We start from the raw sequence: 60,948 nt of genomic DNA, 5'->3' as shown, positions 1-60,948 counted from the left end.
CGGACTGAGCGGAGGTGTTCCGCAAGACGGTCACCCAGTCTGCATTTGGTCTCCCCAATGTAGAGGATACCACATTGTGAGCAGAGAATACAGTATAGTACATTGAATGAAGTACACGTTAATCTAGAAGCTTGGAGTATTAATCCCGAGAATGTGCATGGTGGGTCAGGGGGATAGTCAATACTGAGGAGCACTGCACAAATTATAAGCAGACATTAATAAACTTGCAGAATGGGCATATAATTGGCAAATGCATTTCAACACAGCTAAGCATGAGGGATTACATTTTGGTGAGAAAAATAAGGAGGTCACATATTCCTTGGAAAATAAGAATCTAAATGAGTTAGAGGAGCAAAGGAATCTGGGAGTACAAATACACAGATCACAAAGTTGTGACACAGGTTAATAAGGCCATAAGAAAAGCAAACCAAGCACTAGGGTTTATTTCTAGAGGGATAGAATTGAAAAGTAGAAATGTTATGCTAAACTTGTATTGAATCTTGGTACTGTGTGCTGTTTTGGTCACCATATTATAAAAAGGATATTGAGGCACTGAAGGGGGTGCAAAAAAGATTTATAAGGATGATACCAGAACTGCGAGGTTATAGGTACCAGGAAAGGATTGACAGGCTGGGTCTCTTTTCTCTTGAAAAGAGAAGGCTGAGGGGTGGCCTAATAGAGGCCTTTAAAATTCTGAAAGGTTTTGATGGATTAGACACAGTGTTCCACTTGTGGGGAAGAGCAAAACTAGAGGTCATCAATATAACATAGTAACCGATAAATCAAATAGGGAATTCAGAAGAAACTTCTTTACCCAGAGAGCGGTGAGAATGCAGAACACTCTACCATAGGGACTAGTTGAGGTGAATGGTATTTATGTATTTAAGGGGAGGCTAGATAAGCATATGAGGGTGAAGGGAATAAAGAGTTATGCTGATAGTTAGATGAGGAAGGATAGGAGGTGGCTCGAGTGAAGCATAAATGTTGGCATGGACTGGTTGGCAAAAATGGCCTATGTTTGGGCTGTATATTCTATGAGTAAAAATTCCACCGTGACAGATTGAGAATTTGAATTCAGTACCTTTTTTAAAAATTGGAAATAGAATGATGGCATTAGTAAAAGTGGCTTTGAAGCTGTCTGTTTGTCATATAAACACAAGTGCTTCACTAATGCCCATTAGGGAAGGAAACCTGCTGTCCTTGCCCAGTTTGGCCTTTATGTGGTCGCCCTCTCAAGTGGTCTAGAAATTCACTCAGTTGTATAGAACTGAGGGCAACTACAGATAAGCAATAAATGTCAGCTTTTTCTGTGACACCCACATCCTGAAAATGAATAAATATGTTTTAAATTACAGATTCATCTGCATCCATAACAACATGAAATCTGTTCCTCAGTTCGTCTGTCTTTAAGCTGACGTAAAGCTGACCTGCAAAAATCAGACAAATAATGTTAAAAATGTCAGTCAGATTCTGGCCAACATGTGGTCTGATCTGAGTTTCTATTTGACACTATAAATGAAGATTAGTCATAAAAAAATCGCAAGTTCTTTAAATTCAGTAGATTTGTTTTTAACGTGGACAACATAGAGAAAGTGAATCTTACATTTTAAGGAGGCTTCCTCTCTGTTTCTAGAGCTGCTGGATCAAGAGACACAACTGTATCCCAGTTGTATCTGTCACAACACCATGTAGCAGTGAAATGGGTCAGGCTCCACTTAGAGAATCGGAGCAGCTCACCTGAATTTAAAATGGTGAGACAATAGAACTGATATTTCCCTATGGATGACACTCCTTTACAGGGTAAAAGAGAAAATTAGATAAATCAGGAGGTAGTCACTTATTTCTTTTAAATGATAGATTTGTGTCTTCTGCATTGTTAGTGGTAGAATTGCAACAACAGGGACTTGTATTGATATAATGCCTTTAACATCATGTGTCCCCAAGGCAGTTCACAGGAACATTTTCAAACAAAACATGACACCGAGCCACAATAAAGAGATATTAGGACAGATGACCAAAAGCTTGGTCAAAAAGGTAGATTTAAGGAGTGTCTTAAAGGAGGGAAGAGAGGTGCAGGGAGGGAACTCCAGAGCTTAGGGTTTAGGCAGCTGAAGGCATGGCCACAATGATGGAGCGATTAAAATCAGAGATGCTCAAGAATCCAGAATTAGAGGAGCGCAGATATCTGAGGGTTGTGGGGCTGGAGGAGATTACAGTGATAAGGAAGAATGAGGCCATGGAGAGATTGAAAAAAGGATGAGAATTTTCAAATTGAGGCATTGCTTAACCGGGAGCCAATGTAGGTCAGTGAGCACAGGGGTGAATGGGACTTAGTGCAGGTAAGGATACAGGCCGCAGTACTAACTATACTATCTCTAACAAGCACAAATTAAAGAATATGGAACCGTTTTAAATGATCTATTTTTATGCCTCACAATACAGCCATGACCATGAATTTTCTATTTTAATGTATAAAGTACAGCAATTTTATTATATAAATCACCTGAAATAAAGTGTGTAAGGAAGTCAATTTGTCTTGTTTCACATGTTGATTGACAGCCATTATTATGTTGTGGAAAAAGTAAACTATATCTCGTTATTAAAAAATTTGAGCCGAGCTGCCATTTACAACATTTTCCCCTATATGCAATCGTCTGACCTTTGCAACATTGTGCAAATAACTAGCAAAATCACCTCCCCAAAAATTGGTGTGTGTGGTGGGACAAGGGAGAACACTGCTCCCTTTTGCATGAATGAATTACTGGATCTTGGCAACTGTCAAGTGGACTTCTTAACTCAGTACTTACAGGTCTGGTTCGAGGTCTAACTTTTGCAGTTGTAACTGTCAGCTAGATTCAGTGGTTTGCACTTCTGAGCCACAGTCAAGCCCAGCTTTGGGAACGGAGTGCACAGTCCAAACTGAAATTCCAGTACAGTACTGAGAGAAGGCTGCTTTTTTGATGAAATATTAAACTGAGGTCCCCATTGTCTGATTCAGGTGGACATTAAAGATCCCAATGCAGTATGTGAAAAAGAGCAATTCTCCTTGTGCCCTGGTCAGCATCCACTACCAAAATGCAGAAAATTAAATTAGTGTTTAAATTTTAAACCAGACAACTAGACCATCACTTAGCCATGTTAATTCAGCAGTCACTGCTCCCCATTGATACCCTACCACCTTAGTTTACAAAGGAACTCTATCTTGCCAGACTCAGATAACACAGATATTGCAGCTCATACTCCCTTTCCTTTTTCTGAAGCAAATTGTGAAGGAATTGTAAACCGTGGCGCAGAGTCAACTCCCCCTTGTCCCCTTTATTCCCTGCACCCACTTGATCCTGGCCATCACATGGGACTGAAGTCCTCTTAATTCAGGCTCAGGCTGGGTGTTTGGGATATCGGGTTACAAGAGAGCCACCCTCCAGCTTAATCCACAGCTACAGTTAATGGCTTAGTACAAAGAGGAAGAAACTCAGTCCTTTCTTTAACTATCAATTTACTTCATTCACGTTGTTGTACAATGTAAGAATAAGGCTTATACACTTAGTTAGACAAAAGCATGCAACTCCAACTGAGTTATACAGTTAATAACAAAACTAGCTAGAATTCATAAGCACACCCACTAGGTTCCTCTGACCTTTCCCTGACCGAGTCAGAAAACATAAGGATAATACCCAAAAAAGGGAGAGTTCACGCTGGCCAGGTGTTCCGTTCTCTCTCTCGCTCTTCTACGTCGTCGCCACGTTGCTCACACAGGGTCTTCCGCTTCCACGATGGTTGATCTCCGGAGTTTTCGCTGGCTCTATGCCCAAAAAGCTTTATTCTTATCCTCCTTCTTATCTCTCCAAATCTGAGCTGTCTCTTTCCGGTTGGCTTAAGCTTGCTCACCTCGTTCACATCTTCTGTTAATTGGCCCAGGCCCAAAGACCCCGGTATCACACCGTGTCCAAATAAGGCCCTTTTCCTGTGATCGATCCTTTGTCTTGTCTCATAAAGTAATTAGTTCAAACTGGTTTTTACCAGCACAGGCCAGTGTCCGAGCTCCAGGTTACTACAGGTCACAAACAATCCAGCAGTTTGTAACTGATTCTGTATTTCTTGCAGCTTCTGGCCAACAGAATCCAGCTATTATGAGGGGTTATAAGATTACAAGAGTTATTTTCCTTTGAATGAGGGATTCAAGAATTAAAAAATGTGTTCACCTTCCTAAAAGGTTAAAAAGTTAATCTCCATAATACTAAATGGACATGCCTCTGTGTTAAAAAGCTTACTTCATCATGACCCTTAAAAGGCAGCTTCTGATAAGAGGGGCTCGTTCCAAAGTCACAAACCTCATCACACGATAAAACATTGATAACGTATTTTTGCAAACTGTCACAAAATCTACCATGGTGTAATAGATGATAAGATGGTTTTATACTGATAGTCATAAACCACAGTCAACTGAAGTTTTGACAAAGCCAACCAAACCCAAACCCTGAATTATAATTTTGAAACACAGTTAGACGACTAATGAGAAATTGACCATCACAAAGCTCACAGCTTGGCTTTCTTGGGAATCAAAGAGGCGCGGACCTTACCTAGAAATTAACAATTATACAGCCTTATTTGGGAAATAAAGGGGGACAAACTTAGTAACAGTTGAGGTAACACACCCATAGATAAGAAATTAGTTACGCAACTTGAAAAACAGTATAAATATTGGAAGTACACTTTGGATTTTTAGATTCGTTGGATTCGCTGTAATGTCTCTCACTGTAAAGGAATGACTATTGGAGTAAGACGATGATAATTCTCCCCTTAACTGGGACAGAGTATCTCGCTAACTCTGTCATCTTCTAATTGGGAATTTAAGGTAAATGTTACTTTAATAATTGGTAGATATCCTACTTAAATATTCTACTATAGCAATATTTAGCTTTAAAAATTTGGATTCTCGTCTAGAAACAGGATTGTACTTTCTATCTTTTCCTAGAACTATTAACATTGTGATTGACTCTCGTCAACTGTGAATTGTATGTTTGGTTCTTTAATAAACTTTTATATAAGTTGGAATGTATATTGTCTCACATATAGTCTTCTGTATCACTAACTTGTGAACTTGTCTCCATAAACTCTTTGGTGGAGAGGTGTAGCACCAGCTTTCTGGCCATTTTTATGAATCATATTTTAAATCCAAAACCCCAATAAAGAACTGTACCGTTTGGCAAGCTTGTGAGAGTGGCTTAGGGAAATAGGATCGAACCAGGCTAACATGACTAAGATGCATTTATATGCAAATGGACAGTTCACACTGACAGGCTGGGTGGAAGGGAACCCAGGGCGATTGACGTCATCACCATCTAACATGATTACTGGGGACAATACCCCGAGAGGTAACTCAATAAAGCACAGTCACGACTCAGTCCCAACCGAAACTTGTAGAAGGCAGGAGATGGCTGAGCCATTGTCTTCCAGGAGATAAGCCAGTTAATCAAGATCGATTTGAGATTGAAACTCATTACCTGCTAATGGGAGTTGCCAACTCAGGAAATGACAGACATCCAGTAATCAGCACTCATTGTCTCTCCAAGTACCAGGCCTGGGAGCGGGAAAATATCATTTTTCACAATGATTTCAAAGGTTATGAATCACTCCAGGCCACGGGGTGGGGGTGGGGGTGGGGGGGGTTGTCCAGACAGATCATCTGAGTCAATACATCGATCAGTATTGGTGGGAGAAAAGGTGATGGGTTTTGGATATATATGGAGCTGTTTGTCAACAGTGCTGGCTCTTCTCTCCTCGGCATCAATCTACAGTGAATCTCTCAAGTGGGGCTCGGCTCGATTCAACGGAACACTGTGAGAAACTGAGCATTGTTCTTCATCCTTCATCAACGGACCTCGACTCAAACCGGAACTTGGATACTGCGTCGGCGGTACGGAACCAGGAGTGAGATGTACTGGAAAAAGCTGCAAGCAAGGCAACGGGGTGAGCATATTGCCTGTGCCTACACATCCACAAGACCACTTAGCTGTGTGAGGTGGTGATTGTAAGTCCCAACCAAACCTTAGAGGGGTTTAGTGCTGGTGGTCTTGTGTTAGTTTATTTCACGGGAAGGTTCTTTTATTGGGCCGTGGTAATTTAGCACGGTAGGGCTTGTTTTACAAGCCAGGGTTGTACTGTTTTGTACTGTTTTAGTGTTATTGTTAATCTTATTAAACACAATATGGTTGAGCCCGAAAAACGTGGGTCCAAGTCTGATCTGTCCATATAATCCCTATTGTCCAGAACTTGTAAGAGGTGTGTTTCGTTACGCCGGAGAAATTCACTTACAGAGGTACATTACTGGGGAGGGGTTTCCAGACAATTATAATATCTGGGTTATTAAAATCTGGCTGAAACTTGTTAAAAAGGCTGTCTGGAGGATGGTAATATTCTCAGCTGTTTCCTTTCCTTTGGGGAGAGTTAGATCAGTCCTTCAGATCCATTCAGTGTCTTTAACATCTGTCTTTCTCAACCTTAAATTGAGAGTGATCATCTGAGAAGTACACCTGATCCAAGATAGCCCCAAAAAGGGGCTAGGATTCTAATCCACGACAGCTACTATTCTCTTCCAACAGTTGAACAACATCAAGTTGCATTTATATTAGCACCTTTAATGTCGTAAAATCTCCCAAGGTGCTACAGAGGAACATTCCTACCCAAAGTATCCTGAGGCAGCACTTACACCAATTAACGTTGAGATAAGAAAACAGAATCTGTCTGGAAGATTATGTATGAGCCCTGGAGGAGTGGGACTGGGAAGGGCAGTGCTGATTTTTGTTAGCAAATTCTGAAATGTCAGCATGAAACGCTTATTATTGGCATGTACTGGGAGACTGGGCAGCAAGGAAACAGTTTTATTGCAGCAGATTTGGGAGGAAATGGTTAATGAGATGATTTTTGGACAGCATGCAGCTTTCTCGTTTAAATTTTAATTTGTTTCTTGCTATAAAGCCTATTAGCTGCTTTTGGTTACTGCTAAAAAGGCTTACAGGGCTTTATAAATAGAGGCATAGAGTACAAAAGCAAGGAAGTCATGATGAACTTGATAAAACTCTGGTTCAGCCTCAAGTGCTGCTTCCATTTCAGGACACCACATGCTAGGATGTGTAGGCTATAGACCAAGCGCAGAAAAATTTACAAGAATGGTTCCAGGGATGAGAAACAAAGGTTATGTGGATAGTTTGGAGAAGCTGTTCTCTTTGGAAAAGAGAAGATTAAGAGGGCTGTTCTCTTTGGAAAAGAGAAGATTGAGAGGAGATTTGATAGAGGTGTTCAAAATCATGGGTGGTCTAGACAGAGAAGATAGGGAGAAACTGTTCCCGTTGGCGGAAGGGTTGAGAACCAGATGACGCCAATTTAAGGCAAATGGCCAAAGAAGCAACAACGACTTGGGGCAAAACATTTTTGCACAGCGAGTAGTTAGCATCTGAAATGCACTGCTTGATAGTGTGGTAGAGGCAGATTCAATTGTGGCCCAAGAAAGGGAAATGGATTATTATCTGAAGAGAAAAAAGTTGCAGGGACCTTGGAAAAAGGCAAGGGAGTGGGACTAGCTGAGCTGGTCCTGCAGAGAGCTGGCATGGACACAATGGGCCGAATGGCCTCCTTCTATGCTGTCAGCATTCTATGATTCTGGCAACATTCTTGACACTTTTAGGGCCGAACTAGGGCTCCCAGCTCAACTCCCTTTGGCTCTTGCTCAGCTCATAGGAACGTAGAAATAGGAGCTGGAGAAGGCCATTTGGCCCCTGGAGCCTGCTCTGTCATTCAACTTGATCATGGCTGATCTTCTATCTCAACGCCATTTTCCTGGACTATCCCCATATCCCTTGATATCTTCAACATCTAGAAATCTATCAACCTCTGTCTTGAACATACTCAATGGGCCAGATTTTATGGAGCCCTCGACATCAGGATCTGTGGCAGGTGGGCCTGAAGATGGCCTCGGATCCCAATGTCGACAGGATCTGGGCCGATATATTTTTTTCATTCATTTGTGGGATGTGCGCGTCACTGGCTAGGCCAGCATTTATTGCCCTTCCCTAACTGCTTTTCAACTGAGTGGCTTGCTAGGCCATTTCAGAGGGCATTTTAAGAGTCAACCACATTGCTGTGGGTCTGGAGTCACATGTAGGCTAGACCAGGTAAGGACAGAAGATTTCCTTCCCTGAAGGACATTAGTCAACCAGATGGGTTTTTACAACAATCAGCAATGGTTGATGGTCACCATTAGACTAACTTTGTTTTTAATTCCCAGATTAATTGAATTCAAATTTCACCAAATGCCATGGTGGGATTCGAACCCATGTCCCCAGAACAGTAGCCTGAGTCTCTGGGTTACTAGACCAGTGACATTGCCAATACGCCACCGCCTCCCCGGCGGCGAGGCCTTGTGGTGCCCCCCCACCCCGCACCCCACCGCTCGGCAACGGGACTGCAATTTAAATATTTCAATAAATTAAAATACCCCTGAATTAATTAATTTAACATCGCCTCCTGATGTCCCAGTGTGATCTTCACCCTGGTGGCCAAAAATGCTGCACCTTCGGATCCCCATCCGGGGAAACGAGGCACAACATTGGTGGGGAGGGGGGAGGAGGTAAGTTTATCAGTGTTGTGGAGAGCTAGGTCAAATTAATGTCAAGGTGTAGGGGATGGTGGGAAGGGTTGGAGGTTAAATTTTGGGAGGGTAGGTCAGATGGCAAAGGTAAGTGTTGTGGGGTGGGAAAGGGAAAATAATTAATTTAATTGTTATTGCGGGAGTGGGAGAGTGGCAAAAGAGATGTATTTATTTAATTTCATTCCATTTAACTTTAAATATTTAAATTTACCGATAGGGCTGACAGACCTTTAAAAATGGCATCAGCGCCTGCGCACAGGCAACTGACGCCATTGCCAGGGACAGACAGCCTGCCCCCTCCAAGCTATTTAAATCAGCCGTCGCGCTTAGGATTGCCCTGGCTCCACGACATGTGGTCTGTTATAAAATTCAGCCCAATGACTGAGCCTCCACATCCCTCTGTGCTAGAGAATTCCACAGATTCACCACCCTCTGAGTGAAGAAATTCCTCCTCATCTCAGTCCTACATGGCCTACTGGTTCTAGATGCCGCTGCCCCTCCCCCCTCCCCCACACAAGCCCCCAACCAAGGAAGCATCCTTCCTGCATCAAACCTATCGAGCCCTGTAAGAATTTTGTATGCTTTAATGAGATGACCTCATTCTTCTAAACTCTAGAGCAGGGTTGTCCAACCTTTCCGTGTGGGGGGGCCACATTACAATTTTTGGCTTACACAGGGGTCCAGTGAGACAATTTTGGAAAGATAAAGGCATTAAAATTTATCTTCCTATTAATAAAAACAACAACAAATGTACATTTTTGCGAAGAAGCTTTCAATGAGAAGCCTAATTTATTGACCTACTTTCTCGTCACTATGTTGGACACTGATTTAGTGAGATATTTGGCATTTGTTTGCTTGCACAAGTAGTCAATGTCTGCCCACACACTTCTTGTAGCAATGAGGAGTATTCCGGATAGATGTCCATCTGTCAGGAGTGATCTTGAACTGTTCCCCCCTCTCTCTCTTCCCCCTTCTCTCTCTTCCCCCTTCTCTCTCTCTTATCCCATCTCTCTCTCTTCCCCCACCTCTCTCTCTTCCCCCACCTCCCTCTGTTCCCCTCTCCCTCTGTTCCCCTCTCCCTCTGTTCCCCTCTCCCTCTGTTCCCCTCTCTCTCGTTTCCCGCTCTCTCTGTTTCCCGCTCTCTCTATTTCCCGCTCTCTCTTTGTTTCCCCACTCTCTCTCTTCCCCATTCTCTCTCTCTCTCCATTTCCCCCTCTCTGCCCCTCCCGCCCTCTCCCTCTCTGTTCCCCTCTCTCTCTCTGTGTTCCCCTCTCTCTCTCTCTCTCTTTCCCCCTCTCTGTTTCCCCCTCTCTGTTTCCCCCTCTCTCTCTGTTCCCCCTGTCTCTGTACCGCCCCCTCTATCTCTCCCACTGTATCCTTCTCTATCTGTCTGTTCCCCTTTCTCACTCTGTCCCTTCTCCCTCAATCCCCCTTTCTCTCTCGGTCCCCCTTTCTCTCTTTCTCTGTCCACCCCTCCCCCCACCCCCTTCCCTGACAGTTGCAGAGAGCAAGAATGCTCATCAAATGGTTGGTCATTTTTTTTTTAAAAGATCGCAAGTCAGTTTCACAGCTGACAGGTGCTGACATCAGGAACAGCCGTTTCCCGACATCAGACAGATTTGGGGTTTTCCAGCGGGTTTCCAACTTTTTTTTGAAAAGCTCGCTGGAAAACCCCGAATCTGCCTGTGAAACTGAATTGTGATTTTTTTTTTAAACCGTCTGCAAGAAGAAGATGAAGGGAAATTTCTCATCTCCAGTCACGGAGCCCTGGTGAGGATGAGGAATGGCCCGGTACAGTTTACATCCACGAGTAAGGATCCTAGTCTGTGGGCTGTCTGTTGGACAACCCTGCTCTCGAGAATACAGGCCCAGCTTCCTCAATCTCTCCTCATAGGATAGTCCTGCCATCCCAGGGATTAGTCTTTTTTTTAATTCATTCATGGGATGTAGGCGTCGCTGGCTAGGCCAGCATTTATTGCCCATCCCTAATTGCCCTTGAGAAGGTAGTGGTGAGCTGCCTTCTTGAACTGCTGCAGTCCATGTGAGGTGCTGTTAGGAAGGGAGTTCCAGGATTTTGACCCCGCGACAGTATAGATCCAAGTCAGGATGGTGTGTAACTTGGAGGGGAACTTGCAGGTGGTGGTGTTCCCATGCATTTGATGCCCTTGTCCTTCTAGTTGGTAGAGGTCGTGGGTTTGGAAGGTGCTGTCTAAGGAGCCTTTGTGCATTGCTGCAGTGCATCTTGTAGATGGTACACACTGCGTCACTGTGCGTCGGTGGTGGAGGGAGTGAATGTTTGTGAATGGTGTGCCCATCACGCGGCTGCTTTATTCTGGATGGTGTTGAGCTTCTTGAGCATTGTTGGAGCTGCACCCATCCAGGCAAGTGGAGAGTATTCCATCACACTCCTGACTTGTGCCTTATAGATGGTGGACAGGCTTTGGGGAGTGAGGAGGTGAGTTACTCTCCACAGGATTCCTAGCCTTTGCCCTGCTCTTGTAGCCACAGTATTTATATGGCTACTCCAGTTTAGTTTCTGGACAATGGTAACCCCCCCCCCCCCCCCCCACCAGGATGTTGATAGTGGGAGATTCAGCATTTGTAATGCCATTGAATGTCAAGGGGTGATGGTTAGATTCTCTCTTGTTGGAGATGGTCATTGCCTGGCACTTGTGTGGCGCGAATGTTACTTGACACTTATCAGCCCAAGCCTGGATATTGTCCGGGTCTTGCTGCATTTCAACATGGACTGCTTCAGTATCTGAGGAGTCGTGAATGGGGCTGAACATTGTGCAATCATCAGCAAACATCCCCACTTCTGACCTTATGATTGAAGGAAGGTCGTTGATGAAGCAGTTGAAGATGGTTGAGCCTAGGACACTACCCTGAGGAACTCTGCAGTGATGTCCTGGGACTGAGATGATTGACCTCCAACAAACACAACCATCTTCTTTTGTGCTAGGTATGACTCCAAATAGCAGAGAGTTTTCCCCGCAATTCCCATTGACTTCAGTTTTGCTAGGGCTCCTTGATACCATACTCGGTCAAATGCTGCCTTGATGTCAAGGGTAGTCACTCTCACCTCCCGTCTTGAGTTCAGCCCTTTTGTCCATGTTTGAACGAAGGCTGTAATGAGGTTAGGAGCTGAGTGGCCCTGGTGGAACCCAAACTGAGCGTCATTGAGCAGGTTATTACTAAGCAAGTGCCGCTTGATAGCACTGTTGATGACACCTTCCATCACTTTACTGATGATTGAGAGTAGACTGATGATTGGCCGGGTTGGAACTCTCCTGTTTTTTGTGTACAGGGTATACCTGGGCAATTTTCCACATTGCCGGGTGGATGACAATGTTGTAGCTGTACTGGAAAAGCTTGGCTAGGGGTGCGGCAAGTTCTGGAGCACAGGTCTTCAGTACAGTTGCCGGAATATTGTCAGGGCCCATAGCCTTTGCAGTATCCAGTGCCTTCAGTCGTTTCTTGATATTACGCGGAGTGAATCGAATTGGCTGAAGTCTGGCATTTGTGATGCTGGGGACTTCAGGAGGAAGCCGAGATGGATCATCAACTCGGCACCTCTGGCTGAAGATTGTTGCAAATACTTTAGCCTTATCTTTTGCACTGATGTCTGGTGAACCTTTGTTGCATTCTCTCCACGGCAGGTATATCCTTCCTTAGGTAAGGAGACCAAAACTGTACACAATGCTCCAGGTGCGGTCTCACCAAGGCTCTGTACAACTGCAGCAAGACTTCTTTACTTTTGTACTCAAATCCTCTTGCACTAAAGGCCAACAGACCATATGGTTTCCTAATTGCTTTCAGTGACTTATGAAAAAGGACCCAGGTCCCTTTGGACATCAACACTTCCCAATATCTCACCATTTAAGAAATACTCTGCATTTCTCTCTTTTTCTACCAACGTGGATAACTTCCCATTTTTCCACATTATATTCCATCTGCCATGTTCTTACCCACTCACTTAGCCTATCTAAATCCCTTTGAAGCGTCTTTGCATCCTCCTCACAACTCCTATTCCCACTTACCTACTCACTTCTTCCAACCTTGACTCTATCTTTTCTCCCCTGGTCCAGTCTCTTCCCACCGACATCCGTGACTCTTCTGGCCTTACGTCATTTTGACAATTTCCAGTTTCCTGGCCCCAACCGCCTCCTGTTCACCATGGACGTCCAATCTCTCTACACCGCCATCCCCCACCAGGACGGTCTGAGGTCTCTCTGCTTCTTCCTTGAACAGAGGCACAACCAGTCCCCATCCACCACCACCCTCCTTCGTCTGGCCGAACTTGTTCTCAAATTGAACAACTTCTCCTTCAACTTCACTCACATCCTTTAAGTAAAAGATGTTGCTATGGATACTTGCATTGGTCCTAGTTATGCCTGTCTTTTTGTGGGATATGTCGAACATTCCTTATTCCAGTCCTATTCAGGCCCCCTCCCCCAACTCTTTCTCCGGTACATTGATGACTGTATCGGTGCTGTTTCCTGCTCCCGCCCCAAACTGGAAAACTTTATCAACTTTGCTCTTAATTTCCAACCTTCTCTCACCTTACATGGTCCATCTCCGACACTTCCCTTCCCTTCCTCGACTTCTCTGTCTCCATCTCTGGGGATAGGCTGTCTTCTAATATTCATCTTTATAAGCCCACCGACTCCCACAGCTACCTCGACTACACTTCTTCACACCCTGCCTCCTGTAAGGACCCCATTCCATTCTCCAAGTTTCTCCATCACATCTGCTCTGATGATGCAACCTTCCACGACAGCGCTTCTAATATGTCTTCCTTTTTCCTCAAAATGAGGATTCCTCCCCACTGTGGTTGACAGGGTCCTCAACCGTATCTAGATCATTTCCCGCACCTCTACCCTCACCCGTTCCCCTCCCTGCCAGAACAGCGACAGGGTTCCCCTTGTCCTCACTTTTCACCCCATCAGCCTCCTTATCCAAAGGATCATCCTCCACCATTTCTGCCACCTCCAGCGCGATGCCACTACCAAACACATCTTCCCCTCCCCTGTCAGCATTCCGAAGGGATCATTCCCTCTGCGACACCCTGGTCCACTCCTCCATTACCCTCACCACCTCGTCCCCTTCCCATGGCATTGTCCCAGGCAATCGCAGGAGGTGTAATACCTGCCCATTTACCTCTTCTCTCCTCACTATCCAAGGCCCCAAACACTCCTTTCAGCTGAAGTAGCAATTTACTTTACTTGTACTTCTTTCAATTTAGTATACAGTGTTCGCTGCTCACAATGTGGTCTCCCCGACAGTGGGGAGACCAAATGCAGATTGGGTGACCGCTTTGCGGAACACCTCTGCTCAGTCCAAAAGCATGACTCCAAGCTTCCAGTTGCTGGCCATTTCAATACTCCCCCCTGCTCTCATGCTCACATCTCTGTCCTGGGATTGCTGCAGTGTTCCAGTGAACATCAACGCAAGCTTGAGGGACAGCATCTAATTTACCGATTAGGCACGCTACAGCCTGCCGGACTGAACATTGAGTTCAATAATTTCAGAGCATGAGGGGGACCCCCTTTTTATTTTTAGTTATTTTTTTCTTTTTTATTTGTTTATTTTATTTTAATTTGTTTAATTTGTTTCTACTGTGCTTACCCACTTTTTTTTTCATGTTTGTGCTTTGGGCTAGGGCTGTTCATTTCTCTATCAATTAACACCCTCTCTGTACTAACACCTTGTCTTTCACCACACCAATAACATACCGTTTGCCTTTGTTCCATGATTTTCTGGTCAGTTATTCTCTGTGACCTTGTCCTATCAACACCCTTTGTTATCTCTTGCCCCACCCCTGCTCTATTTGCTTAAAACCTTTTACATTTCTAATATGCCAGTTCTGATGAAGGGTCATTGACCTGAAACGTTAACTCTGCCACAGAGGCTGCCAGACCTGCTGAGTATTTCTAGCATTTCTTGTTTTTATTTCACATTCCCACTTAGTTTTGTATCATCAGCAAACTTGGAAATAGCACATTGAATCCCCACATCCAAATCATTGATATTGATTGTGAACAGCTGTGGCCAAAGCACTGCTCCTTGCGGTACCCCACGACCCACAGCCTGCCAACTTATCGGCTCCGGTCGCACTCGGGCTCCGAACAGGCTCGGCCTTCGCACTCGCTCGGGCGCCGATCGCACTCGGGCTCCGAACTGGCTCGGCCTTCGAACTCGATCGGGCGCCGATCGCACTCGGGCTCCGAACTGGCTCGGCCTTCGAACTCGATCGGGCGCCGATCGCACTCGGGCTCCGAACTGGCTCGGCCTTCGAACTCGATCGGGCGCCGATCGCACTCGGGCTCCGAACTTGATCGGTCTCCACCGCCGCCGGAAGTGAGAGGTGAGGGTCTGTGAGAGATTCAGTTCCGGGTCGGGACGGTTGGTCGGACGGGCTGTATCTGAGGCCTGGGCAGCGACAGCACCAGGTGGGGAGGGGGAAGTGAAAAGGAAACAAAAAAAATGTGAAAAAAAACAACCCGCTCCACTGCAAGGCGGCGTAAGTATGAAATGCGAGGTGACGGCGGCCGGCGACCGATAAAGCGAGCAGCGGGTTTGAGCGAGAGCAGGGCCCAGCCTCCATGTTGTATGTGAAGTTAGGAACCAAGTAAGTGCTTTGGTGAGTTATGTGCGCTCGGACTCCTCATTCCACAGCGACAGGGGCTTCACCGAAAACAAGTTTCGAGCTTCATCTCTATTATTTATCGCCGAGTTTTCCAACAAGCTCGCTCTCCTTTTATTTCAGTAATAATTACAATCTTTTTGGTTCCCCGTCACTTAAATGTCCTCCCCTTAACTGTCCCGCCAAATCCAAGTTAAAAGCAGTTTTTTTTTAGAAACCCGAAAAAAAAAACAGTTTGTTTTAATCGTCTTGTCCGGCCTGGTTTCACTTCTGAAAATTATTGAAGCTTTGAATTGTAATCAACGTAACAATTGGTGAGAGTTAAATAACAAAAAGGATTGTTCGTGACGCGCTCTTTCCTTTATGAGGAAACGTTGATAACAGTTGTAATTTTTTAAAACCAAATTGTTCCGTTAATAACAGGGAAAATAAACACGCAAGAGGGATTTTCTAGGTGCTAGACATGTCCTTCAGAAAATTCTCAAGCTCTCTGGTAAAAAGTCATTCGTAAAATCTCCTCGATTATTAAACATGCTTGTAGTTCTGTTTAACGAAAGGACTAAAGTTAAGTAAGTTACAGAAGATACTGTTGCAGAATGAAAGTGAAATGAGAGAAAAATTGTTGACCGTGTGGAGTACATCGTTTGACCAAGATCAACAGTATCGTAACTGCTGCCCGTGACGAAAATGGTTAAATTAGAGGTTTTTTTTTCCTAACACTTTCCCTGTATCCGTAAGCCTGACCTTGTAATCCCAATTTACTCGAAGTACATGACCATTAACATTCTCATTTAAAAGGAGGACAGAGTTTGTATTTGGAAAAAGCAGATTAATCATTGTTTCCCCATTACTTTGTGGGAAAGTAATCCATATTTTTTGTATTTGCGAGAATAAACACTTTTGTGTTTCTTTATGTTGATGTCATGCCCAGCTTTTTAAAAACATTTTGAGGAGGACTTTAATCAAAAAATCCGAATCAAGGTGGAATTCTCTAGTGGCAGTTGCCATTGAGTTCTGCACTGGAAAAATCAAGATTCTGTCCCACATCTCTCCCTTACCATTGCATGTGTTTTTAGGCAAAGAAATTCACAGACAGTGTGGTGATTACATTGTTTCATTGTGGAAACACAAATCTATAAATATGATTAATACCTCAAAGCAAGATGGAACCTTAACGTTTCCATCTTAAGTCCCTTCAGCTACCGTGCTTTTTTAAACCTCTACCTACCTCCATGTCAAGAAATTTGATAATTTTTTTTTATCGACGGATAATTTATTTCAAAAGACGCTCCTGTAATTTCCACATGACCTCAATGACATTGTTGAGCTTTCAGAATTCTGATTAAAACTATATAAGAAAGCATAGAACAGGCTATTATCCCATTAAATTTTCGGTGGTTTTTTCCACGTTACGCATCTTGTCTAATCCCGTTCTCCTAATCTCCTAGAATGATAAAGCAGAGCACGGAAGATACTTTTTTTTATGATCGTAAGACTGTGTTGCAAGTTTGATTCTGATCAATTCTAATTTCTAAATCAGAATGATAAAACTGAACAGTGTACATGATAGTACAATATTCTGAAATCAGCAACAGTGGTAACTATGCAGCAGCTCTCCATCTTTCACCTGATAAAAGCCACATCTGGTTTATTTGGTTGAAAACTTGATCTTTTTGCTTTACTATATGTCAGTGATCACACACAATAAATATTGCGAGCTGTGCTCTTTTTGAGCCACCATTTTGATTGGCTTCAGGTGTTAAAGCTATTTAGCCCTATTATATTTTATTGCACAGACTTCAATCCATCCAACTTTCTGCTTTAATTATCTTTTTAAAAAGTTTTTTTTGCTCTTGTTGGTTTATCTGTGTTCTACTTTCCTGCTACTTGTAAGTTAGTTCCAGTATTTTGTCATCCTTGTGTTTCTGATTGTCCATAGCTTTCGCGTTTTGGTGAAATGTGGATATAAAATGACACCTTTGGCATTGTTAGGCTGGAGCTGCAGTGTTCTGCTGTATGGAATGGTAACTTATGGGCTTTTACACTCTCTTTCCCTTAGTAAGTTCCTCATGTTAGGCATGCTGTTTTGGTGAGGTGTGTGTGGAGGCCAAGTGCTTCTTCATGGGGATAAGTTTGAATGAGTCACCACATGTGGCTGTTCCCTTGCAGCTCTTGAGATCAGGTTACAATGTTGCATTGACAGGGATCAAAATGCAGGTTGTCTGCCCATCAACTTGTGGGCATGGTATGTAATAAGACAAATTGGAAAAATGGGGAATGTAGAAATTAAATGATTTTATGTTGAGATTGCAGGTTACACGTGCACTCAGATTTGTAACTGCATGTTATAAAACAATACAGGTATTCCAGTGCACTGTACTAGATTTTTATGAACTCCATGTGTGGAGTTCAAGTTGTCACCTTTCTATAATTTGAGGGAGATGGAAGTGAGCTGGTGGGGGAGGGGCTGCTTCCTCACAAGACGGGATAGTAATTTGATGGCCAAGTTGCTGTGCTGCTCTTGCGGGCTACCAGGTGGTCAATTTAAGAACAGGATCAGCAGATGGTTCCTGAACTGCTCTTTTGAGTTGGGGAATAGCATTTCTCACTTTAACAAAAGAGTGTGTGCATTTAAAACATCTTTTGAGGTTTATGTTCTACTAAAAGCTGTCTAATTTTCACATTCTGCCATCAGTTAAATGCTGTGAAGTTAAACACTTGGTGACCTAGAAGCAAGAATACAAGTATAAGGGTGTCAGAAGTTGAAGTAGGAGAAAGAATATTAAAGCGTACTTCAGTGTAATCAGTCATTCTGAAATGCAAAGCTAATCCCCCGGTTTCTTTTCTTCACTATCAACCGTCTGCTTAAATCTCTCTCTTTCCACCCCTTCCCACCTCCAACAAGTGAAAACAGCTTATGGACTTCTTTGAGTAACCTTCTGTTGCCTCTGCCATATCCCTCCATTCCCCTTGCCCATCAATCCAAGGTTCCCCCTAACTTCGTTTCTCTCCTTTTTCCCCCCTCATATGTTCTCTGAGATCATCTTGTCCATGAGTCCTGCACTCTTGACCCTATTCACACTAAACTTCTGACCACCAACTTCCCATCGTAGCCCCCTTGTTAGATGACTCTGTAAACAGGTCTGTCTCTCCCCCCTCAGGTACTATCCCCCTCCCTTTCAAAGCTGCTGTTATCATTCCCATCCTCAAAAAATACCCTTGACCTTTCTGTCCTTGCAAACTACTACCCAGCTGCAAAACCATTTTACACTCAAGTCCGTGAATGTACCTCCCAAATCCATGCCCTCCTTTCTTGCAACTCTGCATTTGAACTTCACTGATCAGGCTTCCACCCCTGCCAAAGCATTGAAATAGTCCTTATCAAAGGCACAAATAGTGCCCCTTGTGACTGACCATGGTGCACTAACCTTCCTTGTCCTTCTCAATCTCTGCAGCCTTTGACATGGTTGACCTCACTGTCTTCTCAGCCCACACCTCTGCAGTTTCCCAAGGATCTATCCGTGCACCTCTCCTATTCCTTATTGCCATTCTGGCATTGGTGATATCATCCGAAGACATGACATTAGGTTCCATGTGCATGCTGACAACACCCAGCTCTACCTCACCACAATCCCTTCGCGTTCTCTGTTATCAGCCTGCTTGTCTGACATACTGTACTAGATGAGCTGCAGTTTCCGATTGCATTCCCCTTCCCTGCCGCTGTCTCAGGCTGAACCAGACTTCACAACCTCGGCATCCTCTTTGAGCTTTAGCTGAGCTTCCAGCCCCATGCCTTCAACATCACAAAAATCAGATACTTCCAACTTTTTAACATTACCTGTCTCCGCCTCAGCCCATCCACTGGTGAAATCCTCATCAATTCTCCAGTCTTGTCTTCGGACTCAACTATTCCAATGCCCTCCCGACTAGCCTCCCATCTTCCACTCTCCATAAATTTAAGCACATCCAAAACTCTGCTGCTTGTATCCTAACCTGCACTAAATCCTGATCACTTACTACCCCTGTGCTTGCTGACCTACATTGCCATCCATTCCACCAACATCTCAATTTTAAATATCACAGGATTGTGCTCAATTCTCCCAATGGCCTCTATAACCCTCTCCTATGGTGGATTATAATCCTAGCCCCTTTTTGGGGCTATCCCAGATCAGGCATACTTCTCAGATGATCATTCTCAATCTATGGTTGAGAAAGACAGATCCCAAAGACACTTGAAGGGGTCTGAAGGACTGACCCAACTCTCCCTTAAGAAAATAAACCATCTGAGGATATTACTATCCTCCAGATAGCCTTTTTAACAAGGTTCAGCCAGATTGTAATAACCCAGATATTGTAATGGTCCAGGAATATCTCCTCAGTAATGTATCTCCCCACCAAAGAGTGTATGGAGACGGGCTCGTGGGTTAGTGATACAGAAGACTATATGTGAGACAATATATATTCCAATTTCTATAAAAGTTTATTAACGAATATACAATTCACAGTTGGTGAGATAGTCAATGCAATGTGAATAGTTCTAGGAAAAGATAGAAAGTACAATCTTGTTTCTAGTAGAGAATCCAATTTTTAAATCTAAATATTGCAGTAAAACACTTGAGTAGGATATCTATCCATCAATTATTAAAGTAATGTTTACTTTAAATCCCTGAGTAAAAGAGACAGAGTTAGTGAAATACCTCTGTCCCAGTTAAGGGGAGAATTACCATTGTCCCACTCCAATAGTCGTACCTTTACCATGAGAGATGTTGGAGCGAATCCAACAAATCTAAAAATCCAATGTGTGCTTCCAATATTTATACTGTTTTTCAAGTTGCATAACTAATTTCTTGTGTATGGGGGTATTATCTCAACTGTGAGTAAGTTTGTCCCCCTTTATTTCCCAAATAAGGCTGTATAATTGTTAATTTCTAGGTAAGGTCCAGGCCCCTCTGATTCCTAAAAAAGCTAAGCTTGTGATGGTCAGATTTTCATGTGACAGCTTGAAAATTAATGTTATCAATGTTTTATAGTGTGGTAAGGTTTGTGACATTAGAAGCCAATTCTTCTAATCAGAAGCTGCCTCTTATGGTTCTAAGATGAGGCAATCTCATGCCCATTTGGTATTATAGAGATGAACGTTTTTAACATTTTAAGAAGATGAACCCTTTTTAAAAAGTTTTTAATCCCTCGGTCGTATCAAAATAGCTCTTTTAACCTTTATAAGGTTAAGGAGAGGCAGGGATGAATCAGGGATAGTCAGCATGGCTTTGTCAGGGGGAGATCGTGTCTAAAATTTGGTTGAATTTTTTGAGGAGGTGATTAGAGGTGTAGATGAGGGTAAAGCATGGACTTCAGTAAGGCTTTTGATAAGCTCCTGCATGGGAGATTGGTTAAGAAAGTAAAAGCCCATGGGATCTAGGGTAATTTGGCAAATTGGATTCAAAATTGGCTTCGTGGGAGGAGGCAGAGGGTGATGGTAGAGGGTTGTTTTTGCGATTGGAAGCCTGTGACCAGTGGTGTACCGCAGGGATCGGTGCTGGGACCCTTACTGTTTGTAGTGTACATTAATGATTTAGATGTGAATATAGGAGGTATGATCAGTAAGTTCGCAGATGACATGAAAATTGGTGGTGTCGTAAGTAGTGAGGAGGAAAGCCTTAGACTACAGGACAATATAGATGGGCTGGTAAGATGGGCGGAGCTGTGGCAAATGGAGTTTAATCCTGAGAAGTATGAGGGTGATGCACTTTGGGAGGTCTAACAAGGCAATGGAATATACAATGGATGGTAGGACCCTAGGAAGTTCAGAGGGACTTTGGTGTACTTGTCCATAGATCACGGAGGGCAGCAGCACAGGTAGATAAGGTGGTTAGGAAGGCATACGGGATACTTGCCTTTATGAGCTGAGGCATAGAATATAAGAGCAGGGAGGTTATGACGGAGCTGTATAAAACGCTGGTTAGGCCACAGCTGAAGTACTGTGTACAGTTCTGGTCGCCACACTATAGGAAGGATGTGATTGCAATGGAGAGGGTGCAGAGGAGATTCACCAGGATGTTGCCTGGGCTGGAGCATTTCAGTTATGAAGACAGACTGGGGTTGTTTTCCTTGGAGCGGAAAAGGCTGAGGGGACCTGATTGAGGTATACAAAATTATGAGGGGCATTGATAGGATAGATAGGAAGAAACTTTTTCCCTTAGCAGAGAGACCAATAACTAGGGGGCATAGATTTAAAGTAAGGGGCAGGCGGTTTAGAGGGGAGTTGAGGAAGAGTTTTTCCACCTAGAGGGTGGTTGAAATCTAGAACACACTGCCTGAAGGGGTGGTGGAGGCAGGAACACTCACAACATTCAAGAAGTATTTAGATGAGCACTTGAAACGCCATAACATACAAGGCTATGGGCCAAGTGCAGGGAAATGGGATTAGTTAGGACAGGTGCTCGATGGTCAGCGCAGGCGCGTTGGGCCAAAGGGCCTGTTTCTGTGCTGTAAAGCTCTGACTCTCTTATCCCTCATTATGGCCAGATTCCTTCACACTCCAACCCTCAGAGAATTCTTACATCCCTCCAACTCTGGCATCTTGTGCCTCCCTCACTCCATTTGCCCCCTATTGCTGGCCATGCCTTCCGCTGTCTAGGCCCTAAGCTCTGGATTCCTTCCCTTCAACCCTTTCACCTCTGTCTCTTTCAAGACTCTCCTTGAAACCTACCTCTTTAAGCAAGCTTTTAGCGACCCCTCTTAATATCATCTTCTTTGGCTTTGTGCCAATTGTTGTCTGATGACACTCCTGTGAAGCACTTTGGGATGTTTTCCTATGTTAAAGGTACTAAATAAATGCAAGTTTTTCTGTGTGGTATGCCGTATTAATTTGATTTTGATTGCTGACACAATTTTGTCACTCGTGTTACATTGTTTCTATCTTGCAAGTGGAGAAAAATGGATTGCTCTCTGAAATATCTAATAAAGCAAGAGCGCAGCTGAAATTTGTTTGCTGTCTAAATCCTGAGATTAGATTATTGTCTAAATTCACTGAAGCATCTGTTTCTGTTTACTATATCTAAAATTGTAAATCTTTATGGCTATTTTCCTTGCTCTTGTGATGCCATATATTTGTTTTCAATTTCCACTTAAAGATGCTACGTGATTTAGGACTGAAAAGAATGTTGAATTCGGTGTAAGATCTCTTGAAAATGTCTCAAACATGTGATATAGCACCTACAGCATTACTGTGTGGTGAATTACAGGAAGATTCACGAACTGGGATAAAAATAGCACACAGGATCTTTCTGATGTATCCTCAATTTCTTACATTTGGAAATAAGATTGAACTGTTGTAAATGAAGTTTTGTCATGCAGCAATGTGATGAGGTTAATTATAGCAGTGATGAACTGCGTAAGGCCTATATGTCAAGAACACCGTGGGCCCGAGTCACAAAACATCATCAGTGGTGCAATGTACTGTTTTATTCCAAATCTATGTTGTAATTTTGATGGAATGTTGTGATAATGAAGTTTAGTGAAAATGTTTATTTTTTATCTGATTTTAAAGGAGCTGTCCTGATAAAGAGCTTTCATTTATATAATTCATTTCACAATTTCAGGAAGTTCCCAAGGCATTTAACAGCTTAATGAAGTACTTTTGAATTGTAGTCACAGTTGTAGAGAAATGCAGCGACCAATTTGCACACAGCAAGCTCTCACAAACAGCAATCAGGTAAATGACCAGGCAATTTCTTTTAGTTGAGGGATACATGTTATACAGGTGAGCTTGAAATCATTTGCTTTGTTTTGAATAGTGCCATGAAATCTTTTAGGTCAAGTTAAGAAGGCAGACAGGACTTTGGCTTTCAGATGAGACCTTAAACCAGTGCAGCAATCCCTCAGTACTACACTGTTCCTAGATTGTGCTCAATGTTGGACTGGGGCTTGAACTTGACCTCCTTGACTCAGGTGAGAGTGCAAGTCGCGACTGGTGTTAACTATAGCATCGCTTATGTCGTGGTATAATTAAGGTTAGTGACTTTTCCTGCTGCTCACTTGTAAAACTAAATGAGTAATGGAAGCATATTTGTATAGATATACCTTCACTTTTTATAACCCAACATAACCTGACCAAGCTTCCATGACAGCTAGTTGTGCAGAGCTAGAAAGTGTAGGGATTTGTCACTGCTTGGCTATGATTGCCTGAGGGACTGGACAAGTGGAGAGGGCATAAACCTTGCGTATTAACCTATATTAAATGTATTTTTTTGTCCGAGAATGATGGTAAGTAAACTTTTCCCAGGCTTTTGGTAGTCTGAATAAAAAGTGTGTGAGAACAGTCAGATTAATGCTCCTTGTCTTAGGTGGACAGATTTCTGCTTGGGACCTCCTGTTAACAGTTGATCAGTATTATGAACTGTATCGGGGATAAACCAACATCCTACTGCTCTCCAGTGCATCAGATTGGTAGACAAACTGTTTTACTTTTTTTCCCTGTCCTTTTTTAAAGAGAATACGTGCCTAGCATCAGTGCTTATGCTTAAATGTAAGCCGAAGATCTGGAACGTGCCACATCTGGAATCGGGTTTAAGCTGTTGGCATATTTGTAGTGAAAATGATATCTTTTCCCTCATATTCCAGGACTTGGCTTTAAATGGCACTAGTTGGTTTGCAATGAGTTATGTATGGCTCATAATGTTTTAAGGAAAAGATAATCCTAAAGTAGGTTAGGAATGTTTTCCGCTTTGTACATCTATTCCGCATACTTCCCTTTATCTGCATTTTGCTCTTCCCAAAATAAAGCCAGTAGAGGTTTTTTAATACAGCAACAAGTAGCTGAACATCTAGCTACAAGCAGATAAAACTGAAGCTATATCCAATTGGACTGTTTATCCATGAGGGTAGCAAGAATGCCATTACGGTCCCTAAGTTGTCCGAAGGGAAGGAAAAAATATCTTTTCAGCTTGTTCAAATATTTTCTTTTCATGCTTTTTGTATGGGAGGTGCAGTGATGTCATCATGATAAAGCATAGCAGTGATCTGTTACTACAGACAGGGCAAGAATACAGAATACTTTGCCATATGGGAGGTATTACCCAGTGTGAAAAATCATTTTTATGGGAGTGTAAAGTTCCTATTTATTTATGTGGTCTAGGAACTGAAGTATTTTCCATATTTCCGCATATTATGAGCTAATGAACTACGGGAAGTGGGAGTACTTTCCTGTTAATATTTCTCTGGTTTACCTGATGGTGTTGCTTATTGGGTAGATTAAATATAATATATCATCTCATTTTATAAAGTTCCTAATTCTATCCAACAAGGTGGGGAATCTAGGACGAGGGCATAATTCCAGAATAAGGGGTTGCCCATTTAAGATGGAGATATGGAGGAATTTCTTCTCTGAGGGTTATGAATCTTTGGAATTCTCTACCGTAGAGAGCAGTGGAGGCTGAGTCATCGAATATATTCAAGGCGGATATAGACATCGGTCAAATAAACCTTGTTACCCCAAACATGCAAGAGAGTATTTAGGTGGCACTGACTTCAAGCTGGGCAGGTGCTTGCCTGGCCAAGACAGATTCCATGTAGTTTTGCAACAATGGAGAAGATGTTACGTTCAATTACCACTGCTGCTAAGCCGCATAGACCAGTAAGATTCCAGCCTTGATCCTAGTCTCTACTTGGTCGGTTCATTCTTGTCGAGGCGGCAGCAGCAGGGATGTTACAACACAAGCCAGCAATTCTGGGTTGGAAGGGGGAAAAGAGTAGCAATTTCAGTTTATGCTTGGTACACCCTTGCTAAAATTGTGCGCATCTGGAACTAGGTAAGGAAAGAATTGGGTTCAGCCTCTGATGTCAGCTATTCTGCTGATGCTTATTGTTATGAAGAATGGCAATTCAGATGAGGTACTGCTGCTAGTGAGCTATCGCTAGCAAGGAGTTACTGCAGTTGCACTGTTTCCTGAAGTAGTTGTATATGGTCATTGGCAGATATGCTAATTTTGTCACTGAATATTTTCCATCAGTTCTGTTTCCTTTCACCCCACCCTCCCTCCAATAAGTACAGTTTGGACAGATAGATGTCTTAATGTTGTTTTGTCTTTATATAAGCAGAAATGTGCAATAGGGGTCAACTTGAGTTTATTGTATATTTTGGCAACTAAGAAGTGTATTTTGAACGTAGTATTGTAGAAAGCAGTGTACGTGTCACACCATTGTATGTCACATGATTGATTCCAGGGATGAGGGGTTTACAGATTTTCATGAATAAAGTATATTTTGGAAATAAAAAAAAGAAAGTTTGTCTTATGAAGAGAGATTGAGCAGTTTAGGCCTTTACTCTCTGGAGTTTAGAAGAATGAGAGGAGATCTAATTGAGGTATATAAGATGATTAAGGGGATTGACAAAGTAGGCGTAGAGAGGATGTTTCCTCTTGTGGGGCAATCTAGAACGAGAGGTCATAGCTTTAGGATAAGGGGCAGCAGATTTAAAACAGAGATGAGGAGAAATTACTTCTCTCAAAGGGTCGTGAGTCTGTGGAATTCACTACCCCAGAGTGTGGTGGATGCCAGGAAATTGAGTAAATTTAAGGAGGGGATGGACGGATTTTTAATTAGTAAAGGGTTGAAGGGTTATGGAGAACGGGCAGGAAAGTGGAGTTGAGGCCAAGATGAGATCAGCCATGATCGTATTGAATGCAGGCTCGAGGGGCTGAATTGCCTACTCCTGCTCCTAGTTCTTATGCATTGATCTCATGATGTGCTGCAGACATTACTTGTGCTGCTGCGTAAGTGATAATCCAGGATTACAGGTAACAACGCAAAACATTAAAGTACGGCAGCTAATTGAACAGGATTTTAGTGTATGAGTGTTAAGATGACATTGGAAAAGAGACAGATAAAAAAATCCTCCCATTCCTCCTTCCATTTTCACCCTTTGTTGAGTTTTCACTATCCTCTCTGACCTTCACCTCAATGACCTCATGCTCAGTCCTTGGCACAGGCCTCAGCTTTCCTTAAGCCTCCAGCTCAAAAGAATTTCGAGCTTGGCACAATGCTGAAATTTTCCATCGTCTTTGCCTCCATGTCCACTTATTTAGCCAGGAGTCTTGTCGCACTATACAGCGGACTGTTTCTCCCATCAAAGTTCCCGTTCCCCGGACCTCTTCCATGGCTTTTTACCTTCTAGATCTTTTGATTGGAAACTGTCAGTGTGACATTGGCCTCCGCAGTTTTCTACTACGTTCGCTTACTCTAACCTACCTCCCCCGAATGTGCAGCACTTTGTTCTCCGGTCCAAATCCAACATTGTCATTAAACCTGCTGACAAGGGTGGTGCTGTTTGCCAAACTGACCTCTACTTTGTGGAGGTTAAACAGCAACTCTGCCATCTCATCCTTCCGCCCCTGGACCATGACCCACCACTGAACATAAGCACTCATTCCCCTGCCTGTCACTGACTTCATCTCTGGAGATCTTCCCTCCGTGGTCTCAATCTCATAGCCCCCCCCAACTCTGCACAGCCCACATCTATCTCCTTCCCAATGTTCACAAATAGGACTGCCCTGATAGACCCATCGTTTCAGCCTGTCCTTGCCTCATAACTGATCTCTTCTTATCGACTCTCTCCTCCCCTTTTCCTATCTCTTCCCACCTACATCTGCTACTCTTCTGGCACCATTTGCCACTTCAAACGTTTCCTGGCTCGAGCTGTCTCCTTTTCACCGTGGGTGTGCAATCTCTCTACCCCTCCATTCTCTACCAGGACAGCTGAGGGCATTCTTCCTTGAACGGAGGCCCAACCAGTCCCTGTCCACAACCACTCTCCTCTGTCTGACTGAACTTTTTACTTTGAATAACTTCTTTAGCTCCACTCACTTCCTCCAAATAGAAGGGGTTGCTATGGGGACCCGTATGGGTCCTAGCTATGCTCGACATTCTTGGTTCCAATCCTACTCAGGTCCCCTCCCTCACCTGTTTTTCCAATACCTCGATAACTGTATTGGTGCCATTCCTGCTGTCCCCCGAACTGGAAAATATCAACTTCACTTCCAGTTTCCACCTTTCCTTCACCTCGTGCTCCATCTCCAACCCTTCCCTTTCTTCATTTTTGTGTATCCATTTCTGGCAATAGTCTGTGGACCAATACCTACTGTAAACCCACTCTCTCCCACAGTTACCTGGATTACGCTTCCTTCCACTTTTTTCCATAAGGACTGTATTCCTTTCTCCGTCACATCTTATCTGATGATGCCACCTTCCATACCAGTGCTGCTTATATGTCTTGTTCAACTGAGGATCCCACTCCATTGTAGTTGACCGTGTCCATCCCATCTTCTACACTTCTGTTACCCTTTACCCTCCCTCCCAAAGCCACGATAGGGTTCCCCTTGTCCTCACCTTCCACTGCATCAACCTCCACATTCAACAGATTATTCTGTCATTTCCGCCACCAAACACATCTTCGCCTGCCTTCCCCTTTCAGCATTCCGAAATCACTGGATGAAAATGGAATAGTGTAGGTCAGATGGTTTCACAGGTCGGCGCAACATCGAGGGCCGAAGGGCCTGTACTGCGCTGTAATGTTCTAATTCTAATTCACTCTTTCTTCTATGGCACTCTGGTCCACTCAGTCATCTCCAATACCCTGTCCCCTTTTTACTGCACCTTCTCATGCAAGCACAGGAAATGCAACACCTGCCCTTTTACCTCCTCCCTTCCCACTGTCGAAGGCCCCAAACGCTCCTTCCAGGTGAAGCAGCAATTTACTTGTACTACTTTCAGTTTAGTATACTCTAGTCTGTACTCATGATGTGACCTCTACATTGGGGAGACAAAACGCAAATTGGATGATTGCTTTATGGATCACCTCTGTTCAGTCTGCGAGCATGACACTGAGCTTCCAGTTATGCCATTTTAATTCTCTGCTCCGCTCCCACGCAGGTCTCCTTGGCCTTCTGTACTTCTAATGAAGTTGAACATAAGCTCAAAGAACAGCACCTCATCTTTTTGTTATACACCTTATAGCCTCTGGGCTCAACACTGAGTTAAACTGTTTCAGATCATAACTACAGCTCTTGATTGTTTGAACAGCAGCTATTAATGTTTCTGCTTTTTCCATTTACATCTCTAAATGTATCTTTTTGTTCCTTTATTTGTCCAGTTACCACTCTTCCACCTTTTTGCTTTGCACCAGCATCCCTTTTGCCATTCAATTTCTCCTGTCTTCCAGCCTATCACAGACCTTCCCTTTTGTTCTTCCCTCAGCTCCCCCCTTTCCCTGCCTCTGTACTTTCTTAAAACCTGTTGCAACTCTTAACTTTTCCCAGTTTGGATGAAAGGTTAACTGGTTTCTCTCCCCACAGATGCTGCCAGACCTACTGAGTATTTGCGGCATTTTCTGTTTTTATTTCAGATTTCCAGCATCCTCAGTGTTTTGCCTTTGCACGGATAAAGGATCTTTTTTATGATTGAAACATAGCATTTACTTGCAGCCAATATGTGAAAATGACTACAATAGTGGCATTGTAGATTAAGTGAAAAGTGCCCCATGGTTGCGTGGAATGTAGAGCATGCATTGTAATAGTCAGTCTGTGATCTAATCTGTAGTCTTAAGGCTATACAGTCAAGATGAAAGAATATTAATTTAATGTAGATTTGCATCGAGAAGCACAGTATGGTACTTTTTTAATATAAGCAGTGCAACCATTGCATTTTCAGCTATGGGGAGGGGGAAGAATCATAACTTGTTCATCAAAAGGCACTAATAAAACTTTTTAAACGTGTGCAATAATTTTACCATTTCACTATTTTCTGGATTCTGACCGCAGTTGATTTAAACATATTCTTATTCCAGTGCTTAAATGAACCAATTGCTAGAAATCATCAATGAGACAACACAGAGCTACAGAATCTTACAGCACAGAAGGAAGTCATTCGGCCTGTTGTGCACAGAAAGCACTGTCCAATTTAGTCCCACGCCTCAGCTTTTTCCCCATAGCTCTGCAAGTTAGTCCTCCACATACATGTCCGATTGCCTTCTGAAAATTCCTGTGGAATCAGCTTCCGCCTTTCGGGTAGTGCGTTCCAGATCATCATCATATCCTGTGGAAATAGATTTTGCTCAGTTCCCCTCTAGTGCTTTTGCCAATTATTCTAAATCTGGCCTTGCATTCGTCAGATTTCCATTCTATTAGTTTAAGGGCATCATAGCGCAATACATTTTGGGTTTAATTGATAAAATATTGACAGAGGGGAAACTTTGGAGTTGATGTCTTTTATTTGCACAAATTAAACCCCAAAGATATAAATGGAAGTGAAAAAACTAGGTGGTGTTTAGTGCGTTGGGGGAGAATATTTCATAACCTTAGTTGCAGGATGTTCCTTCAGGTTCTGACAGCATCCTGTGCAGCACAGAAAGTCGACTGACTCCTCGTGTTGTAATAACGTGATGCAGAAAAAGGTATGGAATTCCTTAGATTAGCAGAGAAATTAAAATGAGGTTTTAAAAGGAAGCATATGACATTCTAGTGCCATGAATAAATATATTCAATGATGGAACTTCCACAACCCTCTGGAGTACCTAATTCCAAAGATTCACAACCCTTTGAGTGAAAAAATTTCTCCCCATCTCAGTCCTAAATGATCGGCCCCTTATCCTGAGACTGCCCTTGTGTTCTAGATTTCCCAGCCAGGGGATACAACCTCACTGTCCATCCTGTCAAGCCCCTTCAGAATCTTGTATGTTTCAATGAGATCACTTCTCATTCTTCTAAACTCCAGAGAGTAGAGGCCTAATTTATAAGCAGAGTATAGAAAAATATCCACCTTCTGCATTAAAGATTTTTCACAGAGCATGCATGTCTGTCCATAATCAGCAGACTGCCTATTATTGAGATTTTTGGCCATATATTTTGTGCCACCGTTTAATGTTGTAAATTGCTATGCCAGTTCTTTCCCACGTGAGGTTATTCACTTTGGTAGTGAGAGCAGAAAATCAGAATATTTTTTTAAAAGTCAGAAACTTCTCAATGTTCAGGGAGACTTGGGTCTACTCATACAAGGAACATGATGTTGGCATGAAGGTGCAGCAGGCAATTAGGAAGGCGACTGGCATGTTGGACTTTATTGGAAGGGGATTGGAGTATAAGAATAAGTAAGTTTTGTTACAGTAAGCAGAGCCTTGGTGAGATCACACCTGGAGTACTGTGTGCAGATTTGGTCTCCATATTTAAGGAAGGATGTACTTGCAGTGGGGATAGTACAGCAAAGGTTCTTTAGGTTGGTTCCTGGGACGAGAGAGTTGTGCTATGATTAGCTGATTAAATTGAGCATGTGCTCTCTGGAGTTTAGGAGAATGAGAAGTGATCTCATTGAAACATACACGATTCTGAAGGGGCTTGACATGGTAGATTCTGAGAGGTTGTATCCCCTGGCTGGGAAATCTAGAACACAAGGGCAGTCTTCTGATAAGTGGTTGATCATTTAGAACTAAGATGAGGAGAAATCTTTTCACTCAAAGTGTTGTGAATCTTTGGAATTAGGTACTCCAGAAGGTTGTGGAAGTTCCATCATTGAATATATTTAAGGCTGAGATAGGCGATTTTTGGTGTCTCGGGGAATCAAGGGATACGGGGATTGAGCAGGAAAGTGAAGTTGAGTCAGAAGATCAGCCATGATTGTCTTGCATGACAGACCAGGCTCAAGGGGCCATATGGTTTACCCCTGCTCCTATTTGCAGCAAGACCTGGACAATATCCAGGCTTGAGCTGATAAGTAGCAAGTAACATTTGCACCACGCAAGTGCCAGGCAATGACCATCTCCAACAAGAGAGAATCTAACCATCTCCCCATGGCATTCAATGGCGTTATGATTGCTGAATCCCCCACTATCAACATCCTCAGAGTTACCATTGACCAGAAACTGAACTGGAGTAGCTATATAAGTACCGTGGCAAGGTCAGAGGCAAGGAATCCTGTGGTGAGTAACTCACCTTCTGACTCCCCAGAGCCTGTCCACCAGCTACAAGGCACAAGTCAGGAGTGTGATGGAATAATCTCCACTTGCCTGGATGGGTGCAGCTGCAAAAACACTCGAGGCTGAACACCATCCAGGACAAAGCAGCCTGCTTGATTGGCACCCCATCCACAAACATTCACTGCCTCCACCACCTACACACAGTGGCAGCAGTGTGTACCATCTACAAGATGCACTGCAGCAACACACCAAGGCTCCTTAGACAGCATCTTCCAAACCCACAACCACTACCACCCTCCAAGCCACACACCATCCTGACTTGGAACTATATTGTCGTTGCTTAACTGTCGCTGGATCAAAATCCTGGAACTCCCTAACAGCACTGTTGGTGTACCCACCCCACATGGACTGCAGTGGTTCAAGAAGGCAGCTCACCACCACCACCTCTAGAGCAATTAAGGATGGGCAATAAATGCTGTCTGAGCCAGCGACGCCCACATCCAATGAACGAATAAAAAAAAGTCTTGTGTTTTTATTCAGTTTTGCTCTGTCAGTTGTCACAGTGCAGTTGTGGGCTCTGATCACTAGGTGGCTCTTTGGAGTTAGTTTCTGATGTTTCTTTCACCTCCTTCGCCTTCCTGTAAGTTAAAAGCTTATCTTCATAATTGACTGTAGACATTGCTGCAGACAGCTTATTAGTTTAAAAAAGAGAATAGGGAAAGGGCGCAATCATGGTGACAGGTACTGAGTACTTTGGTTTACCCAAAAAAGTGTGTTAATGGGAATGATTAGGTGCAAGAGGAGAGCTATAGATAAAGAAGTAAAAATGAGGAAAAAGGGCAGAACTCAAAAGCAAAAGGCACCATGCTCCAGTGGCATACATGCTTAAGGATGCTCAGGGAAATTAAAGTAGAGGCTTTGACCACCATCCTTCAAGCCTCCTTAAAAATGGAAGTTGTACCAATGCAACATCTCTGTTCGAAAAGCGAGAAAAGGATAAACCAGGTAACTACAGAGCACTGTCTAACATCCATGCTTGGGTGGAAGGTTATCGGGAGTAAGTGGAAATGTGGAGCAATCAGTTCAGCCATCAACGTATTGAATGGCGGAGCAGGCTCGAAGGGCCGAGTGGCCTACTCCTAATTTGTATGTTCATTAAAAAATAAATGCTCACCTGGAAATGTGGGTTAATTAAGAATGACTACCAGAAAATTTGTCAAAAGGCAGTCATGTTCAATCAGTTTAGTAGAGCTGTTTGAGGAAATAGCAAAGTGCATCGATAAAGGAAATGAAGTGGATGTTTAGGAGGCTTGTTAAGTAAAAGAAAGATCAGGCACATGCTTTTAAAAAGAATCTAGCAGCAAGGATAAGAGGAAGTTAGTTGATGGAGAAGGAAGAGTAGTTAATGGGCTGGAAGGTTTTAAGCTATGTTTTCTCCCAGGTCAGTGGCGAGCTTGTTACATTTATTAGTAAATGAACTATACTTTTCAGAGAATAAATGTGAGTGTGACTAACTGAAGAGGAATATAGCAACCTTAGGAGCACAAACATGGGTAAGTAGTTTGGATGAGTTGAAATTTAATGAAGTGAAAAAGTTTGGGAGGAAAAATGAGAATATACACAGTAAATGGGGGTTAAAAAGGAATAAAAGGAGCAGTCTTGGCTGTTCAGATACTCAAATTTTTAAGTACCAAGACAAGTTAAAGCTTTTTTAAAAAGCCTAGCATTTTATAAATAGGGCAGAGAAACGCAAAAACAAAGAGGCCAATGTGAAATCTCCATGTAATTGTTTGTGCCGCAGTTAGAATATCGTCCAGTTTTAGGCGCCCTACTTTCAGAAGGATGTCAAGCCCACGGAGAGGGTACTTCAGTCTTTAGTTATGAGGAAATGCTAGAAAAACTTGGGTTCTTTTCATTAGAATGTAGAAGATTAAGAGGCAATCTGATAAGTGTTCAAAATTGTGAATGGTTTTGATAAATAGGGGAAACTAATTCCATTGCCAAATGAATTGGTAACTAAGTTGCTCATGTTATGTTTGAGTGTTGTTTTGTGTTCAAGATCATCATCAAAGGAGAGGTTAGGAGAAAATCTCTTGCACAAAAGGTTGCTAGGGAATAGAAACAGTGGTGGAAGCACAATCTACAATATACTTCAAAAGAGAAGTGTGTAAATATTTGAAAAGAAAAATATAAAAGTAATGGGAAGGGCAGGGGAACTGCATTACAGATTTTTCAGAGAGCTGGTGTGTGGAATGGGCTGAATGTCCTTGTCTTGTGTTGTAAAATCTGAATAGCTATTGTAAAGACATTCCTTTTACTGTAAAAATAGCCTGCATTTAATTAATTTTTACTGCTTAATCAAATGGGCACTGCCTCAATAAAGCAGAGACTTAATAAAAACTATTGAAGTGGTGAAAAATAAACATTAGACAAAAGTCAGATCTCCATCGGTTTTAAAACATGGACCTAAGCTTCTCTGCTAATCGTGCTGTTTCTTTTTTGGGTTCACGCTATAGCTGAACTCAATTTAATTTAGAAAAATAACTGTGTTCCTAAAGCTGATAACAGCAGGTGCATATACGTTTTTGTGCCTCTTATCAAGATAGTTGTCAGTTTACAACAATTAAGAATTTTGTTGAACTATTTAAAAGGCAATGAATTTACTTGGGCAGTGCGTTGTATTAATGGCGGAAGTAACACCTCTGGTTCCCAAACAAGCCCTCCATATGATAAGTGTAATAAGTAAAGTGTAGTGATTTTGACCCAAATGATTTAAGTAATTCTGTTGGCCTTTATGAACAAGATTTTTGTGTGTTTTATTTCAATGCAATTTTAATATTTCTGTTTTATCCTGAGTAGAGTTCCATTAGTGAGCATTGACATGCTGTTAAACAGTGGAGGCATCAATGCCAAGTGTAATCTGGTCCTCGTGAGGTGTAGCTAGCTGTTTTTCCTCTCCATCCAGGTGCTGAGACTACAGCACTTCCCAGGTGCTAAAATTAGACTAGTTCCACTTGTTTCCAGCAGTGTGGGTATTGTGCAGCTGGCTGCAAGGAAAATATAAAGCTGAAGGGTTCTTTGAGCATTTAAATGCAAACTGGTTACTTTTTAACTGGAGTTGAAGAAATTAAATTAATTTTTGTCCCAATTTTCTTTCTCCCTTCTTGCAAGATGCTGATTAATGTTTCACATGAACCATTGCTTCTGGTACTTCATCTAAATGGTCATTCATTCTCAGTGAGGTTGGATGAATGAGTGTTGGTAGGCTGCTGGACTTTGGGTCTTGTCACAGCCGAACCAGTTTGTGTCTTGATCCATGTTCCACAGGCATGCTTTCTACTGGGGGCCACTGATTGCGGTCAGCAACAAAAGCCTTGGCGGAATTTGATTTCCATCTCCCCGGCCCAAGGGTGCAGACTATCATAGCATTCTTAAGCAGTGTCCCAGCTGAGATAAGCTAACAGGTGAGGTCTTGAATGAGGTTTTCTCAGCCTGTGTGGCTATGTGGTCTCCTGGGTGAGGCTGGTGCCCATTGAGCTACAGAGAAGGAGCCAAGTTAATATTTTAGTAAATTTAGCAATGCACATCTGGTGGTGCTGTGCTATGAATGTATGTGGATTTCAGTTCTGTTTGGTTTGCCCCTTACTGATTACTAATCTCAACCAGTCTGCTGGGATGGAGTGGGTGAGGGAGAGGGAATTGCTTACTCAGGACAGCAGATCAAATGGCAAGATAACTGACCAGTTATTTGCTTGCCATTTTAAAATTGAAGGGAAAAAATGATGTATGGGGAAGCTTTTTTAAAAAAAAAGTGACGACATACAATATTAATTTAAAGAAGTGAGGTGATCAATGTAGTTACATCTATTTGTTTTCCACTGCACTAAAAGAATTTTGATAGGAAGAACAAGGAGCAGTAATGTAAAATAAAAGGTACAATTCTAAAGTGGGTGCAGGAGCAGAGGGACCTGGGGGTATATGTGCACAAATCATTGAACGTGGCAGGGCAGATTGAGAAAGCAGTTAATAAAGCATACAGGATCCTGGGCTTTATAAATATGGGCATAGAGTGCAGAAGCAAGGAAGTTATGATAAAACTGTACAAAACACTGTTTTGGCTTCAACTGGAGTATTGTGTCCAGTTCTGGGCACCATACTTTAGAAAGGATGTGACGACATAAGGGGATGCAGAAAAGATTCACGAGAATGGCTCTAGAGGTGAGGAACTTTAGTTACCTGGATAGATTGGAGAAGCTGAGGCCATTTTCCTTGGAGAAGCGAACAGGAGATTTGATAGATGTATTTAAAATCATGAGGGTTCTGGACAGAGTAGATAAGGAGCAACTGTTCCTTTTGGCAGAAGAATCAAGAACCAGAGGATACCGATTTAAGGCAAAAGACACAATGGCGACATGAGGAAAAGCTTTTTTATTCAGTGAGTGGTTAGGATCCGGAATGCACTGCCTGAGAGTGTGATGGAGCCAGATTCAATCGTGGCTTTCAAAAGGGAATTGGGCAATTATCTTAGAGAAAAAAATTGCAGGGATACAGAGAAAACGCTGGGGAGTGGTACTAGTGAGTTGCTCATGCAGAGAGCTGACATGAACACAACAGGCTGAATAGCCTCCTTCTCTGCTGTAACCATTCTACGATTCTATGGACGCTTAATAATATCACACTCGTTTTTAAATTATAATTGGAAACATGTTTCCTCTGACTGGAGGTGAAAGTACTGTACCTTCCTTCATGTGTCTTCTGTCCCAATTATATTTTTAGAATTGGTAATCTATCCTGCATCAATATTCCTGCCTACCTACTGTAATCTGGTATGAGGAAACACAGGCTTCTTTAAATGTATTCACCTAATGCTGGCCAAATGATGCTTTACCTCTCAGGAAGAGCAGTAACGATACTCTTAACTATCTCTGTTTGTCTGGGAGAGTATTACTACAGAAAAAATTGCTTTTGGTTTAAAGTTGCAGTGTGATTGTATCATCTTCGTCTAGACCCCTTCCCCATGTGACCATATGGTGTTGCATCAACTGTCTGCTTGATCTTTCAGCGATTGCCCCACTTCTCCACTTGATTTTGACGAGCTTGTTTTTTAAAATATGCCTCAAATTAATACTGTTCTGAGAGCAACCTCAAACTTGAAGCACTGTGCAATGAATAAAAGTTTCTCAAAAAGGGAACATTTTGTACATAGCAGTGCTTTTGCCCTGGGAACATGTACAGTCAAAACTGAAATTACTGTACTTAATTTGGAAGAGCTGCCTGCCAGGCAGCTTTAAATTGATCTGAGATTGCCTGATGCTATTTCACAAGGGTCCTGACTGCTGAGGTGTGGCATTCTTTTTCTCCTCACTCTAGATATACTCTGGTTAATGGGCATCTTACACTATATAACCTTTGTACTTCCCACCTCTAAATGTACTTGGCAACTATAAACTTTCAAAATTGTGTTATTTCAAATATTTTTATTTGCAAGAGTAATAATGTAAAATATTTTGCTGCAGTTGAACTGTACACAGGCTGGAAATAGTACTGCCTTAGTCAAGATTTCCCCAAGGCCCTGGTCCCACATGTTAGATTATTAAGCATGCTGTTCATGTTGCACTGGTATGATGCTAATAGAAAACATACCACAGAGTTCATTTTGTATTTTATACTCCTTTGCTGCAGCAGAGCTTTGTGATGCCATATGAATGTTTAGTTTAGTTGAATTAATCATTTGATTTTTGACATGCTCTTGCTCAGGCTGCATAATAGCCACAAGCTGTGCAAAGGACTGGCTCTCTTTGCCAACGCTTTAACTACCTTATACAAAATAGAATTTTTTCCTAGCTTTTTTTTTAATTGATAAAGCACAAGTATCTGGTAATTACGCAGTTGTGAAATAATGGTGTAGAACAAAAATCTAAGCTATTCTTGATGCTAATACAGCCACAATTTGCATAATACTTCTAGCGCCACTGCTTTAAAATAAAGTGTCAAATGACTTGTGATGGCAAAACTAATTTGTACCATGACATACAGTACAGAAATAATTTTGTCGCATTGTAAATATTCCGAATCCTCACTTAAATATCCAACATTTTTGATTTGGGGCAAATGGCAAAAAAATGGACTTGTAACTAAAGTGGCTTTGTTCATTTGCAAGGATTAGCTTCACTTTGTTTTTAACCAGTCCGTATATTAGCAATGAGTGAATAATAGTTTTACTTGCATGTTTTCAATGAAAGATGGATCTAAAGTCTCTGAAAAACTAATATTTTAGCTCAGCTTTCTTTCTGACTTGATGCTGGTTCTGCATTGACATTTTAGTTTTTTTAACATATTGTACAATTTTGTACATGGTCTGCAGCTTGTTGCACATGTTTTTTTTTTACAAGCTTCATTCTCACTGTTTGATCAGACCCTTTATATAGTCTTGTAATACATTGCATTCCCAGATATATTATCATTTCTGTAGTGTATATACAAAATCTAATTGTGTGGTACTTAATGGAGCTGAGTGGTTAGTTTGCATGAATCTCATACAACTGCTGGTATACCTTGTGAGCTTTTGACTAGTATAGTGAAAGTTATATGCTCTGTGTGTGTATATAGCTGATTTCTATTATGTGCAAGATAATGAATGTGTGAAGTTCTGTGAGGATTGATTGCAGTGGTTTTATTTGTTTCAATTTGTAACCCACACAGGTTTTCAAGATTGACCATAGAAGAAATGGATAACGGTGGTTATATCCAGTTTGACGTGCCTGAGTACAGCAACTGTGTTCTGAGCCAACTTAATGAGCTACGCTTACAAGGAAAGTTATGTGACATTATAGTTCACATTCAGGGTCAGCCATTCAGAGCCCACAAGGCTGTCCTTGCTGCAAGCTCCCCGTATTTCCGTGATCATTCAGCACTGAGCACCATGAGTGGTTTATCAATATCAGTTATTAAAAATCCAGATGTATTTGAACAGTTACTTTCATTTTGTTACACTGGAAGACTGTCGTTGCACTTGAAAGATGTTGTTAGCTTTCTTACTGCTGCAAGCTTTCTGCAGATGCAGTGCATAATTGACAAATGTACTCAGATCTTGGAGAGCATTCACTCAAAATTCAGTATTGTGAGTATTGACTCTGTAGTTGTCAGTACTGAAGATAATCAGGGAAATCGCAATGGGGTTAGGGAGAGCAATAGCCGCTTCTTAAATCCAGTTGAAATCTCTCCACCGTATTATGGCCAAGTACGGCAGACGACAATTGCTAATGAAACACGTATGGAGGCCACACCAAACCGAAGTTTTCAGAATCGAACTATGGAGGAGAGGCACTCTGACCCTGGAAGCAGTGGTAGCATTTCTGAGCATGAAATCCAAATTGAAGGTGATCACGAGCAAGCAGAGTTAATAGTGAGGGAGACCAATCCAATCGGTGCTCAGATTACAGAGGTCAAAGTCAAAATGGAAAAATCCGATCGGCCAAGTTGTTCTGATAGCTCGTCAGTGGGTGATGATGGTTATCACACAGAAATGGTAGATGGGGATCATGTGGACAGAATGGTGGCTGTGAACGTCAGCTCGTATGGACCAGTATTACAGCAGGCTTTCTCACTCTCTCAACCAGCATCGCAGTCAACTGGCTTATCAACTACCTATGGTTGCCTCACAAATTCAAGTCCCTCTAGATCTATGCTTAGTAATTTCAGAGGTCGAGGTCGACTCAAAAGAAACATACAGATACAGAATGAGGGGCAAAATGTGATTAGTCAGTCCTCTGATGGCGACAGTGGGCCAAACAGACAAGGTTTTGAGAGTAATCCCCATGACCATGATGCAAGGGAACACTGGTTTCCATACAATCAAAGGTTAATATGCATCTACTGTGGAAAGTCCTTCAACCAGAAAGGGAGCCTTGATCGACACATGAGACTCCACATGGGAATAACGCCTTTCGTATGCCGCTTTTGTGGGAAAAAATACACACGGAAAGACCAACTTGAATATCACATTCGTGGGCACACGGATGACAAACCGTACCGCTGTGAGATCTGCGGTAAATGTTTCCCTTTCCAAGGCACTCTGAACCAACATTTGAGGAAAAATCATCCTGGCGCATCTGAGATTAAAGGTCGAGTTGAGTCACCTGATCGAACAGACACACACATAGAACAAAAAGAAGGCGATGAGCCTTCTCCCTCAGAAGAAACCAACATGGAGACTGCAGTGCAGGATGTTCTTCCATTGTCTCATATTTCTGAATGAGTAGCTTAGGCATAGCAAAGCCAGAAGCACACAAAGCTAGAAATAATGCTACAATATTAGTATTTTGGTTTTTTTTTGTAGCACAGCATTCAGCATTTATATAATGTTTCTGGTTATGAAACTATTTTTCCCCAATCAAGTTCTATTTTTTTCTTGTATCGATTTTTCCTGAAAATTGATAATTTTGAATACTTCAGAAAATATAGTGTTTACCTGATTAAAGGTACAGTGTATAATATAAGTATAAAAATAAACAAATTGCCATGTCCAAGAGAAGGGTCAGGATAATTAGTTACAGTAACAGGAAGAAATGTGTGTGATAATACAATAATGCACCACCATAATAACTAAATGTAACAGTGGCAAGCCTGAGCATCCATTCATGCTTCACACAGCAGTGAGAAAAGCCATTTCAGTTCAGTGTTTCACTTTATGGTTGGTTTCATTAGTGAAGGTTAAAGACATTTTATTTTGCCTGTCCTAATGGTGCAGTGGTATGAGGTTTGAATTGAACTCTTCAATGGGGCAGCATTGGAAGCCTGGCAGAGATCAGGTTTTAAAGTTCCATTACGCTGTTTGTGATGAGTTTGATATTTATTTTTAACCAGCAGCTTGGCGAAATGTTAATTAACATGACACTGATGATCCCAGCCACTGGAGTGTGTCTTGACAGTATGAGCACCCTCTACTGTTCAGTCCATGTGTAGCATTCTCCCAAAAATATTCCAAAGCGTTTTCTGGTCAGACTTTTACCTGTACGTGAGAGTGTGGTATGGGTGTGATAACGTGGATGTCAAACAAGACCTTAATATATGATTGTCTTGTTTCAGCCTGCAATATTAAACTGTACACCTTTTATCCAATTTTCTCTTCCATCAGTGTTACTTTCATACTGCTGTGTGCAATAGTTTGAATGTTTAAGAGCTATATTTATTAGAGCAGTGATAAGTTATTAAATATACTTCTGTTTTAAAAATCTTTTCACTCACTCATACAAGAGACCTATATACAAGTTTTTTGACTGTTAATAAAACCCTTCAGATTTTCTTTTATAATCAAATTTACCCATGTGCAATGATTGCGATTTTTAAAGTACATTAGAAATGTACTTTTAGCATACTCCCAGCTCTGATCAGGCCTTGTCATGTACCCCAGCATCTTCAGGGAAATGGTATTTGTCACATGGAACAGCATTTCATTTCATTGTAGGCCTGCTGAAAGTGCAGGATTGCCTCTTCTCCATTTGGCGTCTTCTAATAAAAAACAACCTCTGAAAATATGGTAATTTACCATAAGTGATAGGGTTATTGTGTTAGTAAATTTTGCTCTTAACTTGGCTAAGAAGGAATGCTTCCTTAATCTTCAAATTCAGAGATTAGAATTCATATGAAGGAATCAGATTTAATGAACTAAATGTTTACTTTGCAGAGCAACATTTCATTTGGTGAGGTCAACTAGTTATCCCGTCAGTAGGCACACTTTCAGGTTTTTATACTAAATTCACATCTGAGGGTTGAGAAATTTGTGGGGGGAGAAATCAAGTCAGTATTTAAAATACTAGGTGGATAAAGGACTAGCATCTACTATTTTTAACCATTTAATTGTAATTCACAGTCTGATAGTGGTGTATTTTAGAACTTTTAATTGTTTAAAAAACTTTCACTTTCAGCCAAAGCCTGTGTGCCCTCCTTCCCTGCCTGTTCTATCTTTTTAAAAGATGTGACTAAGACTAACCTCACCATAGTTTTGCTGATGGGAGAATGCTATAATATCTGAAGTTTATTGAATTGATTTTGAAACTAATACTTCAAATTGCCATACTATATCTTGTGCTAGTAGTGGTCTCAGTCTCGCACTTATATAATTGTATCTGCAGAAAATGCCTACTGTACAAAGATTAATTTTAGAAGTTTTTGACTGGTCATTGAAGAGCTTCTCTTTCAGTGCAGTGGATTGAATCACTTGGAATGCAAGCTGGCGTGTGATCATTTGAGAGAGTTGACTGCCAGATCTGACATCAGAGGAGAAGCTTCCAAGTTCTTATGTTAAGTTCAGTGCCACATCACTCAGTCGAGAAGTTTTGGGACAAAAATAAATCAAACTAGTATTTAAAATAAGTAAATACATGACTTGCATCTATTTTATAATAATGGCAGTTCACATAAAATCATAGTGGTACATCTATATTAGGTAGGAAAAGATGACCCTTCTCTCCTCACCCTGCAAACTCCTCTTCCTCCCAGCCCTTCTGAAGAGTGTTTTGGATATACTTACTGCTAAACTAATGAACTGTAATCTAGGATTATTTGATTAAGGGTATAATTGCATATATTCCCAAAGCTGTCTATAAAATGGATACCTTGAAGTTTCTGATCTATGTTTATAGAGGAAAAATGATACTGCTTAACTGTATCGTTTTTAAGAGTTGGTACTAATTGGAACAGTCTCCTTTTATAAAAGTTTTTTTTTAAGAAAACTAGTTTTACTTCCAACGTGTAAGATCTTTCTGCCAGCTTTAGTGTTCATTGTGAGATTTCACAAGGAAGAGTCAGTGCATTACATTGCACCATATGCTCAGTAAATGGACAAAAATCTACTGGTCCCATATTCATTCCCAATTTTTGGGTTTGTCCACACTTGGGTCTACGGTGTTAAAAAGAAGAAATTCTGTGAGATCCAGGAAAAATTCAGCTAACAATTCATTATAATACTATTTGTTAAATATGCACTCTTTGCATCTTTTATTAATCCACAATACTGAATGAAGTGATATGTTCTGGTGCTACAGCTTTTAGGTAATCATTTGCTCAGGATAGCTGTATAAACAGGCACAAAGGTTAGAAATGAATGGAGGGACCATGGATTTTCTCTGCCTTGAAATAGGAAAGTTATTGTTGGTGTGTAATCTATGTAATCCATTTTACTTTGTGCAAGCCAGGTGAATAGAGTTATCTAAGAATCATGTCCATTCTCAAAGACCAGAATATACATGCTGTGATCTAGTTTAAAACTAGCATTACAGCTAAACTTAAAACAGTTTAATTGTTGCCTGGTTGTAGTCCAATCCCTTTTTGGTATTCAAATGGCAGTTATATATTGGAAATGTATGTACTCTGCTGTGGTCATTGTAATTGCCACCAGTCCTGGATCAGTGGACACTTAACATGCAGATTTTCAGGTTATTAGAGGATACAAACTCCAAAAGGGACGTGGTTGTGTATGGCCTCACTTACCTTTTTTTAGGGTATTTGCCCTGAAATGGTGCTGTTAGATCAGGTTAGAATTATTTATTGAACCAGCATTAACAATTTTATATATAAATAATATTTGGATGAGTACTGTTTCAAATTTTTTGTTTATATAAATTCTTTATATGAACCCTGTAATATAATCAATCTGGAATTCTAGTCAACTCCAAAGTATTGATGGAATGATTGAAGTTGATGTTTTCTGGAATGCATGTAATCTTTAAGGAAACCTATAGAGTTTTAATCTATTTGTTCTAAAATCCAGCTAATCCATTATAATTTAATAGAACAGACTGACTTAACACTGTTTGGATAAATCAAGAGCTAAACTGATGATGTCATTTTGTCTCTTAGATTATCCCTTGGAATTTTTCTCTGAAGAAACTAGCAGTTATCATGACAATTTCTAAAACAAAGGCAACTGTATTAACCAAGATAAAGCACAAATCCTACCCTTTAAAGTTTGCTTTCTGACTAGTATGTTTTGTGCATGGCTGAAATTTCGTGAGCCTAGCCTGATCTGCCATTTTGAGTTTCTCAGACTTTGAGCTACAATGCCAAATGGGCACCCTATTGCACTTTGCCTGAACTCGGTCAGAATTGCTTGCTGAACTCAGATACGGGACAGGCATTTTAAACAGTATAGTTGCAAAGCAATGATGAACTCCCTACCACTTCCTTCTCTTTCGCGCGTAAAGGAAACAGTAATAAGACAACATTTGAAATGTTCGATATTGGCTAGTTGTGCTAAATAAATTGGGGTGTAATTCTGACAGTGGAGTAAGGTGAGAGCATATTTCTCACTCCCCTGCATCACTTGGGTAAATTCCAGGATCTGCGTTTAGAGACACAGGTACTGTTTGGATAGAGTAGTGCAACACACAAATCTAGATTGGTGGACAGGAAGGTAATTAAATTAGCTGCCAGAAAGCATTTAAATGGTGCTTGTGTGTATACAATATATCAAAAAGACTTTTAACAAAGCCTGTCTTAGACATCATCTACCTAACACTGTTTCTTAAACACCCCTACTAAGACTTGATATTAGTGCAATAAACACTCATTCACAATAGACACATACAGTTTTAAATAAGCTATTTCCAAACCATATAGTTCATTTTTTTACTTTTGATATTTACTGTGTATAATCTGTTTAGGACCATTGCGTCATAAGCAACCAAAAATGTATTCCACTGTTTTATCAAGCAGTATGTCTCAAGAAGCCTTTGTTCTTCCATGCAGCAATTGCAGAAGTTAGAACACAGCTTTTTGAGAAAGAGTAATAAGACTATATATAAGGGAAATGATTTGACATCATCAGAGCAGATTTCAATTTACAGGCAGACTTGTTAATTTTCTAGACTCTGTTGATATGATCTTAAAGAACCACAAAATGGCTGCTAGATTGTCACTATCTAGGGAGGACATTGACTTGCAGTTCACTTATTAAAACTCTGGAGATTTTCTTTAGCAGGCCATAATCCATGAGTGAGTGAAATAAATGAAGCTATGTAAAGCTGATGCTCTGACAGTTGATAACTAGCCATTATGGATGTATTTTCTAGCATGAATGCAATCAATATTTATTCAAAAGTATATGTTTTTCTCTTATCCTATTAGCTGTGTCTGTGATCAATTAATATTTCAGTGCTGCTTAATTATTTTAATTCTTTTTTTCTGTACTTCCATTTTGTTGCTTGTAAACAGCTTTTGTATTGTTTGAAGAGTAAAAAATGGAAAGTTTCTGTTTTTGTAAATAAATCTTTTGCTGTTATAGAACTCGAACTGTTTGGTCTCTCTTTAGATTACGTTGTGATAAATTGAACATTGACACCCCTAAACAAAACGAGTATGGGTATACAAAGTCACTTTCTCCACCCCACCCCCCAGAAAAATACAAAAGGCCTGAAAGAGCTCACTACTAAGCCGGCTCCATCTGTCACGGTCACTCCTAGTTTTTAAAAAAAGTTACATATTTAGTAAAGACATATCTTGAAAACGCACAATGGGAACCACTGCTGTTAGAATGTCAGAAGTGGCAGCAATGTGTATGTGTTAGTGAGCTGGTGCAGCCTATAGATGGAGGGAGCCAAAAGGCAAAGTGCAAAAATGAGTGCACTTTTTAATTATAGGAAGACAGAACATGCGACTCACGCAGGCATTTAGTAGACTGCCACTGGTCTTCGGTTTCCTTTGTTGCAGCATGTTGGGCAGGCAGGATGTGGTTGCAGTTCATGCCATTTTCTTGACCAAGAAGGTATGTAATCAGATTAAATAAGCTTGCCCTTTTACACCCCTGCCCCCACCCACCCCATGATGAGTCCCTCACTTCGCCAAATAGAGAATGGGCAAAGTTCAAATTTCAGTAAAAAGTCAGCTCAAGGAAATTTATAACCTGATTACAAAAAGCTCACTTGTTAATCATCTTTTGATCTATTAAAGTGTGCAAAGAATATTCTATATATTGTGCATAAATGTGAGGTTATCCACTTTGGCAAAAACAGAAAGGCTGATTATTTATCTGAGCGGTGATAGATTGGGAAAGGGAGAGGTGCAGCGAGACCAGGGTGTCCTTGTGCACCAGTCGCTGAAAGTAAGCATGCAGGTGCAGCAGGCAGTTAAGGCAAATGGTATGTTGGCCTTCATAGCGGCACAGTGGCGCAGTGGTTAGCACCGCAGCCTCACAGCTCCAGCGACCCGGGTTCAATTCCGGGTACTGCCTGTGTGGAGTTTGCAAGTTCTCCCTGTGTCTGCGTGGGTTTCCTCCGGGTGCTCCGGTTTCCTCCCACACGCCAAAAGACTTGCAGGTTGATGGGTAAATTGGCCATTAGAAATTGCCCCTAGTATAGGTAGGTGGTAGGGATAATATAGGGACAGGTGGGGATGTGGTAGGAATATGGAATTAGTATAGGAATAGTGTAAACGGGTGGTTGATGGTCGGCACAGACTCGGGCCGAAGGGCCTGTTTCAGTGCTGTATCTCTAAAACTAAATAGCGATAGGATTCGAGTACAGGAGCAAGGATGTCTTGCTGCAATTATACAAGGCCTTGGTGAGACCACATCTGGAGTATTGTGTGCAGTTTTGGTCTCCTTATCTGAGGAAGGATGTTCTTGCTATGGAGGGAGTGCAGCCAAGGTTCACCAGACTGATTCCTGGGATGGCAGGACTGACATATGAAGAGAGATTGGGTCGATCAGGCTTGTATTCGCTAGAGTTTAGAAGAATGAGGGGGGATCTCATAGAAACCTACAAAATTCTAACAGGACTGGACAGACCAGATGCAGGAAGGATGTTCCCGATGGCAGGGGAGTCCAGGATCAGGGGTTACAGTCTAAGGATAAGGGGTAAGCATTTAGGACTGAGATGAGGGATTTCTTCACCCAGAGAGTGGTGAGCCTGTGGAATTCTCATTCACAGAAAACAGTTGAGGTCAAATCATTAAATATTTTATTTATTTAGAGATATGGCACTGAAACAGGCCCTTCGGCCCACCGAGTCTGTGCCGAACAACAACCACCCATTTATACTAACCCTACAGTAATCCCATATTCCCTATCACCTCCCTACACTAGGGGCAATTTGCAACAGCCAATTTACCTATCACCTGCAAGTCTTTTGGATGTGGGAGGAAACCGGAGCACCCGGCGAAAACCCACGCAGACACAGGGAGAACTTGCAAACTCTGCACAGGCAGTACCCAGAATCAAACCCAGGTCCCTGGAGCTGTGAGGCTGTGGTGCTAACCACTGCGCCACTATATTCAAGAAAGAGATATAATTCTTAGGGGTACAGGGAGAAAGCAGGAACAGGGTACTGAGTTTGGATGATCAGCCATGATCGTATTGAATGGCAGTGCAGGCTCGAAGGGCCGAATGGCCTACTATTTTTCTAAGTTTCTATATTACTGGGATGAAGAAATGAATCTCATTTGGAAATTAATACGATAACTGATTTGCACTTAGTATAAAAGGAAAATACTGAGAAAATGTAGAGCCTTAATGTTTGGATATAAAAATGATACAGTATCTCTAAAACTGCTTCATTGCAATTCTATGGAGCATTTTTATTTCTCATTCTTCAGGCCACATTTGAACTGCACAGTTGAAGCTGGTGCTTTTCAGTCTCGACAGGGCATTTTTAGCTATACCATACAACAGTGCACAGCAAAGAAACCAAGAGTTTGCCACCTTTAATTCTTCATTCCTTTTTAATATTTCAGATATTTAAGTCTGGAGCTGCTGAACAGCAAGAAATCTACAAGTGTTGATATGTTTGGGCATGTACAAATTTCCCAGGAAACTTGTAAATGCTTATACTGATTTCCTCAGGTTTATAGAAATTAACAATCTGTAGGTGCTTGTATGAATTTCCTGAGCTGAAAAAGGATAATGTAAAATTGTAACTGGATCAGAAGTGAATATCAGCATTTTTCCTCCAAAAGATACACATCTAATTATAGTCAAAGAATTTATGACAAGGTCCAATAGTTGAAATGTGGCAGAAACCAATGTCAGCTTTACAATTGATCCAAGCACTTAAAAAAAAAATAATAGCATTGCTTTTAGAGGATGTTTCTTGATGGAAGGGCAGGACTATCCTAATAATGTTGGGGATTGCTGGGCTTTAGATCCAATATTTCCACAATGCCTTTTCTTCGTATTCTTCCAAAAGAATAGAGGAAAGGGCTGCACATGATAACTGCAGCTCTCCAGTATGCAGGATGGTCACCGGCTTTATATAAAAGTTCCAAGCTGAATTTTTGACCCCATATCCTTTCCATCACAAAGACCACCTATTTCCACCTCTTAATGTTGTCCATCTTGCCCCTGCCTCAAACCATCTGCTGCTGACACCATGCCTTTGTCACCTTCAGATTCGACTATTTCAATACTCTACAGGCCCGTGTCACGTTTTCTGTGCTCTGTAAACTTGAGCTGATCCAAAACTTTGCTGTCCATATCAGCCCTGCACCAAGTCCCGTTCAACCATCACTGCTCTCATTGCTGGTCAACATTGGATCCTAGTTCACCAATGCTTCTTAATTTAAAATTTATCACCCTCGTGTTTCAATCCCTTCATGCTCTTGCTGCTCCCTATCCCGTCACCACCTTTTGCACCCCCTGCCACACACAACTAATTTCTCCAACTTTGGTCTCTTGTGCAGCCCTCTCTCCCTTTGCCCCACCATTAATGGTTGAGCCTTCAGCCACCTAGGCCCCTTGGATTGGAATTGCCTGTATTAACACCTCTGCCACTCCACTTCTCTGATGTTAAAAACCATCTCTCTGGTCAAGCTTTTGGTTACCTCTCCTAATGTCGTCATCTTTGGCTTAGCATCCATTTATTTCAACATAATTTCTTTTTAAATCTATAATTTACATCATTATAATGAATGAAAATATAAAAGTTGTGGATTGTGCTGTAGCTCAATAGTGAATGTTGGTGGGTATATAAACCTGGACATTGAGACTACTTGTTTAACTGGCTAAAACAGCTTTAATTCAATGAAATCAATTTATTGGGACTGCTCCAAGTCAAATACTTTATTGAGGGTTTAATGGTTTAAATTCTGTCCCACAAAAGCGTGTCTAGAACAGATCTGGCACAAAACAACTCGCAGTGATGCCTTTAATGTAATAAGTCCCAAAACATTATCAGACAGAAATTGACATGGGCATAACGCAAGTGTGTGACCTTAGAAATAACCCATCTGTATAGAGGGCTTGGAAAACATATGGACCTCAATTTCTCGGGGAAACACAACCAATAAATTTATAAAGCGGAATTTGAGTGCAGACAAAACTTCCACTTATTGGGAAGATGCACAAAGGATGCTAAGATACTTATTTAGTAAACATGAATTAAAATTAAATCCTTTTGTAATTGTGTTGATGCAATACAGATACGGCACAGTGGGGCAGTGGTTAGCACCGCAGCCTCACAGCTCCAGCGACCCGGGTTCAATTCTGAGTACTGCCTGTGTGGAGTTTGCAAGTTCTCCCTGTGTCTGCGTGGGTTTCCTCCGGGTGCTCTGGTTTCCTCCCACATGCCAAAGACTTGCGGGTTGGTAGGTTAATTGGCCATTATAAATTGCCCCTAGTATAGGTAGGTGGTAGGGAAATATAGGGACAGGTGGGGTGTGGTAGGAATACGGAATTAGCGTAGGATTAGTATAAATGGGTGGTTGATGATCGGCACAGACTCGGTGGGCCGAAGGGCCTATTTCAGTGCCGTATCTCTAAACTAAACTAAAATGTACAAATAGCAGATGATTCAGTCTTCCTTTTTTTTAGCAGTCCATGAGGATTATGATGCAAACAACTTGGTTGTTGCTGCTTTTGTGTTCCATAAAACATGTATTCTGTGTAATTGGTTCCAGAAAGAATCCACACCTGAGATGATCGCTTACACCCTCTATCAACATCTTGATCTTGAGGAATTTTGGGTCCCCCATCTGACTTTTCGAGGAAAAGTGAGATTCAGAGATCTGTCAAAACTTTTGGCAGGTAACAAGGAAATCCAAAAATGCATTGAGAGAAGGGCTGTGCCTATTTAATGGGCAAGATGGTTAGGTAGTGTTTAGGACTACAATAGGCAACTGGGAATGACTTCCCTGTTGCTTCAAGGAGATAACAAGAAGGTACCAATTGTGTTGAATTAGCAGATCTCAGTAAGGGTAGCAGTATGGGTGTTACAATTAAAGAAAGACTTGCAGTTATATAGCGTCTTTCACAATTTCTGGAAGTCCCAAAGCACCTTACAGCCCATGAAAATATAGTTAGGATTGTAATGTAGGAAATACAGCAGACAATTTGCATACAGTTATGTCCCGCAAGCAGCAATGTGATAAGGACTTGATTGTTTTTTTTTAACTGATGTGGGTTGAGGGATAAATGTTGGCCAGGGAGAAGTTCCCTGCTGTTCGTCAAAATAGTGGTATGGGACCTTTTACACCCACCTAAAAGGGCAGATGGTGCCTCGATTTAATGCTTCATTTGAAAGCCGGCACCTCTGGAAGTGCAGTGCTCCCTCAGTGCTGCACTGGAGTATGGCCCCTGGTCGAGTAGATAAATTTGTAGAATGCTTTCAGAACAGTTTCTTGGAGCAACACGTTGTAGAACCGACTAGGGATAAAGCTATCTTAGATCTCTACTTGGAAATAGTGATCAGAGTACCATTGCATTTCATGTAAAGTTTGGAAGTGACCCATTTCAATCACAAACAAGAATCTTAAACTTAAACAAAGCCAATTACGAAGGTACGAGGGGAGAATTGGCTAAGGTTAATTGGGTAAATAGACTGGAAGGTATGGCGGTAAAGGAACAGTGGGAAACATTTAAAGAAACAATTCAAACGGTTCAACAAAAGGACATTCCATTGAAAAACAAAAACTTGTCCAGAAATACCCATCTGTGACTCACTCAGGAAGTTAAGGAAAGTATTAGACTAAAAGAAGAGGCTTACAATGTTGCAACAAATAGTAGCAAGTCTGAGGATCAGGAGTGTTTTAGAAACCAGCAAAGAGTCACCAAACAGTTGATAAGGGAAAAGCCAGCAATATAAAAACAGATGGTAAGGGCTTTCATAAGTACATAAAAAGGAAGAGAGTAGCTAAAGTAGTCACTGGTCCCTTAGAGGCAGAGACAGGAGAAATCATCATGGGAAATTAGGAAATGGCAGAGGCATTGATACAAATATTTTGTGTCTGTCTTCACAGTAAAAGACACAAGTTCCATACCAGAAATAGGCAGTAACCTAGGGGCTAAAAAGAGTGAGGAAATTAAGGAAAAGTATTGGAAAAACTTGAGGGACTAAAATCTGACAAGTCCCCAGGATCAACTGGCCTACATCCTAGGGTTCTAAAAGCGATAGCTGCAGAGATAGAGGATGCCCTGGCTATGATTTTCCAGAATTCCTTAGATTCAGGAATGGTCCCATCAGATTGGAAGTTGGCAAATGTTATGCCACTTCTCATGAAAGGATTTAGAGAGAAAATAAGGAACTACAGGCCAGTTAGCCTAATATCAGTCATTGGGGAGATGCTGGAAACTATTATTAAGGAAGTCTTAACATTGCACTTGGAAAAGCATAGTATGATTAGAACAAGTCAACATGGTTTTACTAAAGGGGATAAAAACAAGAAATGCTGGAACCACTCAACAGGTCTGGCAGCATCTGTGAAAAGAGAAGCAGAGTTAACGTTTCGGGTCAGTGACCCTTCTTTGGCACTCGAGGGGATCCTGTTTGACAAATTTATTAGAGTTTTTTGAGCATGTAACTAGTAGGGTAGATAAAGGGGAACCAGTAGATGTACTATACCTGGATTTTCCAAAGGTATTCGATAAGGTGCCACATAAAAGATTAATAGACGAGATAAGGGCTCATGGTGTTGGGGGTAATGTATTAGCGTGGATAGAGGATTGGTTAACAGACAGGGAGCAGAGAGTGAGCCTAAATGGAGCATTTTCAAGTTGGCAAGCAGTGAATAGTGGGGTGCCGCAAGGATCAGTGCTGGAGCCTCAGCTATTTACACTCTATATTAATGACTTGGATGAAGAGACAGAGAGTAATATATCTAAGTTTGCTGATGATACAAAGTTTGGTGGAAAGGTAAGCTGCGGGGAGGATGTAGAGAGGCTGCAAAGATATATAGACAGGTTAAGTGAGTGGGCAACAAGATGGCAAATGGAGTATAATGTAGGGAAGTGTGAAGTTGTTCACTTTGGTCGTAAAAATAGAAAAGCAGAATATTTTTTAATAGTTGTGAAACTGGTAAGTGTTGATGTTCAGAGAGACGTGGAGGTATTCGTACAAGGAACGCACAAAGTTAACATGTAGGTGCAGCAGGCTATTAGGAAGGCAAATGGCATGTTGGCCTTAATTGCAAGGGGATTGGAATACAGGAATAAAGACGTCTTACTAAAATTGTACAGGGCTTTGGTGAGACTGCACCTGGAATACTGTGTGCAGTTTTGGTCTGCACATTTAAGAAATAATATACTTGCACTGGAGGCGGTGCAGTGAAGATTTACTGAATTGGTCCCTGGGATGAGGGGGTTGTCCTATGATGAGAGGCTGAGTAAATTGGGCCTATATTCTCTGGAGTTTAGAAGAATGAGAGGCGATCTAATTGAGACAGACAAGATACTGAAAGGGCTTGATAGGGTAGAAGCTGAGAGATTGTTCCCATTGGTCAGGGAATCTAGAACACGGGGACACAGTCTCAGGATAAGGGGTCAATCATTCCGGACTGAGATGAGGAGAAATTACTTCACTCAAAGGGTTATAAATCTTTGGAATTCTCTACCCCAGAATTGAATACATTTAAAGTTGGGATAGATAGATTTTTGGTCTCGCAGGGAATTAAGGGATATGGGGAGCGGGCAGGAAAGTGGAATTGAAGCCCAAGATTAGCCATGATCCTATTGAATGGCGAGCAGGCTTGATGGGCCATATGGTCTACTTCTGCTATTTCTTGTGCTCTTGTGGCCAGAGTTGCAGCTCCTGCATGGTGTCCATTGACTCTTGTTTGGAAGCATATGCTTTTGGATGAAGGTGGACAGAATCAGGCAGCAATCTGATGTCCCTGATAGTCAAACATTCTATAGACATTCACTGTCAAGGCTAATGTGTGAATAAAAGCCAATTGGACAAGGTATGTGAGAGCATTTGGTAGAACTGTATCCCAGACAGGAGTCAATAGCTTCAAGAGAAGGGAGATAATTAGTGAAAACTTATTGTCTGTTTATATAAATGAAAATGCAACAACTTGGGTTTCAAGGCATTGCTATTGAACTTTCTTTTAAAACTTTGTATTGATTGAAAAATCTGTAAATTCATTTCGTTGTAAGGAATGGAAATATAAAAGTTGACAGTAAGATGGTAAAGGTTGTGCATTGTGTTGTAGTATTGAATGTTGGCAGGGTATATGACTCTTCAGGGCATTGAGGCTAATTACAACACCCCTATCACTGTCCAAACTGAGATTGCTAACCAATTATAATGATACTTCCCAATTTCATCTTATGTGGAATTTTTGATTACATTATCTGGACAATTGCTTAGCAAGTATTTAATGCTGCAAGATGTGTGGGAATAGTGAGAAATTTTGCAGACAGAAACTGCTTAGATATTGTACTGCTTTCTTCAATTTACTTGACTCAAAGTCAAATTTCACACGTATAGTCTGATGAATAATTCTATTCACCTCGACTGTCACTATGTGTGCCTGATGTGGAAAGTTTGGTAGATAAGATTAAAAATGAACAAATATTCATATTTTTATTTTACAAAATTCTAATTTAAATCACTTTTTTTGAAATAGAAAAAGATCCTTATGCTTAAATAGAGCAGCTCCACCTATTAATGCTCTCTGCAGATATGTGAATCCCTTTTCTCTCCAAAGACATATTCAATTATCTTTTGAATCTATTTATATGGCCTGCTTAAAATGCCTTACTGATAACATACTTTACAACTCCATTCCTCTGGGTTAAAAAAAATCCACCTGACTTTCCTTATTTTTAACCTGTGTCCCAAAGAGGCAGAATCGCATAATTTGTTATTAAATGTACTGCTGAATTAATCTATACAAGTGTGCATTTAAACAACTAAAATCAAAGAGCAAAAGTGAAAACAGAAAATGCTGCAAAATCACAGCATGTGAGTCAGTATATGTGGAGGAATGACAGATTATGATGATTTGGATGTGTATCTTTGATCAGACAAGCTTTTGGTCATCTGCCGTAATACCTCCTTATATGGCTCAGTGTCATGTTTTATTTGTCTCTGTGAAGTGCCTTAGAATGTTTTATTACTTTGAAGGAGCTATATAAATTCAAGTTGTTGTTGAGTCACTTCCTGAAATGCTCTTCCTTTTCATCACCAGTATTGACTGGCCTGTTGCATATTTCCAGGATTTTCTGTTTCTATTTCATATTTCTAGCATTTGCAGTTTTTCCTTCTTTATTTTAATGATTAGTTAGCAAATATCTGCAGCATTTCAGAAGTGAGCTATAAGTGAGCTACAATCGACTACAGTGTAAAAACAAATGTATTCAAAACTTTGTGTTCATTTACATGGTAATACAAATATTTAAATATATGATGCAGGGGTTTATTTCTATAAAGCCCACTTTGCTCATTGTAGTTGTGACTGGGATGCACATGAACAGTCCCACTCTTTGTAATTGAGCACAGGTGTCCATGTTAACAGTTCCACACACTGAAACATTTTAGTAGTTTTAAGTTGATTTGGTCTTTGTCTCCAATACTCGAATCGGAGACTTAGGTTTGAATCTTATTCTTGACTAACCCTTGCATTTGCCTTTCGCTCAAAGACTAGTTTCATCAACCTTGGACAGATTGCTTGTGGAAGAGAATCCTACAGCTGGTAGAATGCTCTTGGCTACCCACAACCTGTCTCATGCAAGGTCAACTGAGAAATAGCAATGACCAGATCTGTACAGTTAGCTGTGGATTGATTGCTCCATCTGAAATAAAGATGGAAAAATACTATGGATGTAACAAGGGACTTTGGATAAATAGTTAAATAAATTCATAATATCCACTAAAAAGAATATCAGAAATAGGATAGGGGTATGTAATCAACGAAATTTTAGTAGAGCAGACTTCTTTATCAAAATTTGTTTTGGAGACTTCTTTATATATTAAAAAAAGCCTTTCATCTTTCTTGTACTCGAGGTCTCCCCATATCTGCCATGTTTCCTAACAGAGATGATGGGTGGGCAACGTGCCTGCACTGTTGCATAACTGAACACTAGGGGATGCACAAGCTTATGTTGTTTGTTTCCTTCCTCTCTCTATTAAAGTCACTGATCCATTCCACCCCGTCCCTTTGATTTCTCTACCTTTCCACCGCCCCTTCAGTCGTGAAGCACATGGTTTCTGCTTATCATCTTGCCATGACACCTTAGCTGGGACCAGAAACCACCATTTGGGAAATTGCAGGCACATCACCTTCAACCTGATGGTTAACTGTAATTAATGTTCTTTGTCTCTCTATCAAGTCATGCAGCCACATCAATGCTATCTCGAGGAGGTGAGAGTAATTACTGTCCTGTCCAGCCCAGCCTGATAACATCTCTACACACTTGAATTATTGGCAATTCTTACTTGCTCTGCCTTCTCCCACTGAAACTCAGCTTTAATATCCTTAAACAGACAGATTAGTGTGATTCCTGCCCTGTGTCAAGCATCGTATTAGTATTTACAGCACAGAAACAGGCCATTTGGCCTAACAGGTCCATGCTGATGTTTATGTTCCAAGCTTTCTTCATCTATCCCTAACAACGTACCCTTCTATTCCTGTCTCCCTTGTTCTTATCTAGCTTCCACTTAAATGAATCTATGCTATTCGCCTCAACTACGCCTTGTGGTAGCAAGTTCCATATTCTAATCACTCTCCGGGTAAAGAAGTTGTTCCTGAATTCCCTATTCGATTTATTAATGAATATCTTATACTTATGATCCTAAGTTCTGGTCTCTTCCGCAAGTGCAAACATCTTTTCTACATCTACCCCATCAAAACATTCACAATCCTGAAGACCTCTACGAAGTCACCTCTCAATCTTCTCTTTTCTTGAGGAAGATCCCCAGCCTGTTCAGTCTTTCCTGACTGATATAATCTCTCAGTTCTGGTATCATTCTAGTGCATCTTTTTTGCACCTTCTCCAGTGCCATTATATCCTGTTTATAATATAGAGACCAAAGCTGTTCACACTACTCTGTCCATGGTCTAACAAAGGTTTTATACAAATTTAACATAACTTTGCTTTTCAATTTTATCTCTCTAGCATTGAACCCCAGTACTTTGTTCTTATTAATCTACATTGCTACTTTTAGTAATTTGTAAATCAGTATCTCCAGTTCTGATGAAAGGTCATCGACCCAGACCAACTGGGGATTTCTGGCATTTTCTGTTTTTATTCCAAATTTCCAGCATCTGCAGTATTTTGCTTTTGCCTCCAAAATCTCTGCTCCATGTAGACACTTATTTTCCATGGAATATGTAGCCTCCCTATTCATCCTGCTAAAATGTACAATTTGACATTATCTATATTGAACTTCATTTGCCAATTACATAACCATTCTGCAAGTTTTTTAAAATGTTGTCCTGCATTTTGTCTCAATCCTCCTCTGAATTAATTTCTCCGTGCCACCCACCCCGCAACAAATTTGATGCCATCTGTAAATTTTGAGTCTGCGCTTCGATTTTGAGTCTAAATCATTTCTATAAATGATGAACAATAGTGGTTCCAACGCCAATCCTTGTAGGACACTACTTCCTATCATTTTCCAATTTGAGTAACTGCCTTTAATCCGTATTCTTTGTTTTCTGTTTTGTGGCCAGCTTTGCTATTCATTCTGCTACTTGCTCCCTGACTTCACATGTTCTGACCTTAGTCATGAGTCTACTGTGTGGTACCTTATCAAAGGCCATTTGAAAATCCAAATATATTACATCCATACAGTTTGTTACTTGAAAGAATTCAATAAACTTGTTCAAAAATGACCTTCCCCTTTGAAATCCATATATTTTCAGTTTCTAAATGCTTTTCTACTACATCTTTGAGTAAGGATTTCATTGTCTTTCCTGCATCCGATATTATGCCTAGGTCTGTAGCTCCCTGGACTTGTTATATCTCCCTTTTTAAATATAGAAATCACATTAGCTGTCTGCCAGTGGTCTGGGAGTATTCCCTTTTCTAATGAATTTATGTCTCTGCTATCTCTTCCAAACTTATTTTAATATGCATGGCTGCAATCAGCCTCGACCAGGGATTTTATCCGAAGTTTGTTTAGATTATCAATTATTTCCCCCCCCCCCCCCTCCCCATTTCTTAAATGTCTTTAATATCCTTTTTGATCTCTTCTAATATCATGTCCACCATGTCAGTCTCCCTGGTGAATACCAAGGCAAAGTAATGATTTAATATTTCTGCCATTTCATTGTCGTTACCTGTGAGTTTATTATGTGCATCCTGTAGTGGCCCTATGATACTTTCCCAACAAACTCCAAATATCCAGACATTTCACCAGTGAATTTAGTCCCAGTGTGACTAGCTCAAATTATGTAGTGGTATCAATGTGGTATGTGAATTGATTCAAATTTTGTTTCCCTCTGTTAAATGGGCAGAAATAGTATTGGTAAACTGCTAAATTTAAGGTTTTTGTACAATTGAAAGAGAGTGTTAGAAAACATTTCGCTTAGTTGTTTATTGAATTTCTGATCTCATTTGTATGTATCATTTTCTATCCCCTTTGAATTCCAAGGAAGGCCTGAAAGTGTAATCAGTTTTAATTTCATGATATTTGTGATTGATGTGTGGTTTCTCATTTTGTTTAAAGGGAGGGAGAGATGATGCATTATCAGGACTGCTTTTATGATTTATTGGGGAAAGGTTACCACAAAAAGGCTTGAATATTACCTTCATATTACGAGACTTCTGACTTGTTAGTTATTTGGTGCTATATAATAGCAAATCCTTCAGTAAAAGATCTAACATATAGTAAGCCTTTTCACATTTTCAAAATAAATGCACCATATTGCCAATTTTCTTGCTTTGCTTCCTTTTTCTGAAGGTATCTATGTTGAGGTACAGTCACTCTTTAATGCCTCTTTACATGTAAGCCTAGATGATGGGGTGGGCTATAGGGAATATCACAAAAGAGTGATCCTTTCCTCACATATTCTCCATCACCAGTCATTGATTAGCAATCTGAAATGAGAACCCTGGCTAATGTTCCAGAGCCCAAGGGTACCAAGCCAAACTGTTGCATTCCAATTGCTTCCCAGCCAAGTTCAAAGCTGTTTCCTTCTGGTTTGCTAACTGAACCTTGCCTAGTAAACACAACAATCAACTGTAAATTAACGCTCAGTAAATTTGTACAATCAAACTGTCATCTGTGTAGAATGCAATAGGGTGTAAAACCCCAAACAAAGCCAAGTGCTATTTATCTGTAACTTGGCTTCCATGATAGTTTTGAATCATTTAAGCTTCATTCTCATTAGTTGTGATGTTATCCAAAAACTTCAATGAGTCAACAGTATTGTAATTACACTCAGATTTCTAATCTGCATTTGGAAAATGATCCGTAAGAAAATCATACAATTTAGTTTATTTTGACCTTTCACTTTTCATTCTCATGGCATTGTGGGTATCCAGCCTCCTTGGAACACACACAAAGGTGTTGGTTATCTTAATGTATTTCTTTCATAGCTCTGGCACGAGATTCGATCCTCCGATCTGGAAGGCTTTATTAAATCACGAGAGTTTCAGTGTTGCTGCACAACCTTGGCATCATCTTATGATTTTGTGACTGAAATCTACCTGTAGGTGTATAACAATTCTGCACTTGCATTGGAAACAATATCACTTACTTGTCTATCTTCACTGTTGCCTTGCTTGCCCTTGGGCTTTCTTTCTACAATTCTAACCAAGAGGGAAAAATCTTTTGTAAGTATGATGAAGTCAAATGTGCACACTTATAATAAGATGCACAAGCTGACCATCGGGAGCAGGAGCCCTGACTGATTACTCTTCTCTCCCTATCACAGGGCTACTAAGATAAATTGCTGTTGCAGCTGTGATCTTCTGCATCAGTGCAGGCCAATAATCTAACTTGAAACCCTCTGGCCTATATGTGTTAGTGTTACGTTGGTTGATGCTTTATTCACTGGGGAGGTAAGATTCATGTTAAACCTAAAATCTTTTCAGTCTATGTCAGGACAAACTTTGTCAAAATGATGAATTCATGGAACTTTATCCTTGAATGTCCTTATTTTGTAATAAATTGAAATGATTTAGATATCCAATCTTAATCTGTTTTAGACAAATGTTTCTTTATAACCAAAATTTGTGGGTATTTCCTTCTCAATTTTATGCTCTTATGGATCAGATATTGTAATCACTCCACCATTAGCAGCTATGCTTTCAGTCGCCTAGGCCCGAAGGTCTTGAATTTCTGCCTGAGAACTCTCCACCTCTGTACCTCTCTATCCTCCTTTAAGACACTCCTTAAAAACCAGCTCTGTGACCTTTAGGTCACCTGTCCTAATATCTTATGTGGCTCGGGGCCAAATATTGTTTGGTTCATTTTACTATCATAAATGCATTGTAAAAATACAAGTTGTTATTTTGCTGCTCTATAACCATCAATGATGAGGTGGGCATAAATGATCCAGAATGACTCTGTTTTTCCCTGAGAAAGCACCAAATCACCACTCAACATCTCCTTGATGACCTAACTGAAATCTGATATGGGTGTCATGTCATGTATTTGTCCTTTGCAGTGATTTTTATAGTTTGGTTTTACAGCTGGAGATGAAAGGGCATGTAGGCTGTAAGCTAAACACTTTGAATGCCAATCTCAGGAGAGGCCAGTTTGAATTCAGACGGGCTATGTTGATGAGCAAAATGGTTTTCATCTGTCCAACATCTCAGGTACTCAAATAGTCTTTTGGTAGTACAGAATTTGAGAATTGCTGAAAATCGAGACATGTTGTCGAAGCTTCTCGTCTTGCACTCATCAGGACAATACGCAAGAACAACCAATGTCAGAGAAAACAACAACGTATACTGCATGAGAAGAGAATGCTGATGGTTGGCAAGTGAACTCTGATTGGTAGAGGTGTTGCCATGGACTGACAGTTAACTGCCAAGCTTTGTTTGAAATTTAAACCAGGCAGCTTGTCTCTGGTCAATGCATTGCCATGAGGAATGAACCAGCGAATGGCTGTCACCTATTTTGTTCAGCTAAAACAGGCACAATGTGTGCACATATTCTTTCTGTCTGCAAAGAACAGAGCCCTGTGTATTAATATATGTAGCTTCCAGTATGTGCAAATGTGCCACACTGCAAGCCATATGATCTTAAATTGGTTGTCAGTGTAATTCTTAGCACACTGAGGATTATTTAACAAGTGTTGTCCAATCGCGGAATCACATCGAATGTTGGACACTGTGTTGTGAGTTTTGCAGGTGCGGGCTGGTTGGGTACGGCCTGTACCTTGCTCTTTGCGAACATCGGCAGGGACATGTTGTTTGATACGATCTGCCAGTCTTTGGGATGTACAGCCTATGTACCTGGCATCACACTGGCATTGAAATTCATATATCACATTATTCATTTGTGTGATAGGCAGGACATCTTTTTGGCTTAACGGCAGCATCCTGTTAGTGACGAACACCACACGTGTTGCTACTGCATATTTGCAGCGTGAGACAGCTAGCTTTACCTGTTGCTCAAATTTTTGGGATACATTACCCTTCCAGGGTAATTTGAGGTGGACTGGGCACTTTTCAGGGTCGAACATGACGCCCTTAGTCCCGTTCAGAAGTTTGTGCGATATCCAGCCATGTCTTTGATTCGCCCTATTTCAGCATCAAGCTTGCATGGTGAGCAAATGGCTCGGGCCCTATTTACAAGGTTGCCAATAAGGCCAATCTTATAGACCGTAGAACTGTAAGAATCCCAACGCGTGTATTGACCAGTGAAGGTAGGTTTGCGGTAGACCGTGGTAGAGAACCCTTTAACAGATTTCTCAACTAGTACGTCAAGGAAAAGGAGCTCATTTGACTGCTTCATTTCAAAGGTGAATTTGAGCCCAAGACACGCAAATGTCCCACTATGCCCTATGTTATCTATGACCGGTTCTGCGCAATATGAATTGGCCAAATGGTTGGGCGAAATGTTACAACCAGTTTTGAGCAAATTCTCCACATACACGGTGAAGGATTCCTTCACATTTGCAAAAACCATTACAGGACTTGCATATTGATAGCAATGCCATGTCCATGTGTTCATTTGACATTATTAGCCTATTCAGCAATGTACCACTTAAGGAAGCCATAGATATTTGCGCTGCAGCACTATATCATGGTGATATAGACCCACCACCATTGCGTGAATCAGTATTCATTGAACTTATGAACTTGGCAATGCGCGCAGTTGAGTTCAGTTTTAACGACACCATGTATGCCCAAATAGATGGTGTTGCCATAGGATCCCCTCAAGGCCCAGCTCTCGCAAACATCTTTATTGAGTTCCATGAGAAACATGTCTTTGAAGGAATGACACCTAACCTCCTACCTCTTGCATATTTCCGATATGTCGATGATACGTTTGTTATATTTGAATCTGCAGCTGCATGCAATAATTTCCT

General features: G+C 41.2%; 1 protein-coding gene across 4 annotated transcripts; it reads left to right on the top strand.

Moving 5' to 3' along the window:
• Positions 1-5,760: 5,760 nt before the first annotated feature.
• zbtb34 (zinc finger and BTB domain containing 34) lies at positions 5,761-44,538 on the top strand. 4 transcript variants are annotated; one of them, XM_068012443.1, is made up of 2 exons: positions 5,761-5,970; positions 37,957-44,538. In XM_068012443.1, exon 2 carries the CDS (start codon positions 37,982-37,984, stop codon positions 39,509-39,511), a length of 1,530 nt encoding a protein of 509 aa, XP_067868544.1. In that variant the 5' UTR covers positions 5,761-5,970; positions 37,957-37,981; the 3' UTR covers positions 39,512-44,538. The 4 variants fall into 4 exon arrangements, with proteins under 4 accessions (XP_067868544.1, XP_067868542.1, XP_067868541.1 ...); XM_068012441.1 differs by lacking the exon at positions 5,761-5,970 and adding an exon at positions 15,041-15,170; XM_068012440.1 differs by lacking the exon at positions 5,761-5,970 and adding an exon at positions 15,041-15,278.
• The last annotated feature ends 16,410 nt before the right edge of the window (positions 44,539-60,948 follow it).

Source organism: Heterodontus francisci, chromosome 32, assembly GCF_036365525.1.
Source record: "Heterodontus francisci isolate sHetFra1 chromosome 32, sHetFra1.hap1, whole genome shotgun sequence".
Lineage (NCBI taxonomy): Eukaryota > Metazoa > Chordata > Chondrichthyes > Heterodontiformes > Heterodontidae > Heterodontus > Heterodontus francisci.
The sequence above is the reverse complement of the archived record's forward strand: the minus strand, read 5'-3'. Positions and strand labels throughout refer to the sequence as shown.

Bases quoted from the DNA above. Each gene is read 5' to 3' on its own strand.
- zbtb34 (XM_068012440.1), top strand. From the start codon at position 15,253: ATGTTGTATGTGAAGTTAGGAACCAA. The intron at 15,279-37,956 runs GTAAGTGCTTTG...TAACCCACACAG, and splicing joins TATGTGAAGTTAGGAACCAA to GTTTTCAAGATTGACCATAG.